The sequence below is a fragment of the Cebus imitator genome, unplaced genomic scaffold (genome assembly GCF_001604975.1).
Source record: "Cebus imitator isolate Cc_AM_T3 unplaced genomic scaffold, Cebus_imitator-1.0 Scaffold203, whole genome shotgun sequence".
In the NCBI taxonomy this organism is placed as follows: Eukaryota; Metazoa; Chordata; class Mammalia; order Primates; family Cebidae; genus Cebus; species Cebus imitator.
In genome coordinates, this window is record NW_016107518.1 from 1580838 (window position 1) to 1637089 (window position 56252).

Sequence of the window (56252 nt, forward strand, 5' to 3'; positions counted from 1 at the left end):
TTTTTTTTTCTTCATTTCATTTCGAGCAGAACTGGCCAAAACTTTGGCATTGGAGGGTGTGGGAGCCACTGCCCTACCCCAGAGCTACCTCTTCAAGCAAGAACAATGTCCTCTGCCAATAAGCAAATAAGTTTCCAGAATTTCCCATCCCCCTCTGCCCATCTAGGTCCTACCCAAATAAGGCCTGAGGTGGATTTACACAATCAGCTACATTCTCCACTTCTACTCCCAGCAGGTCTTCTAACTTGCTCCGATATCCAGTGTCCCTTCCAGGGAAGGAAACCCATCCTCCCCAATCCCCTTCTCTCTTAGACTCAGATGTTTTCTAGGTTTGCATTCCAAGAATACCCATGCCCACTGCAGCCCTGCAGCAGCCCATCTGTCTCCAAAGTCCCCTAGTCCCCACCCATGGTGGGAGTAGCAGGTCTCCACATTTCAGTCCTGAGGCAGGGCCTTCGCCTTGCTGGGGTCCCCAGGTCCTGGCTACTGTGTTATCAAAGGAATCAGAGCAGACCCCAGGCCTTCTAGGCAGTGCTGGAAAGGAGAGGGTCTGAGGCCCAGATGGAGCAACAGGGTGTGGGGGTCCTATTTATTCTCTCTCCATTCTTTACCTTCTCTCCCCTTCTTCCTCCACCTGTGCCTGCCCCCCACCCACCTGCATGAGCGGATGGAAAATAGAGCAGAGCCTGCCCTGTGGAGCCCTTCGTTGGAATTCCAGCTTCACCATTTTCTTGCTACGGAGCATTTGGCAAGTCACTTTACCTCTCATGCCTTAGTTCTCTTGCCTGCAATGGGAGTAAGAATGTTAAGTTGACCCATGTGAAATTACCAAAATTTGACAATATTGGGCTCACAAAAATCAAAATTTCATGTGGTTTAACAACAATAAAAAGGTGTAAACTCTAGTGTTGGATATATGTCTCTCATCAAGTCTGCCCCCTCCTCCAGGAAGCCCTCCCTAGCTATTCCACGGCCAGCAATAGCTCCCTCTGAAATCTCACCTGGTTGGGGGCTTGACTTAGTACACATTTCTTTCCTGTATTGAGTTTTCCTTCTCTATTTTCATGCCCTATTCCTGAGAATGAGTCTAGCTTCCTCACAACTTAAAGCCCTCCAAGGGAAAGACCTGGGGCTCCTCCTTGTCTGTCCCCTGGAATGCTGGCACACCACCAGTGTCCTCCATTAGGGCTTCCACATAAAGGAGACAGGAGAAGCCAGACCTCATCAGTTTACCAAGGGCCTGATTTATCTAATAGTCATTGCTGCACCCAGAGTTGGTCCTACATGGTCGTGAATGGGTGCCACTAATGAAATTGAGGGTGAGTGAGGTGCTGGTGGGGAGAACTTAAGAGACCCTGACCCCTGGCCAGCCTGTTGCAACAGTGTCCTGGGAAGCAGAATTTTGGTCTTATCCTCCATCTCCTCCAAGCATCCCCTCCAATGCCATTAACTTCTAGGGTCCCTCACTCATTGGTAGAGTTGGCACTTATTGATCTGCTTTCTGTCCACCCGTGTGTCGGTGAAGAGGTCTCTGAGATAAGGCGGACCTGCTCCACCCTCAGGGTACAGGCTGCACTGTGTAATCAGTGCTCAGGGTCACAGGAGCTAATCGGTCACGGGAACCAAAGGCAGGGACATGACCAAGATTTTGGTGGTTAGGAAAGCGTTCCCAGAGGAGGAGATGTCTCTACCATAGGTCATGGGGAAGCCTGTATGGGACGACTTCCTGAGCGGAGTTAGGGCAGACTAACTCCCAGCTAGACAAAGCCCAAAGAAGTGAGTTCAATGGAGGTCTTCTCTCCTGTGGCTGGTGGACCAGGGCAGGCTGGGCTCACAGCTCTTTAAGAACACTCCTTCTCAAGGAGACCCAAGGACACTCAGGGATTAGGCCGCCAGCATCTGGCAGAGAACTGTCAGCTCAGAGCTGCTCAAAAGTAAAAATGCCAGCTACCAGTGATGTCATCACCTTAGTCTTTCCTCCCCCTGTGGGAGGTCCTGTGGTCCAGTGGATAGAGCCGAAGAACCCCTGCTAGGCTGCCCACCCTGCGTCCTGCCTTCCAAATTCCTACTCTGCATGGAGGAGGGGGAAGTGGTCACATTGGGCTAATAATGAGAGTAAAGAAATCACTTGGAAAAAAAAAAACCTTGATGTTATATCTCAGAGAGATGGCAGAGCCAGGGGACCTTTTTCCCTCCCTCCTGTGATACTTCCCTGTGGGTCCGCTCCAGCATTAATCCCGCCTCCAGCCTTTCCTGGACAACCCCCTTCCCTTAATGCCCAATCTATCCTCTTCCCCATTTCTGAACTACTCTGGGGTAACAGGCTGTCCTGGATGTTGGAGAGGGGTAGGGCTATATCTTAGGCTGAGCTAGTAAAATCTGTCCATATGTACACTTGGGACAGACTGGGAGAGGACATACAGCTGGATCCTTGGCTAGGGGTAGGGGGCTGGGCTGCAGACTCGAACGGAGTAGGGCTGTGCAGCTGCTTGGGGGTGGAGGTGGGGGCTCTGGGTAGAGCAGAAACTCTCCTAGCGTGGGTCCACATAGGAGGTGTCATAATTTGGATGGGAATATAGGGAGAAGGGGCTCCAAAGCCAGTTACAGAGTGCCCGGGGTGTTCGAGGAGCCGGCCAACCAGCTCCCAGCGGCAGCCGGCTTGTCCCTCTCTGGGAACAGCCCCGGGAGAGGCGCGTGCGGAGATAGGCGTTCGGATCTCGCTTCCGTGACTGTTGCCGGCGCATTTCCTCGAAGTCTTGCCTCGAAGGGCTGGGTACCACCCCGCGCGCGCTGTGCATGTCTCCCTGTTTCCCCATGCCCTCTTTGCCTGGCTGCTGCGAGGCTTTGCAGGTGAAAGACAGGTGCGGCGTTCGCCCCCAGCCCTTGTCATTGGAAAACCCTGGGAACCTCCCCGACGCAGTGCATTTCCCGGAAACCCCCTCTCTAAGCGGGTTGCGGGAAGGCCCGGACTGCGTGCAGACTATCCGGTAGCCTCCCAAGAGGAGGGTCGGGGTACCCAGCGGAGGAGCATACCTGCCAGGGAAAGGCGAACCCAGAGCTTGGTGATGGAGAAATTGGGAAGCCATCCCGTCCCCTTCAGTCTTGGGATGGGGAATTCGCAACTGAAGCCGGAGCTCTAGACTTGGGGCGCGCTCCCAGCTTGGCCTAGGAAAGAGATTTAAGGGCGCAGGAGTGAGGACACCTCTCACCCCGGCCCCGAAGGTCTAGCGAGGGTCTAACCCGGGCCCCTAGCCAGGCCCGCCCCCCGCCCCCTCCCAGCCCCCGGTCCTTGCGCAGCTGCCCCTTTAAGAAGCCCAGGTAGGCAGGCCCGGCTGCGGGAGCCGCTCCTATGGCAACCCGCGAGCTGCGGCGGCTTCATGAATATTCCGGGGCGCGGGAGCCCGAGCGCTGCCGGAGGGCGCTCCGAGGGAGGCGGCCGCTGATGTAAGCCCGGCGGGTCGCTGGGCTCCGCTTGGCTGCGGCGGTAGCCCCAGCACTGACCGGACGGACGGGCCGGGGCGGAGGACGCGAGGCGAGCTCACGGGTGGCCGGCCACAAAGCCCGGGCAGCGAGACAGACTGACGGCCAGCTCTCCCGCGGGACGCACGCCCGGGAGCCGCGCGTGCCGTGCGCTCTGCGCTCCGGAGAGGTTCCCAGAGCGCCGCGGCCGCAGCGCCTCTCCAGCCGGCGCCCATTGTTCCCCGCGGGGGCGGGGCGCCTGGAGCCGGGCCGCGCGCCGCGCCCCTGAACGCGAGAGGGAGGGAGGGAGGGAGGGAAGGAGGGAACGCGGGGTCCCCGCGCCCAGCCGGGCCCGGGAGGAGGCGCAGCGCGGCGAGCCCGGGGACTCGGAGCGGGACTGGGAGCCTCCCCGCGGCGCGCAGCCTGCCCGAGAATGGGCGCCTGAGGCGGCCCCGCGCTGGCGGCGAAGGACGCGTCCCCACGGGCGGACTGATCGGCGGGCGGACCTGGATCCCGTCCGCGGCGCCTCGCCCCTGCCCCCGGCCCGGCCCGGGTCCCGGCCCCTGGCGCCATGGACAAGCTGCCGCCGTCCATGCGCAAGCGACTCTACAGCCTTCCGCAGCAGGTGGGGGCCAAGGCGTGGATCATGGACGAGGAAGAGGACGCCGAGGAGGAGGGGGCCGGGGGCCGCCAAGACCCCAGCCGCAGGAGCATCCGGCTGCGGCCGCTGCCCTCGCCCTCGCCCTCGGCGGCCGCGGGGGGCACGGAGTCCCGGAGCTCGGCCCTCGGGGCAGCGGACAGCGAAGGGCCGGCCCGCGGCGCGGGCAAGTCCAGCACGAACGGCGACTGCAGGCGCTTCCGCGGGAGCCTGGCCTCGCTGGGCAGCCGGGGCGGCGGCGGCGGCGGCACGGGGAGCAGCAGCAGTCACGGACACCTGCATGACTCCGCCGAGGAGCGGCGGCTCATCGCCGAGGGCGACGCGTCCCCCGGCGAGGACAGGACGCCCCCAGGCCTGGCGGCCGAGCCCGAGCGCCCTGGCGCCTCGGTGCAGCCCGCAGCCTCGCCGCCGCCGCCCCAGCAGCCACAGCAGCCGGCCTCTGCCTCCTGCGAGCAGCCCTCCGCGGACACCACTATCAAAGTGGAGGGAGGCGCGGCCGCCGGCGACCAGATCCTCCCGGAGGCCGAGGTGCGCCTGGGCCAGGCCGGCTTCATGCAGCGCCAGTTCGGGGCCATGCTCCAACCCGGGGTCAACAAATTCTCCCTAAGGATGTTCGGCAGCCAGAAAGCCGTGGAGCGCGAGCAGGAGAGGGTCAAGTCGGCGGGATTTTGGATTATCCACCCCTACAGCGACTTCAGGTAAAGGGCCGCGGCGATGATCCTGTGGGTGCCCTGCGCGGTGCGGTCGCAGGCATGCCTCCTGCTGACCCTGCCTCCCAGCCGGAGTTAACTTTCCTTCCTTGCGCTGGGAGCTCCAAGAGAAGCAGGGCGCCTCTAGGTTCCGAGACACCCCTAGGCCCCCCCTGCACCTCGCTGGGAACTTTGCTCTGTGTTCAGGCACCGGTCTTCTCGGGTCTGGGCTGCATTGGAGACAGACTGAAAAGGTGTTCTGAGCCTGGCCTAGCCTTGCCGGCAGCCACGATAGGGCTCTGCCACCTTAAGCCACACATTCCTCCACCCCCTTCAAGGCTGCAGAGTCAGGATGGCCATCCTAGAGGCAGCTCTGGGTCATTCAGCCTGCAGAGCAGGGCCATGAAGAAAGACAGACCTCCTAGCAAGGGGCCAGCTCTTTGGGTACTGACAGGAGGGATTAATATCTGCCTTCTGGTGTCCTGGGAAGCTGTGGCCGGGTCCCTGGAGGACAGAGGTCACTGTGGCCTCAGGCCAGGATGGAAACACCCTGCACCCACTGTAACCCTGAGCTCAGCCCCTCATGCTGAGTGGTGGGCCAGGAGCAGGCACCCTGGGCAGCTGGCATCAGGAACGGCAGGGCAGAATGACCTTGCTCATAGTGATGGGTGAAGATGCCCGGTGTTCCGACTAATGAGCAGCTGTCCTGTGCCCCGTGCTTGTTCAGTGGCCTCTCCATACCCCAGAGACCCAAGCTCCAGCATCTGCTTGGTCTCTCATGGGCCACTGGTCGGCCCCCAAACAAGGTATGACTGCCAGTCAGGGAGAGGGACCCTGCCCCCTTCCGCATCACCTTAGTCAGATGCCACTGAACAGCAGACACCACTGGGAGCTCGTGGGCATATTTGTGTAAAAAGAGGGATTGTTGGTTGTCTCTAGGGTTGGGATCAGGGATGCTTTTACCTAAGTCAAGGTCTTGAGGTCCCCTAGTGCCCCTCTGGGCTTACCTGATACTGAAGACTGAGATGAGGTCTGGGAAACAGTTTTCAAGCTGGGTTTAATTCTCTCATTCTCTCTCTGGGCCCTGCCCCCTAGTCATCTCCGTTCCTTGCCTACCTTGCTTGCCTGCCTATAAAAATGAGCATTTTGCCAACCCAGAGCCCTCTTTGCAAACTCCAGGGAAGCTGGGTTTGTAATGAGAGCAAAGCCATTTTCCATCCAATGAGGGAGATTTCTCGTGCTGGGAATGACCAGTCAGACAACACTCAGTGGCTTAAAATAGGTAGCGAACAGAGCCCCTCCCCTCTTTTTCCTTTGAGAGACTGCTTCTCCTGACCCTAATACTTCCAGGGTTCCCATTCCCAGAGGATTAAGGAGACCATAGGGCAGGCTAAACAGACAGCCACAGTCATCAAATTGTGTGAGCAAATGTGGGACCCTCCCATCAGGAATGGTGACTGGGTTCCCGGTGCCAGCTTCCTAAAGAGTGGACTTGCCTCTGGGTGGTACTGGGCCCCGAGGATGCCAGGCTGAGCTAGGGAGGAGTGAGCAGGAGCTATGTTTCTTTCACCTCCCTGGGTGTCCTGGGCTTTTCCTCCTGTCTCTGAACTTTTCAGTGGTGGTGACAGGCAGTTCCAGTACCAACCACTTGGGTGTTGAAGGGCCCTCGCCTCCCTTGCCCAGGCCCCTGCTGTCTTTGGTGTCAGAAAGCATCTGTTCAGGGTTCTCATCACCAAGCCCATTGCCTGGGGAGCCTACAAGAGGCCAACCCCTGGCATGCCCAGCCTCCCTCAACGGCAGGCATTGACTGGGGACCTTCTGGATGCTGGGCCTGGCCCTTCCTGTTTCCCTTACCTGGGATGGTGAAGAGTTAGGACTGAGTCAGTTTCATCAAATAGGATCCTTTCCCCCTTCCTGGTCTCACTCCTACCCATTCTAGTATGTCTGTCTGCAGTCCTCCTGCTGTAGAATCTCCCACTAACTGCAGGCTGCCTGGGACATGGCTACAGGAGAGGGTGGTGGGGTTAGGGAAGCGGGGATGCAGCAGGATTTTTAAATGGGCAACATGAAAAGGGTCGGAGTGGGCTTCGAATTTGGGTTTGTGCAACAAGCAACAAGGACTGGTGGCCGCAAGTGCGTTTCTTCTTTGCACGGCCTTGTAGCTGTCTGGAGCTAGGTCGGGTGTAAAGAAAGAAACCCAACAAAGACCATCTCAGCGTGTCTGGAGGAGCTGTGGCCATGACTTTCCTGCTTTTAGGCCAGAACAGCTAGTCTCATCCTCAGAAGGTCAAAGAGGCAAGAGCCTAGCTAAGTCTTCTAAGCTTAGAAAACCCACCACTCAACCCCACCTAATCCATCCCACCCCTACCAGCACCCCCAGCCCCGGTCTCTAGAGTTTCAGCCACTGGCCTTGGGCCTCTATGTGTAGCCAATTGCCATTGCCCATCTCGGGCTTCACAAGAGCTTCTGCAAGCATTGCTCAGGCTAGTCGAGGATTTATTCATCATTTTGATGGGCAGGAAGCATTGATCCAGCAGAATTGGTTTAATAAAGAATCGCCAGCAAACCGTGATAGATTGAGTTTGCGGTTTGGAGTTCAGGGCTGACTGTGACGGGCTGCTTCCAGCATCTCCCATTCCTGGGGGAGGAAGGCTGCGTACCTTTTCCAGGGCAAGGGTGGGCTGTGCTTTGAGGGACCAGCATAACCTGGGCCATGGCTAATAATAAGCTTTTCTGGGCTGCCTCTGCTTCTCATTACTCTCCCTGACCCCAGTCCCACCCTCCAACAGAAAAGAAACCATGCCCCGGTTATCCCTATGGCTTCCCCAGGCTCTCTGGCCTTTCTGGCTTCCCCTCCCCTCCAACTCCCCATTTGCCTTTTGAAACTTGTATTTGTGGTGTGTTCAGGGAAGAGGCCAGGACGCCGCAGCCCCTGAGGACACGGCTCCCCGGGTTCCTGCCCGAGGCTGGCTGGGCTCTTGGGTCCTGGATGGAGCCTTCCTTCCACGGAAGCTGTGTCCTGGAGAACCTGGAACAAACAAAACATAGTACCTGGATAATCTTGTTTTTCTAAGAGGAGAGAAAGGAAATGGAACCCCGAGTGCAGATGTAGCTGGTTGTGTGCCCGGAAGCTGGTCAGGCTCGGGGAGTCAGCCTGTGTGTGTGTATCTAGGTGTCTGTCTGAGCGGGCATCTGGGGGCTGTGTGGGTGGATGTGGAAGTGGTGGGGAACTCCCTTTGTGAAATGTGAGTTCTGGGATTGCTGCTGCGTCCCCGAAGCTGGCTCAGCCTTGAGAATGGAGGCAGGCAGAAGCTTGGCCTTTCTCATCCCCTGTCCCTACCCTCTCCTAGACCGAGCCTCCTGAAGCCTGGAGGAAGGGAAGGCGCGGGGGTGCTTAAAGTATCCTTTCCTTGGGGCAGAAACAGCTGGGCTCTGAAATCTTGGAAACTGGGCCGGTGGCCTAGCAGGTCCCCGGGGTAGCCTGAGCTGATTTCCTGCTGCTGGTCACTGGCACCCCGTCACTGCCATTATTCACCTCCCATCACCTCCCCAACCCTGACTGCTATGGAGCCCTGCGTTCATCAGGAGCCTTTTTTGAGCCCCAGTCTTCCCGTTTAGACAATGGGAATCTTGTCGCCTGTTGCCGTGTCAAACCAAATGGTACAACTGTGGCCGCCCTGCAGAGGTGAGAAGCTGCAGTGATCTGTCACAGGGCAGTGATGCTGTTGTGAACCACACCTCCTCTGCCCTCACTACTTCCTCTCCTAGGTTTTGAGAAGATCACATGGGCCTCTGTCCTTGGCCCAAGCAGGGGTTCTGAACCTGCTTGGGGTCCAAGATTTCACTTTATCCAGAAAGATACCCAGTTGTCCAGACACATACAGTGTGGCACTTAATTTCTGGTGTCTGTGGTCCCCTAAGTTTAAGGACCATCGGGGGGCTCAAGGTCATGAACCCCTCTCTAGGCCATCCCAGAAGAGAGCCCGGGCCTGGTGAGAGGCAGGCACTCACCTTCTCTGGAGCCTGGCAGTGGGGTCCCCCTGCGGCCTTGGGCTTGGGCCTCCCATTGCCAGCAGGATGGAAATGAAAACAGGGCTCCGAGTTAGATGCCCGAAGAAGGAAAGGGGTTCTGCCTGGGGACTGGCTTTTTTCTATTTCTTCAGTCCTTCACCCCCCCACCTCTCTCCCTTTGAGTCCTGGGAAGGACTGTTCTGGCAGGAGCTGGTGAGGAGGAAGAGGTGGCAGCCTGTCTCTGGGTCTGGGGGTTCTGGGGCCCCTTCTTTGCTGGGCTTTCCTGGGGCCATTGCCCAGGAATGCTGTTACGACTCTCAGTGTGCAAAGCCAGGCGGAAAGGAGCCGCAGGCTGTGCTGGAGGGGGAAGGGTGCCTAGTTGCAGAGGGGAATTCCAAGGTGAGCTGCCTGGGCTGTGCCATCGGCTGGCACAGTGGGCAGCAGGGCTCTCTGGGGATGTGTCCCACCTGACAAGGCAGGGGCCCCTGGAGCCCAGGACCGAGGTGGTCCCAGGATGCTGGGTGCACAGAAACCCGATAGGGGCAGAGGGCCAGGACCCCTATACTGCCTGGCTAGAGGCGCCTCAGCACCAGCTTCTCCCTGCTGCGAGGCTCAAGTCCCTGGTCTGGTGGCTACATGATAAGGCTGGGGGTTGCCTTCTCCCCATCTTGGCCCTGCCACACTGGTTCCCTTAGCTGCTGTGGGCCTCAAGGCTTTTGGGCTGCCAGGTAGCCTGCCTCACATAGGGAGCTTCCAACTATGTTGATCTGTCTCCCTGTCCATCCACCCTTCTCTCCCATGCTTTAGGGCCCAGTGTCCCTAGGGCCTTGTGGGACACCCTCTCAAGCCACACTGGCTGCCATCCATCTCTCCCTAGCTGACCACCGTGTGGCATTTGGACAGAGCTCTCTGTTTGTTACAATGCAGTTTCTCCTGCTATAATGTCATCTGACTCACCTGGGGATCTTGTTAAATACAGATTCTGATTCAGTAGGTCTGGATGGGGTCTGAGATACTGCATTTCTCATAAGCGCCCAAAGGATGCTAATGTGGCTGGTGCCCAGACCAGGACCATGCTTGGAGTATTGAGGTTACCATTCATGTGCTTATTCCATGCTTAGCCCGAGCTCCTGAACTAAGCTGCCTGAGGGAAGAGCTCTGTTTTATCTCTTTGGCCTCAGAGCCTGTGGCCTCTATCCCCAAGCTCAGCATGGCAGGGTAAAGTCTGTGAGCTAGGCTGAACCAAGCCACAGAGGTCTGCCTGGCAGTATGGGAATGTGGGATTCACAGCTTGCTCTTCCTCCTTTCCTGCCCTGCTGCTTGGACCCTGCTGGCCCTGCCTGCTGGCTTTTGGGGTGGGTGTGAACAGGAAGAAGCTGGGTGGCCAGAGGACCCTCATTAATCCATCCTGTCCCATCACTTTTTGCAGCTCTTTTCCCATCCAAAGGGCCAGAGGGGTGGGCCTGGCTGGGGAGAAGGGGCAGGGAATGCTGTGACTGCTGCATTGCAATGAGATTTCTGGAAAGGAGCAGATGTTGGTATGAGCAGAGAGGTGACTGAGCCGGGGAGCCAGTGGCTCTGACAGGGGCCAGCTGAGAGGAGGACAGAGGCATCCAGTAACTGCAGCTGCCTTAGCACCTTGAGCAGGGCCTTCTTCCCAACCTTATGTCCTCGCCTGCCCCAGGCTATGCCCAGCAGCTTGTCCTGGGGGCTGGGCTTGCCTCTCACTTCTCCCTGCCCCCTCCTACCCTGGAAGGCATTAGCTTTCATACAAATGATGGGGCTGACTAGTATCATAGCAGCCTGAGTGGCCCTCGTGCCTGCCACAACACTGGCCGCCATGGGGGAATTCACTCAGAGCAGAAGGTCCAGCCCCAGTCTCCTGAGGGCTTGTCATAGAGCTGAGGAGGCAGTCGGCTCCTGCACACACTGTCTTGGCTCAAGGGCTCTTACAAAGCTGCGACTGCCAGTTGCTAATTAATAGAAGGGCTACCGAGGCTGGCCAGACAGTCTTGCTTTCACCCAGGGGATGCTGAAGAATTTACATTTCCCAGACAGAGAGGGCTATGGGCGGGCAGGGGCACTATGTTGGCTTTGGAGAGGATGTTCTTTGCCAGCTACGCTTCTTTACTGAGAAAGCATTGCCAGGGCCCTAGACGTCCCAAGGGCTAGGAAGTCACTTGGAGACACTGTACCATCAGCACCCACTAGGATCTGAGGTGGGAGGCAGCACGGAGAGGTGGTGAGCTCCCCGTCACCGTGGGCGTTCAAGATAAGACTGAGCAATACTTCGATCAGAGGTTGCCAAGCAGCATCCCTTGCACCAAATATAGCACCCAGATGTGCTCTGTTTGGCCAGCATAGTGTGTCATAACAAATCTGAGCCAATGTTTTTTAAATGGAAAGAGATAACATAAAAATATGGCTTTCGGGCTTCTCTTGAAAAACGGGAAACTCTGGCAGCCCTGGCCCCATTTTCCCACTCCACTGCGGGAGCTGAAGGAGACACCAGAGGCTGCTTCCTTTACGTTGGCTTTTGCTCCGCAGTTGTGCACGGTCCCCAGCTGTCGATAAGGCCACTGTCTTACACCCAGCCACGTCATTCTTGCCATTTAGCTGCCTGGCCCCTGTAGGCTTCAGAGTTTACAGCCCTAGACTCAAATCAGCGGAGAGTAAAGCCAGGTGGGTTCACAGATCAGTAACCACCGTTTACAAAGCATCTACCATGTACCAGGCTGTGCTAGGAGCCCTCTATCTCCTGTTTCATTGATTCTTCACAATGACCCCCACATAGTTTTATATCCCCAATTTACAGATAAGGCTCTGACAGTGAAAGGAGAGAGAGAGAGAGAGATCCCCCAAATCATGCAGTCATGAATATCGAAACTGGAATTTGACATTCCTCCTCCTTTTATGTTAGCGTTTTAAAAATTTAATTACACAAGTCGTTCAAGAAAACATTCTCCTGAGCATTAAAACACTGAGGAGGGGCTCAGAAACGGATAGTCAGCAGGCACGGGAAATCGATCAGGTGTGGGAACACCAGATCTGGAGAGGCCTCGGCAAGCCCCTGGCCTGGAGCCTTTGTTCCATAGATGAGGAGCAGAGGAGCAAAGACGGGGAGCAACTGGCTCAAGGTCACAGAGTAAGTCCATGCCCAAGGCGAAACCAGAGACCAAGTGGAGTTGTGCAGTGTCTGTCTACAAAGGTCTTTCAAGCTTGAGTCCACCCCCAGCTTCCCAGCCAGAGTGTTTACGGGGAAGGCTTTTCCGGAATGGTCCTGTCAGTGGGAGCTTTTTCTTGTCATTCTAGCTCCATACATGTCTCTCTGGGATGCTAGGTATTTTCAGGATCCCATCGTCATTTAGGCTGCTCCCATGAGAAGGGAGTCTCCCCCTTGCCGAAGGTGCAGATTCTGGTGGCTGAGACATGCTGTCCTGACGCCAGCTCTGGGTTTGCTGTTCCTGGGGATGCTGGGCTGGGATGCTGGGCTGGGATGCCTGCCCACCCCCTCTTCCTGGGGCAGGTCCTGACTGCTAGAGACCTTTGGGGCTTGGGGACCATATCCAGGTGCCATTGATGCTCCTGTTCCTGGATGGGGGTGATTAGGATCCAGAGGAGAAGGGGCAAGTGGCCAGTGGTATCTTTCTCTGATCTGCTAGAGAAATGGTCATGTGATGTATTCATTATTTACTTCAGAAAAGTCAGGAAGTGGAGTTGATCTGTGGTTTAGGACCCAGCATGTGATGAGAATCAGGGCTCATTCTGTGACCATGGCTAGAACTCAGTCTCTGACAAAGGTTGGGGCTCAGTGTGTAACCAGGATTGGGGTTCAGTCTGTGGCTGGGGTCAAGGCTAAGTCTGTGGCCAAGGGAAGGGTTTGGTCTAGGGTCAGGAACCGGCGTCCTTGTGCAAAGCCTTTGAGCCAATTTCAGTGCCCTTCCTGAAGGACCAAGGCTCTGGGCTCTATCTTTGTGCCTCGCCCCCGCTTTAGGAAGCTCTCCCTAAGTTCCCTGAGCGCCTACACCTCTTAGCATCTGAGCCAGCTGCCTCTGGTCCTCTCTGGGAGGTAAAGTACAAATTATAAATAAACAACAGTGCCCTGCTGCCGACGCCAGAGCCACCAAATCTCACACGTGACTGCTCCCCACCCCACTCTGCTCTCTCATTGTTTGGGGCTAGTGTCTGGTGTTCTCAGCCAGGCAGCCAGCTCGGGCGCCTGCCGGGTCAGGGCTGGACCTAGAGTGGAGCCGGCTGGGTAGAGGGACTCCCGCCCACTGCACCCCCACCTCTGGGCTACCACAAATTGCAGAGCGAGCAGCGGGGCCTCCAGGTCTGATCACAGCAGCTGTGGGGGCCTGATAATTGGCTGCTGATGATTTTGTGTCTGTCTAAGCATTTATCTGTGTGGGTGGATGTGTTATGTCTGTGTGAACGAGGCTTTCAGAAATTAATACATAATGGGGGCTGGCTAATACATTCTCCTCTGGGCTTGGGGAGGGATAAGCTAAGGGAGTCATGCCCTCCGGAATGCCCTATCATCTATTCCAGGACTGCTTTCACCCCCAAGACTGCCGGGGGTCACAAAATGGAAAGTAGGGGCCCGGTTCTAGTTTATGGGAGGGCAGATGAGCAATAGATCAATATGGATTGTTAGTCAGGGAAGTCGTCCTGGAGGAGGTGACTCTGAGCTGGATCTGAAGGAAACAGAGCCATTCTGTGCACTTCCTTGGAAGCACAGCTCTGGAAGCTTGAGTTAAGGGCTGCCCGGCTGGGGTGGGTGTTGGGAGGTGCTGGGGGCTGCTGACTCAGAACCTGCCTCTTTTAACCTGCACGCTAGGCTCTGCCCTTCACCCTCGGGGACTCTGAGCAGGCTGCTGCGGGCTGCCTATGCTGCCATCTGAGTCTGTGTGGTGTGTTTGCCTGTGTGTGTGTGCACCCTGGTCCTAGCTGCACAGCCTTTGAGAAGACTCCCTTCTCCTGCCGTACTAGGCCCAGAAGGCAGGTGTTGCTTGCAATAATGTCACCGATCGTGTGGCCTGGAGCCCAGAAGGAATTACCCTGCAGTTCCCCCTTGGAGGCTGGAGCAGCCCCTGTTAATGATTAATGCGAGTCCCCAGCCACTGTATGCCAAAGCCAGCCACAGGCTTCTCCCACCTCCAGCGTCCTCAGAAGATGTGAGGGCACTTGTTCCCTTCCCCAAAGACAGTAAAGACCCTCAGGTCCTCAGGTCCCATCCATGCCATTAGCACCTTTTAGAAGCTTGGTCCAGCAGGGGAGACTGCCCATGGGGCCCGGCTTCCTGCAGCGTAGGGGCTGGCACACCCCAGAGCCCTGGGCCCTCCATCCTGAGCTGGCCTGAGCTGAAACTGCCCACCCCTCCCACCCTCAGGTTGCCCTCCTGACCCTCATCCTGTTCTGCTGGGTGACCTCAGCAAGCTCCTCTCCTCTCTTGGTGTCCAGGGTCAGGGCTCAGTCTGAGGCTGAGAAGAGAGCAGAGCTAATTGGCCAAATAGGTATTGAGCCCTGAATCCTGACCCCATTAGCACAAATTGAGCCAGCAGGGCAGGGACAGCGCTGCCGACCAGTAGAGCTTTTGAGGATCTCCCTCCCTCTTTCTGGCTGCATCACTGAGGTCCAGCCAGGCACGATCCTGGAGTTCTGCCACTCCTGGGGGCCAGGGACACGTGAGAGATCTCTTACCTAGGGGCCTCATTTTGCAGAGGCTCTGCTGGCCCTTGTCCTGGGGAGCAGGGCTGGGGGTCTTCCTGGCATGTTGTGTCATATTGGTGAGGCTTCTTGAAGGTCTTTCCTCCCTTAGGTCATGGCCCCCGTGGAGTGGAGGTCAGGCTGTCTTTTGTTTCCAGGGCATCCTTCCCAGGGAGGGATGCAGCAGGAGCTTAATGAAAATGAACTGAAATGCCTGCCTGGAAATGCCTCAACCATGCTCTCCTCCCAGCCTCCCCTCCTAGGGAGCAGCCCGCTCCTGGAAGCCCAGGCCTGGTCTCAGAAGAGCTCAGGGTGCGAGGACCCTGATGCAGACTGCAGGGCACACTAGATGCCTGTAGGGGAGGGGCCCTGTGGGACGGGCCAGTGGGATCATCTACTTTGGGATTGGCCGAGGAAGGAAACAGGAAAAGCTGTTCAACGTGTCCCACAGGCTCTGGGGCATCCTTATCCCATTGGGTTGTTCTGCATCTGGGGGCAGAGCCTAGGGGACAAGCCTGCGAATCTGGCCAGTAGAAGACTTGGCTCTGGGCCGCCCAGCTGTGTGGACTCAACTGAGGCCTCACCTCTCTGGGTCTTGCTTTCCTCCTCTGAAAATGGTACTGGAGGGGGCTGGGTGTTAGCAAGATCCCAAAGCCTAAATTGGCAGCCGCTGAAGAGTCACCTGGGTGCTTATGTGATCACAGGTGCTTGGGCTCCCTGGGTGGGGCTGGGCACATACAGTTTTAGGAAGCATTCAGGTGATTCTGCTTCCATCACTTTGGGAGCCAATGAGCTGGGCATCCCTAAGGCCCCATCTGCACTAACAGCTGCAGTTCTCTGATTGCACTGCGTTTACTTTGATCCTTCAGTGGCTCCCCAGAGCTTGGGGTAAAGTCATGCCTTCCTAGCCCAACAGCCAAGCCCATTGGTGATAGGCCTCCCTCTCCAGGGAGCTTTTACCCCCTCTTTTTCCTTGTGGGTTGTAAGGAGTCAGAATCATAAAATTCTGAGGCCAGGAGGGACCTCAGAGAACATGGCCCCGCTCACCTTCTTGTTAGACTGTGTTTTCCTGGAGAGAAGGCAGCACGTTCCCTCCAGCTCTGTCCCCAGATGCCCCAGTGAATTCCTGTCATTTGACTGGCGCTCAAGCTCCATCCCATCAAAAGGGGGCTGTGTAGACCCTCCCGGAGTCAGTATTTAGCTACCTTTTATGGGGAAGCCTTCCTATGGCCTCCCTTGAAGCCCCTTCCATGACCAATGCTACCTGCCTTAAAAAGTTCTAACCCCAGGCTATGCACTGTGTCTCACTCCTGTAATTCCAGCACTTTGGGAGGCTGAGGCGGGAGGATTACTTGGGCCTCGGAGTTCAAGACTAGCCTGGGCAACATGGTGAGACCCTATCTCTACCAAAAAAGAAAAAGAAAAAGAAAAAAATTAGCTGGGCATGGTAGTGTGTGCCTGTAGTCCCAGCTACTCCAGAGGCTGAAGTAGGAGGATGGCTTGAGCCCAGGGAGGCTGCAGTGAGCCAAGATTGTGCCACCGTACTCCAGCCTGGGCTACAGAGTGAGATCCTATCTCCAGAAACAAATGTTAAAAACAAACAAAAAATCAATAAAGCAGTAAACAAATCATTAATCATGATATCTGAATTATTAACCATGGTATCTGAGAGTCANAAAAAAAAAAAAAAAAAGCAAAAAAGAAAGAAGTTCTGCCCCACATCCATTTCCCGTGCTGCATGCTGCCACTCAAGCCCATTTCCTCCCGCTGCTGGCATTGCCTTCCTGCGTGAGCAGGTGAGTTCTCCCACCTAATTTCCCTAGAGGGTGTGCTCCCGTGCTACTCCACAACAATACTCTATTTTTGTTCCAATCTCCTGAGTGGGAGGGCAGAAGGTTCCTGGGGGAGTGGCGTTAGAGCCTTCTTTGATTCTTGTAAGCTGGACGGAGTTCTCCAACCACTGATTCCCTCCCCGATTTTCCCCGGTGGTCTTGTCCGCTGGGTGAAGCACGGAGAGGTTAGGTCCTGGCCTGAGGGAACATGTATCTGGGTGGCTTGGAGCACTATGGAGCAGATGTCCTCTGCTTTGCAGTTTGGGGGTGTATGTATGCACGTGCATGTACATGTTCATTGATGTATATCTGCGTGTACAAGCATAGGGTCTCCAGAGGAGGAATTAGCCCATCAGATAAATAATGGGTTTCTATCTCAAAGTGTTTCTTTTGCCCAAGCCTGTCTTCGCTGTGCTGTTGAGAAGGTGTGGTTGCAGTCCCTTTCTTGAGGAATTCCCTCCCTCTCTAACCTTCCCAGCCCCTCATGTACCCTGGAAGAGCTCTGAATTCTCAAGCTGGCATGCAGGATGTCTCCCAAATTCTCTTCAGAGCTGGGAGTTGAAGTGTCAGGGCTCCCTGAGATGCGCGTTCTTCCGTGAGTGAGCTGTCGATCTGGCTGGCTGCCCTTGGCTGACCTCTTTAGCCTCTGCACTGCAGCGATTCATGGAACTCAGCATATCTTTAGAAATGTCTAGCTCCATGGTTGCGTTATGCCAATGGGGAAACTGAGGAAGGGGCAGTGAGAGGAAAGGACTTATTCAAGGTCGCACAGCAAGTTAAAGACAGAGATAGGACTAGAAGTTGAGACTCTCAGGCCCCTGACATGGACACCTTCTACTGCATAGCTTGGGCCTCCTTCCTGTGACCCCTGGGCTGCAGCCACAGTGCTGTCACCTGACCAGTGGACCTACTTGGCGCCTGCCTCCTCTTTGAGGCTTTAGTACCCAACAGCCCATGCTGCCCCTGCTTCTTTCTGGAGCAAGCCGGGCTGAATTTCTCCTCCCCTCTAGCCATCCCCAGCCTATGGGACAGAGTCAGAATTCTGCATCGACCCTCTTCTTCCCTTCCTTTGGCTCATGGCCGCATCTGCCCATGGAGCTGGCCTGGATTTTCAGCTCCCCTGTGGAGTGGGTCTGTCCATCCTCTAGTCTGAGGGCTTCTTGAGGTGGGATCAATTCGTGTCTCTCGGGATCCTCCTAGCTCTCAGGCCAGGACCTGCATCTTAATGGTTATAGAATAATGATGATGATGATGATGATGGGCAACTTGAATTGAGTGTTTATGCCATATGGCATATCGTATATATTTATTTTATTTTATATTTTATTTTATTTAGAGAGAGAGAAACAGGAGAAGGAGAGAGAAAGAAACAGCTAACTCTTAACACTGAGTGAGAGAATCCAGAAGGATGGAATCCAGGAGAGGAAAGCAGCTTCCACACTGAGTGGAAGGGAAGAGAGAGAGATGGAATTTAGGAGGGGAAGATAGGCTTCCACGAAGGGAGTGTTCGTGGAAGGGGATCCAAACGTGGAGTCCTGCATATCACAAATACTATCTCATTTGATCCTCCTAGAATCCTGTGAGGTGGGGATTAGCATCCTCATCCTGCATATTAGAAAACAGGCTCAGAGAGGTTAAGTGATTTGCCCAAGGCCTCATAGCAGAGCACCTAACCACCATATGTCTGCTATAGCCTGGCCGCACAGAAATGCGGTCCCTGCGCCAGCAGCCTCAGCTTCACCCGGGGGCTTCTTAACAGTGCAGATGTCGGCCCCACCCCACACCAACTGAAGTCCACCGAATCTGCAGCTCAGAAAGATCCCCAGGTGATGTGTGTGTACATTCCAGTGTGAGGGGCACTGCGCTGTATGGCTGAAGGATCTCAAGAAGAGAAGAGAGGGCCGGGCGCGGTGGCTCATGACTGTAATCCCAGCACTTTGGGAGGCCGAGGCGGGTGGATCACGAGGTCAAGAGATCGAGACCATCCTGGTCAACATGGTGAAACCCCGTCTCTACTAAAAATACAAAAAATTAGCTGGGCATGGTGGCGCGTGCCTGTAATCCCAGCTACTCAGGAGGCTGAGGCAGGAGAGTTGCCTGAACCCAGGAGGCGGAGGTTGCGGTGAGCCGAGATCGCGCCATTGCACTCCAGCCTGGGTAACGAGCGAAACTCCATCTCAAAAGAAAAAAAAAAAAAAAAAGAAAAGAAGAGAAGCCCAGGTCAGCTGCCGCCTCGCACATCTCACTTCTCCTTGGGGAGAGGCTGAGGCCAGCTGTCACTGCATCATGAAGGCAGGACCTCAGCCTGGAATGAGGAGATACCTTAGAAAAGGCAGGGGTAAAGGGTCATCACTGGGTTTTAAGAAAACAAAACAAACAAACCCAACTTTGTTCCTCAAGTTTGATAAACATAGAAAAGTTGGAAAATAAAGGTACACCCAAATCCAAACCACTCGCCTGTAAACCAAGCCCCAGATGCCCTTGGCTCTGAATCGGACTGTGTCTGAGGCAGCCCTCGGCAGCTAAGGGAGCAGCTACCTGGAAGCCTGTGATTCTGAGTCAGAGATTTTGAGGTGGGTTAAAAATAGAGCCCTGGTGGCCAGGCGGGGGTGGGAGGAAGACAGCAATTTATCTATTGTGGTGGGAAGACCCTGGGGTCAGGGAAGAGCAGCGATGGGAGGTTGGGCAGGACGGAGGCAGTGGGTGGGGGTATGTTTCCCTCCAGAGACCTGAGCAGCTGAGCACCCAGCCTGGCTCAACAAGGCTGTGGCAGGTGATTTCAACCCTGAGGGTATGGCGGGGAGGCTAAGATACCAGCCCCAGGACACAGGCAGGGAGAACTCCTGCTCACTCTGGGGCAAAACACTACCCGCCACCACCAGAGAGGCAGCTCCTTCTCGGGTATGGGATTGTGAAGGGGCTAGCAATGGCTCTGCCTCAGAAAATGTAAAGTGGAGCTAGACAGGTACGGGGTGGGGAGGGGGAGTAATAGGTGCTTTCAAACAGTTATCAAAGTGTGGGGAGGGGAGGCAGGGAAGGCTTCCTCGTGCGTGTCACATGTCTGTGTCATGGGCTGGCACGCATGTGATGCTAAGCTAGCCTCCTTTCCCAATTACACCTGCTCTTCAGATGACTGCCCTCTCTCCATCTTCATCACTGACCTCCCAGTCACGGCAGTGACTTTACCACACATTTCTGCTGACCACTTAGGAGCTGTCTGGGGACCAGGGTTGTGTCTGTCCCCTGACACATGTTAGAGGACCCCTCACAGCACAGGGTGCTGGCCATTGCTTAAGGGTAGATGAATGTTTCTGATTATAAAGGTAATATCTGCCTGTTATGGGGAAGGGGGGAAAGGTAGAAAGGTGGAATGGAGAAACTCAAAGTCACATAATCCCACACTTAGAAATCATCAATGTTAGTGACTTAGTGAATCCTTTTTTTGTTTTATTTTTGGCAGTCTTTTCTTCCTCTGGCAACACTCTTGCATCCATCCATCTGTCCATCCGTCTGTCCATCCATCCATCCATCCATTCATCCATCCATCCATCCATCCATCCATCCATCCATTTAACAAAAAGATAATGTTACTGAGACTCCTCCCCACCCTTTGCCCAGCTGTGTGTTCCCATCTTAGAAAAGGGAAGAGAAATCATTTCTGCCCTTGGGGAGCTCACAGCACTGGGAGCCCTAAGACTCACCCTGGGTCTGTCTGGTTGGGGGAATGGAGGGGGACTCCGGGAGAGCAGTGGAGCTGCCTCCTTCATGTCTTCCCCAGTGCTCCTGGGTCTCGGTGCTAGGCCTGTTTGGGAAGAAGGGAGAACCTTTAAAATCCCTTATGGTGGAGGTGGTGTGGGGCGATGTCAAGGGGGCATACCCATAATGAGGAGGCCTATTATGGGTGGTTGGTTCTTCCCCCACCACCTGCACAGCTCAGGCTGGAAACGCAGTCTCAGCCTTGGTTGCAGTCTTCAGCCACAAGGTCCCCCCACCAGCTCTCTCTCATCGCATCCTGCCAGCGACCCCAGGCCCCCTGTTTCTTCTGGCCCATGTCTGTTCACTTGCCTTCTCCCCCACTTTCAATGCCTCCACTCTTTCTCTGCCACTTTTCCACCGTGATCCTCAGCACCGGGTGGGGCCGCCTGCTGAGGGCTATTGCTGTGAGTATTGGGGTTTGGATGTGCTAAGTTCTTCCCTGATCATTGGAGGCTTGTGAAAGCCTGGTGGGAAGGAGTCTGTTTCAGAGGGCTGCCCACGTCACGTGGCTTCTGCTGGGCTCCCTGCCACTCAGCCTTTGGCACACACTCCTGAGGCACGCATGGCATGCACTCATCTGTTCACCCACCCCCCATCCACTCATTCGTATGTTTTCACCCATTCACGTTATTTATCAGGACCTACCATGTAAAAGGTACTGTGCTGACTTCAGAGAGTCAGTGATGGCAAGTTAGACAGTCACACACACAGTTTCATTATAACATGATAAATACTATACGAGGGCAGTGCCTGTGAGGGGCAGCTAGCCAGATTTCTAGGATACAAAAGCTTCCCAGGAGAAGGGATGCCTCCTGTGAACCAAGGGGGATAGGTGGGCACAAGCGGGAAGAAGAGCTCTAGGCAGAGATGTCAGCATGTAGGAAAGCCCAGAGGCAAAGAAAGCGCCATGCAGTGAGGACACCAAAGGCTGCTGAGTCTGTCTGCAGCAGAGCATGCAAGGAGAGGAATGGGGAGCTTCAGGGCAGGAGAAGGAGGCAGAGTCTGGACCGGGAAAGGCCTTGGGGATGACAGTGAGGAATTTGGATTTCAGTTGGGGGGTGGTGGGGAACACAGAAGGATTTGGAGCTTGGCAAAGTGTGGAGAGTGGATTGGAGGAGGGTGCTGGCCCCAGCCCTGACCCTGAGGCATGTGAGGTCCTCAGCTGGGAAGCTGTTGGAATAGTCCCTGTGATGGGTTGATGGGACACGTTGGATCCACTGTGATGAAGTGTTGGAAGGCAAGGGAGATGGAAGAGTTGAGGATAACTCTGAAGTTTCTACGATATGCTTTTGGGTGTCTGGTGGTACCATTCTCTGGAAGCACCCGAGTGTGAAGGAAGCCGCGAAGCTCTGTCTGAATATGGCAAAGGTGAGGTTCCTGTGGGACATCCAGGTGTAGACATGTAGTCAGCAAGTCGATGCATGGCTATAGAGTTCAGGAGAGGGGGCTGGTTGACAAGGCAGCAGAACAACAAGACCATGTGGGTCTGTGAAGTCACCTGGGAAGAGTGCAGAGATGGGGAAGAGATGAGGGCCCCAGGGAGCAAAAACATGGAAAGGTCATGCCGAGGAAAAGGAGGCTGTTCAAGGGAAGGGAAAGGAGAGGCAGCAAGAACAGAGAAAAGCCAGTGGAGTGGGCCACCTGGGAAGCCATGGAGGAGCCTGTCTGCAGGGCAAATGATCTATGGGCCAGATGATGCTAAAGGCCAGGGAGGAAATGGACTGGAAAGTGACCATTGGATTTAGCAGCAGGGTGCATATTGGTGACGTGCTGAGCAGTGGACGGCAGAATCACTTCTCGGCCTTTTGGCTAAGATCAAGCGGAATGGAGAGGAGCGTTGGGTGAGGGGCATGAAAGCGAGTGTGGGGATGGTGACACCTCCTTCAAGGAGCCTGGGAAGAGATAAGACAGCAGGGGTTCAGGGAGGGATTTGCTTTTTTTAAGTTTCGAGAGCTTCAAAGGAAAAGCTGATGGGAAAGGATCAGTGGAGAGGGAGAGATGGAAGAGATAGGTGAGAGAGGGAATCTTCTGTAGATTAAGGTCCCTGGGGAGGAAAACGGGGATGGTATCAAGAGGGCAGGCAGGTGGAAGAGCCACTGATTCTCTTGTGACTGGGAGGAAGAGATAGGATGGGGGAGATGCTGCAAGGTGGTGGAAAGAGGAAGGGGACACTGTGGCGACTTTTCTTTTCTCTGTGGCATAGAAAGTGGTGTTACCTGCTGACACTGAGAGAAAAAGTGGTGGCTTCAGAGTTTTGGGGAGAGAGGAAATAATTTGAAATAGCAGCTGTGGGAGATGGGCAGGAGCGTTTACTAGGGTCTCCTGGAAGGATGGGGGACAGAGGTGAGGGCCGTTAATGAGGCCGTGATGAGGACATTGAGGCACGAGGAGCTAAGAAACGTGGATATTTAGCAGGACTGGTCTGAGGCTGTGGGATTCTCTACACAGCCCCCATGTGAACACGCAAAGGGTTGACTGTGGGCTGGAATTTCATGAAGGTGTCAGGACGAGGGGCATGGGAGTTAAAGGCACTGGTTTTAGAGAGGCAGATGAGCTGGACCTTGTGTCTGGGGTGGGGGGTGGTTGGGAGGATGTGGGAGGGTTCTGATGGGAGGATCAGAGGAGTCGGCAGACTAGATATTCCCAGGACACTGAAGAACAGGTGCAGCACAACTGAATAGAAGAGCCGGGAGGAAAGCAGGGCAAGGAGTACTACAGGATGGCAGAGATACAGCAGTGGGAGGTGGTGGCATGGTCAAGGGTACACTTTGGAATGGACCATTGAGGTGAGATTGTTAGAGTCAGGGACGCAAGCTACCAAGAGGCCAGGGTGTTGTCTGGGTCGATGATATGGAGTAGAAGTCACCCAGGACAATAGGATTTGGAGTGGAACGGGAGGTTGTGAATCAGATGCCAGCATTGCCAAGGTCCTTGAGGGTGGCAGATGGATGCTGGAAGGATGGCCAACAGATGACAAGGATACCCAAAAGGTCTCGTAGACATTTCTATCACAGGTAGGACGTAGCAGCAGTAGGGAGAGGGGAGGGTGTTGACTTACCCCTGACCCTGAGGTATGAGGGATTTGGGAGAGTGAAATCCTTAGGACACAACTTGGGTTCACTTAAGTGGGGAGGCAGAGAGGTCTGGGAGTGAAGAAGTTAAGAATGCAGGTGCCATGGGAGAGAGCACGGGGGAGAGAGCTGGGAGGGAGACAAGGAGTTGGGGGAGGCACAGAGTTCAGGAGTAACAAAATACCACCAGCCAGATTGATATTTCTGTAGAGTGGTTAGAAAGTAGGCCTCTGGAGTCAGGCTCCTTGGGTTTGAATACTTGGCCCACGATATATAGCAAATCTGTCAACTTCTTGTACCTCAGTCTTCTCATCTGTAAAATGGGCATAATCATAGTATCTACCCCATAGGGTTGTTTATGAGGATTAAATAAAGTAATCCAGATGAGGTGCTCAGATTAGTGCCTGGCAAATGGTAAGTGCCCGGCAGGTATTGACTGCCATCCTCCTCCAGGCTCACTATCTTCACTGTCACCTTGGACAGGATATTTGCTGGGTGTGGAAAACCTGGGGAATGGGAAAGATAACCCAGAGATCATATGAGTTGGAGGGGAAGGGAATGGAGGCTGGAGACCAGGAAGGAGGTGGGGGCAAGGATCCAAGTAATGGACAGATGCAGAAGCCATCACAGATGCAGCTGTACTAGACATGGTGACTGCTGGGGGTGTTGCTGTAGGGGTGAGTAGGAGGTAAGAGGCAGCAGTAAGGGATGGCTGTGAGGTTTTGAGCCTAGATGATTGAAATGCAGACTGTGCCATTCAGCTTTGAGGAGGAGGATGCTGAGTTCAACTCTGGACTCATTGGCTGTAGGAGACAGCCGGTCCCCCAGGTGGATGCATTTTGCAGGTAGGTGGGAATGCAGGTCTGGTGCTGGGAATGCAGGGAGTGGCACTGAGTGGGAGCCATCTGCAAAACGGCACTGAGTGTGCTGCTCACCTGGGAGAAAGCATGGAGACCCGCAGGCCATAGTCAGCACTGCAGGGACATGGGTGTCTGAGACAAGGCCCCTGTCCTCCAGGAGCCCGTGGTGTTTTAGGAGAACTAAAACCAAGGCTCAGGCTGTGCAGAGGCTTCAGTGGTCAGAGTTGAAAAGGTAGTTTGAAAGGTGGAAAATATTTTAATGACAAAACAATGACATTCTTCTTCCAGCTGACAGGATTCCCAGTGGATATCATTTGTGCCAAAATGTATGCAAGAAAGTATGCGTGTATGAAAACGGGTGCCTGTAGGAGGGCAAAAGACAAGAGCGTAGTTACAAAAAATGTATTCATGGTATTCCATGTCTGTGTGCATGCATGCTCATGTGTGCATTTGTGCATGTGCACGTGTGCAAGCATGTATATATGTGCATATGTCCTCAAAGGCAAGCCTGGGTGTGTGTGGACAAGAAGAGGCTGAAGGAAGTAATCCCTATGTGGGACCTCCACTTCTCCTACTTTCATTCTGTCACTGTTACCATCCTCTTTGGCCTCCAGGGAAGGAGAGGGCCCTTGGTCTAGTACTTGAGTCCCTGAGTTCAGGGTCAGCCACCTCCTATCGTGTCTTCCTCAGCTCCCTTGAGGCTATGAACTTCCTCTTACACCAAAACATGAAATTTCCAGGTATCAGTGTAATGGGCTGCTTGGCTTTTTGCTATCCCCATTCTTTCTGCTTATGGGACCTGCCCCTCCAGTGTCAGCCTATAGGCTGCCTCTTCCTGCTGAGAGGCCACCTGCCTGGGTGGACCCACTGGTCCAGGTAAGGATTGAGAGAAGACAGGTCTGGGAGCCTGGAGCTGAGCCTGGGCTGGGGCTTGCAGAGCCTAGTTGGTGTCTTGCTGGCCAGGACTCCTGTTAATTTAAAGAGCACTGGGCTGGGCATTTGGAGAGACCAGTCCCCCTAATTCAGGCTTGCGCCAGCTCCAGGATATCTGAGCATAGCCGTGCCTTGCTTCCCTGCCAGGGCATGACACTCACCACCATGGATTTACACCCTGGATTATGAGATTTATTCATGAGTGATCCTAGGGGTGGCCAGGTGTTAAGGGAGCATTGGGCATTCAGCTTGAAGCTTTGGAAATGTTACTCTTCCTTTCTTCGTTTTCCCTTCTATAGGACATGTCCGACCATGACTGACTGCAGATGGCCAGGGTGCCTTTACCACTTGAGAGGTGTGTTACTTCCTCTATGTCGGACAGCCCTAACATCAGGAACATAGGGCTCCCAGATCTCTTTGGAGTCTTCTCTTCTCTTTATTCTCTGGGGCAGAGGCTGCACCTGCTGTGGTAGGCTGCCTTTCCACGGAGATGCAAAGGTGTGAGAAAGGCATGTCTGCCTCCCACATCCCCCTAGGGTACCCACAACTGCAATAACTCTAACTCTGGAGTCCCAGAGACTTCTCCTAATCTTGCTTGTGTCCCTCACTAGCTGTCTAGCCTAGGGCAGACACTTCTCTCTGAGCCTCCGGATTATCATCTGTAACATAATAGCAGCCACAGTGCTGATGTAAAGGATAAATGAAGTAATGCATGGAAAACACAAAGTAAGTGCTGTATGCATGTGAAGACTTTATGAATAAAGTCTTTTCAGTCACCAAGGAGCTCCCAATAAAAATGCCCAGAGATACCAAGGAATCACTTGAGATGCTTCTGACAGCAGGATTAGAAATGAAGAGAGGTCAGCAAGCTGAGCATACCAGTGCAAAAGTGGTTGCCAGCTTCCCCTGGCTAAACCCACTGAACGGAGCTGGCGGGCGGGCTGGGCGCTGTCCGTGGTGCTGAACGCCACATTTGGCTCTGGCAGGCCCTGGCTTTCGGAGATCTGTGCAAGTATCTGGCAAGGAGTAAGGAAAGTTGTCCGGGAGGTAAAGCGCAGCCCCCAAAACCCAACTCCTCTCACCTCCTCCAGAAGCACTTTCCTGGGCTCACCCTTTTAGGCCACTGGGATCCTGTTTTTACAGACGCCTGGGCTCCTTGGGATGGTTCTTACATCATTGCTCAATTGTCTTCTATCCAAGCTTTGTCCTCTGACCAGACCATGAGTCTCTGGAGGTGAGGGCATCAGTGTGCTGAGGCAAATAAGTCTGTCATCTGATTGCTGTGGGGACTCTGTAAGCTAGCCCTTGCCTCCTGCTACCAGCTCTCCTGGGTCTATTAGAGGCTCCTCTGTGATCTCACTCCTAACAGATGTTTTGCTTTGGCTCTTCTCTAGGAGATTCGATCTTCCTCTCTCTTACCTCTTTCCTGCAAATTTATTGATTTGAATGATTAATTTACTCATTTCATAATATAGTTGGGCATAGGTCAGAGCATTTGACAGAAATCAATTGATTTCCTCCTGATGACAGTACTGCTGGTCAGGTACTGTGGTTATCCTCATTGAGCAGATAAGAAAACTGAGGCATGGCATGGTAAAGTGACTTGCTAGTAAACAATGGAACAGGAATCGAACCCAGGTTGGCTGGCTCCAGGGCCCATCCCTCCTCCAACCATGTTATGCTGTCTCTCCAGCAGCTCTCCCATGTTCCAGGGTAGTGGTTTGTGGGGAAGAATGCTCCAGGACCCCGACCTCAGTCCAGATCAAGTGCTGGAAATATCCCTGAGCATCTGGAAGCTGAAGATTGAAACCATTAGTCAGAGTGTGAGGAAATGGGTGTTTTTGCTTTATGCAATTTGGTTTTATGAAGACCACTAAATGCAAACATTCTCCTGTTAATTACTGTCTCAAATTTGAACTGTAATTGAGGGAACTAGAGCTGGGGAGAGCGTAGAAACCCGTTGCAGTGACAAGCCTGCCCAAGTCAGCATTCCCAGACGCCTTGCACCCACTCTGTTAATTTTAGAAACTCCTTCAGCCTGGGTGTATTATTAGCTTTATGTACAGAGGGCTATGTGGCCTTCAGTGGCCTTTCTATGCACAGTTTTAAAAATTTGTTTTCTTTTGTTTTTCCCAAGAGATTAAAGGAAGAGAGATGACAGCAGAGTGTATAGAGGGGTGTTTGTGCCCTGTGCATGTGAATGGAGTTACCTGTGTGTGGTGTCTAATGAGTGTACACAGCTGTCTTTGAGTGAGTTTCATGTGGCTGGGTAGAGTGTGCATGGCTCTAGGGCACCCCATAGATGCTGAAACCATTCTCCTGGGGCCCATGACTCATTAGCAGATGTGCTGTGTTCTTTGTAGTGAAGTGTGAAGCTGAGGGTGGGTCCTCAGGCCTTAGCTGGGTTCTCTCAGCTGGCATACGGGTACTGGGACCACAGGAAGGAGTGGTAGGTCAGGGGTTAGAGAGGAGCTGAAGTTGGCCTCTTGGCACCCGGCTTTATCCGCCATGAGGCCCTGTCTTGAGGTCCTGAAGGGCTTGGCTTTAAGCAGAGCTGCAGGAAGCTGACTCTCTTGAAACTGCCCTTCGCCATGCAGGGTGATGTAGGACCGCCGTCTCACCTACCTTCAGTGAAACAGGCCCTACCCACTCCTTGACTCACAGCCCCTACCCCCTCCTTGATTTACAGCCCCTCCTTGACTCACTTTTGAGTCTGGCAAACAAACAGACAATTCGCTGTGAAGTAATTTCTTTGCAAACCTTGGAACTGTGCAGGCAGGGGCACTTTGGTTCATGGTGGGAACCTATGAAGACTCGAGGAAAACTTATCTCTTTCTTTCCCGCTTCCTTCCTCCTGGCTTCCCTGCAGTAAATAATCAAAGATGGTGGAAAGGTCATTTCTCCTGGGAGAAGACATGCTTATTTCTGCCTGACTTAATACCTTTATCTGGTATTGTGTAACTGTCTAAATTAACAGCAGAAAGAAACAGCTCTGCAGTGCAAGTTTTTGGTCTTGGGGCCAGCCCTAGGATGGGTGGTACCTGGTCCCTGAGAATAATTGGCAAGCCTTGTGGATTGAGGTCTTGGCTACCTATGGTGTTTTCCCACTCCAGAAGGCCCCCTGCTTGGTGAGTTAGGAGAAACCCAGCGTAGACCTGTGAGTTGGTGTTGTGCCTCCTTCTCATGCTGCTCAGCCTCTCTGAGGCTTTGCCCTGAGGCTCCCTCTGCAAAGGACTTGAAGGTGCCTGAGGCCTTAGGAGAAATGATTCTGGAAGCCCTGGGCTGGTCTCTTTCCATTGCATTGAGTGGTACCTCACTGGTGTCTGAAATCCCCCCATTAATTCTTCTGCTTTTGAAGTTCTCTCTCCCCCTCCACACCCCCATGTTGGGATGCAAGCCTCTGAGGGAAGGAGATGGTTAGATATTTTCTGATTATAGGGTATGGACTAAAGGAGGGTGCTAGAGAACCAGTGTAGGAGAGGGCCAGATCAGAATGATAGGACTCATTGCACAGTGGGGAAACTGAGACCCAGACTAGGGGGGCCCTACCAGATGTCACGCAGCATGTTGATGACAAAGCTGGGGTTGGAACCTGGGCCTCATGCCTCCCAGGCACCTGCTTCCTGTCTGCACCTCCCCTACTTTTTTGTCGTGGTCTGTGGCATGTCTCCCTGACAGCCCATCTCAAGCCACAGCTGACCCTCAGGGAGAATGGGGCAGCCTAGCCTGAGCCTGGGGCGGTGCGGAGTGAGCTGCATCTTTTGCTAAAGCAACCTATTGCTTCTCTCTGAGTGTAACTGATTTGCTTTTCAGCCTGACACTTACTGCGGGGTGGGGACAGGAGGACGAAGCTTGTCATTGGGGGTCTGGGGAACTCATAGAAGGGCAGCACGGAGGATATCCTTAGTGAATGAAGAGCCTCTTACTGTGTCATTCCCTGTGCCAGTCTCCACATCTTGCCCTGGTACCCTTGTGCCTATCTTCCTGTCTCGGAACCTCCCAAGACTTCTCTCTCCCAGTTGCTGTCCCTCAGACCTTCCTCCCTTAGTCTGTTACCTGTCCTCTCTCTCCTCCTGGTGACTGACCCCTGTGTCTCTGGGCAGATTTTACTGGGACCTGACCATGCTGCTGCTGATGGTGGGAAACCTGATCATCATTCCTGTGGGCATCACCTTCTTCAAGGATGAGAACACCACACCCTGGATTGTCTTCAATGTGGTGTCAGATACATTCTTCCTCATCGACTTGGTCCTCAACTTCCGCACAGGGATCGTGGTGGAGGACAACACAGAGATTATCCTGGACCCACAGCGGATTAAGATGAAGTACCTGAAAAGCTGGTTCATGGTAGATTTCATTTCTTCCATCCCCGTGGACTACATCTTCCTCATTGTGGAGACACGGATCGACTCGGAGGTCTACAAGACTGCCCGGGCCCTGCGCATCGTCCGCTTCACGAAGATCCTCAGCCTCTTACGTCTCTTACGCCTCTCTCGCCTCATTCGATATATTCACCAGTGGGAAGAGGTGAGTGGTCAGTGCATATCTCTTGCAGGATGGGCCATCCCCTCCAGGGGGGTGAGGAACTGGCAGGGAACCTCAGATCATTGGGCAGGGGCTGTCAGATTGTGGCAGGCACACCTGCTCCAAGAAGACACATACTAGTAATTTCTTGACATCTTATCATGTGCTGGATACTTGACATGCAGTACATCAATGAAGTCCATAACATCTATAGAGGGAACCATATAGGTACATGTATATACTCATTTTTCACATGAAGAAGCAGAGAAACAGAAAGATTAAGTGACTAATACAAGGTTGCACAATTAGTAATTTGTGAACCTGGAATGTGAACTTAAGCTGATCACTTCCAGAGCCCACCTTGTTACTCACTGCATTATGTTGTAGGGTTTGTAAGCCTATAAGCTTGTTGGGGACAGACAAGGAATGGGGATGGTTTGCAAGGGCCAGTTGGGGGACAGTAGACAGTGTGGTGGATGAGAAGAACTAGAGAACATATCTTCCATCTGTATTGGGTGCCCTCTCCGCAGCTTCAGCTAATTTGTGTCAAGTAGGAGTGGACCCAGGGTTGCTAGATCTACAGCATTATGAGAAATGGAAGTCTGGATTTTTGTACAAATTTTGTTGTCAACTATCTTAGCTTGGGGTCTTCCTGAGCAGACCCTGAGACAAAGATTTGCATGAAAGTGATTTTTTGGGGATGCATTCCCAGGAAAAACTGGTAAGGGGCTGGCGGAGAGGGACATGGACAGGCAGGAAGCCAAGCAATGGTTGGACATTGTCGGAGGGCATCCTGTGGAGGGCAGTTTGGCTCAGCCCCACGGGGATCTGGGGATGGTGTGTGCCGCACCTGGGAGTTGCCCAATCAGGGCAAGGGAGTTGGGATTTTTCTATCCCCTTACATGTCAGTCATTGGTTCAGGGCACCACCCTCCCTCAGCACTCAGAGCCAAAGCAGTTTCCAGCAGCCTCTGACAAAAGGTGCGGCCGCTGGCTGTAGAGGGTGAAATCACGTGGGCAGGCTGGAGTCTTGTGCTCAGAAACTGTAAAGGATCCTAGGGGCTGTGGACACCGGCTACTGGAGGAAAATAAAACATTGAAAAAGAACTGGGTGGGCCAACTCCGTTCTGAACAAACCTCACTCATCCGTGGGCCGAAGCAGTCGTCTGCAGCAGAGGAGCTAAGGGCCGCACTGGGAGGAAGAGCAGCTGACCTTGCCAAATGCTTTGGTCTGTGTCTGCCCCCTACCCAAGTTACACGACTTGGCGGCAGCAGCAGGCTTGCCTGGGGGCCCTGCTGTCTCTGTCAGGCAGCCCACCTTGGGGTCGGGTGGTCTGTGGGCTGGACGAGCTTCCATGGAGGGCCAATTCCCACCCCATCCCTGTGCCACGTGACTGACTTCCCAGCCTCCAGGACCCTGGTTGCCTGGGCAGAAGTTCCCGTGCTCAGGACATGAAGTTCCCCACCAACACCCCCAGCAGCAGCCTGGGCCTTGGCTGGCAGTACCCATGGCTGATGGTAGAGGCGCGGGCAGATTCAGGTCAGAGGCGTCGTGAACACACGTGCCACGGGAGAAGTGTGTGCACCAGTCTGGCAGTGTTGCTCCATGGCAGAAATTCTCTTTGGCTTGGAAAATTTGCATTACTTATGCTGACAGAGAGGGGCCACAACTTCCCCAAGGTCATGCAGTTAGACCTCTGGTAGAACTGGGGCAGAATCCAGCTAGCTCTCTTGGTCCCCAGCATATAGTGTGGGCTGTCCCTGTCCAGTGAGTGGAATGGCACATTAAAGACCTGAGTTAAAATCCCAGCTCCACACTGCCTGGCTTGTAGCTTTGGGTCCACTTTGCCTCTCTGTGCCTCAGTCTCTTTATCTGCAAAATGGGTATACGTAGTACCTGATGTGTATAAAGCCTTAGCATGAACCCTGGTGCAGAAGGACTGTTTAATATATGTCCCTTTCGGCCGGGCATGGTGGCTCACACCTGTAATCCTAGCACTTTGGGAGGCCGAGATGGGTGGCTTGCTTGAGGCTGGGAGTTCAAACCCAGTTTGGCCAACATGTTGAAACCCTGTCTCTACTAAAAATACAAAAAAATTACCCAGGCATGGTGGTTAATTTTTTTGTATTTTTAGTAGCTACTCAGAAGGCTCAGGTAGGAGAATTGCTTGAACCCCGGAGGTGGAGGTTGCAGTGAGCTGAGATCGCACCACTGCACTCCAGCCTGGGCAACAAGAGCGAAACTCCATCTCAAAAAATACGTGTGTGTGTGTGTGTGTGTGTGTGTGTGTGTGTGTGTATCCCTCCCACCCAGTTGTCTTAGTAGCATTTCCTTGGTTCCTCACACCTCGCTGGCAAGAGAAACAGGGCAAGGTTAATTATCCCCATATGCCAAGTGAGGAAACTGAGGATCAGAAAGGCCAGCTGCCCCAGTTGTAGGGATTTTGGCCTGGGCCACCTGTCTCCTGGTTCCATGCACTTCCCGCTTTCTCTGATGGAAGGGGAATGACTTTGATTCTATTACTGTTCCCTCTCATGGCTGGGGTGCCTCCATGGGGACTGGACTTCATTCAGTCTAGCCAGTGCTTGCTGGGCACTCACCCGTGCTGTCCTGGGTGGGCGCTGGGATCAAAGGACCAGGATGACTGCTGGCGGAGAGTGGGAAGCAGTGGCCGGGGAGGAGATCTATGCGACAGGTCGAGTTGGAGGTGCCTGTGGGACAGAGGTGTGCACAGATGTGGCAGGTGGTCTGAGCTGAGGGCTGAGAGGGGACAGTGGCTCTGGAGGGTGGGGGATGGGTCCACTCTGAGGGGCTGTGAAGGAAGGATGGAGGCATGTTTCCCCTCATGCCCCGACATGCTTTCTTCCTTGTTTCCATCCTAGATGGAAATGTAGGACCAGGGTTGGCTCCCTCAGACCCTGAGAAACCCCCACCCTTCTGTGTCTCTTGGACGCACAGCTAGACTGTCATGGAAAGCAGAGACATGCCAGCTCTTTCCCTCCTCTGGCCTCCATTTGTGTCTCCAGGCCTCAGCCCCACCCCAGGGGCCGACCTTAGTCCTCCAGGGCCTGGGGGCTGTGGTCTTCTGTAGGATTTGGTAGAGATGCCAGTGGCTGCGCAGGGTACACATTATGCATCCTAGGAGCTCAGGCCCGGGGCTCCTGTCTCCACTGTCAGCCTGGCCTGGCCACCCTCTGGGCCATCCAGAACTGGTCAGGCACTGGTCCTGCCCTTTCTGTTGGGGAAGCAGAGGCCCCAGGAGGCCTTGGGTCAGGCCTCTGAACTGGATGCGCTGCCCCATCTCATGGGCAGGAAGGAGATCCCAGGAGGCCAGATGGATGACTCTCGCCCTTCCACACACACCCTTATCTCTCCTACCAGCTGGGGAGAAAATTGCTTTGAGCTAGTTTCTGCCGGGCACACCGCCCAGCCTAGGGCTCTCACTGAACCTCTGGTAATGGGCTGGGGTTTCCCAGCTGGCCCCAGGAACCCTGTCTCCAGGACCATAATAGGCCACTCCAGCCCAGGGGCTTCTTCCTGCCCCGCCTGGCACAGAGGCAGCAGCAGAAAGACCCTTTGAAGCCCTAGGTCCATATGAGAGCTGGGGAGAGAAGTATTCAGTACAGAAAACCCTGCCCTAATCTCTTTCAAGTCCCTCTGTGAGTCTCTTTCCTCCTTTGGGCCTCAGTTTCCCCACTTGTCAGGTACATGCTGATGTTCTCTGAAGCTGTGGCTCCCTGGGGCCCAGTCCCCAGCTCTCATCTCCCTTGGCGAAATTTATGTTAGCTGATCCTGAAGACCCTGTGGTAGCTCACAGGGCATGAAGGAGGATGCCCTGGGGTGGGGCTGGAGAGTTTACCTCCCACAGACTAGGGAAAGCTCGCCCCGGGCCGCTGCCTGGTGAAGCTGCAAGAAGCTAGGCTCCTGTCCCCAGGCTTCCACCGCCTCCCCTGGCCAGGCCCAGACCAAGCCCCCAAGAGATCCCCTAAGTTCTGGTGGCAGTCAGACAGTCTTGCGAGTCAGCGTAGGTGGAGTGGTCTAGCGCAGGTATGGGCCACCATCTTGGATGCCAGCCTCTGCCTCCATCCTGGGTGATCTGGGTCAGCAGACTCCCTCCCTAACCTCTCCAGCCATGTCTCCTCCCTCCCTCCGAGGTGTGAGCTTTTTCCAGGCATAGAGGCTATTGTTAGAAACCATGGTTACCCCTCTTTGGATGTTACCCTGCAAGGCCCAGCACTTCAGTGACCCATCCCAGAAGCTTCTTCTCTCCCGCGGCAGCCTGAAATAGCCAAAGAGGGGCTGGAGGCAGGAGGCCAGCCAGGGATGCTGTGTGGCCTCTGATGAGTACCCCCGTCCGGTGGCCTTGATTGCCTCATCTCAGAATCAGGTGCTCGGCATCTGCGAGAAGTGGAGACGACACGGAGGAGTGGTCCTAGGGCATGGGTCCCGGCCCTGTCTCCTGAGTCCAGGAAGGGACCCAGCATGACCCTCAGTGCAGCTGCCTTCAGGCTGCACCAGGGATGCATGTGCACCAGCTGATCCACCAGGCCTGGGATTGCCGTCTTCAACACAGACACTTGTTCTTGAGACACAGGTGGAAGTTGGTTGTTCTTCCATGAGGAGAAAATGAATCCATAGGAGGGGATTCAATCAGGTCCCAGGAAGAGGCCTTGGTGGAAACAGCAGCAGCCTGACCAATTTCTGGTCTCTCCTCAAGACTGAGAAATCAACTCTTTGTTTGGAGGGCTAAGAAAGAGAGGGGAAGAAAGGAACCAACATGTCCTGAGTGCCTACCCTGTGCCAGTGGTGGCTAGGATCTCACCTGACCCCCATGGTCGCCCTGAGAGCTGGCAATTACTGACCCATTCCACAGCTGAGGAAACTGAGGCGTGGGGTGGAAAAGGCAGTTTCCACCCACGGTGGAAGATGCGTGCCTCTGTCCTTGCACTGCAGTTGAGAAACTGCAGAAGGACTGAGAGCAGGGCTTCCCCAAGTGCTGCATGTGGCAGAGCAAGCTGCCCAGACCGCCTGCCTGGCAGGGCCTGAAGGGGCCTGGAAATGAAGGTGCTCAATCCCTGAAGTCAGAACCAACATCATAAGAAAGAGTTTTAATGAAATATAAAGAGCAAGGCAAATATTTGCCTGGTGCAACTGACTCTCGGGTAGCCTGTGGCCCCAGCCAACAGTAGGGGGACACCAGTGTTTAGCAGCCTCTCCCAGCAACGTCCAGCCTTGCTCTCAGCAACCACGCCCTGGGTGCTAGAGAGTGGTGCAGGTGAGGTGCGTGTCCTCAGATCTAGGGCACCCCCTAGCCGGAATGGATGTGCCCCCACCAGCTCTTCCCAGGCAGCTCAGATTGGTGGGGTTGCTGCTGTAGCTTTGTGGTGTCTGAAAACCATCTGCAACACGCCCCTCCAGCCCTGCCACCTGCACCCACCACCCCAGTGCCCGCAGTCCTCCTCGCCGCAGTCCCAGGCTTCACCACCACCATGCTCTCAGTAGGACACGGAAGTCTGTGTCCCCTGCAGGAGAAGGCACCTTGCTTCTTCCCACAGGGACAGGGGCAGTTTCCCTGTGGACTGCATCTGCCCAGAGCGGGTGCCTTTTAGTTCTTCAAATGTCTATGCTAGCAGGAGCCCTGCCTACCACCATTCTTGTCCCTGTCATCATCGCCCCCACCCTCACTGCGAAGCCCTTCTCAGCTCCTGAAGCCTTGCCACATGCTCTGTGCCATGTTCATTGCTGAGATCACAGTACAGGCAAAATTAGACAAGGACCCGATGTTGGAAGAAAAGGAGTGATGAAAAGAGAAACAAAGGTGATGCAGAAGGAAAGGAAGTCATTGCAGGAAAAGGCATGCCCCCCCTTAAGGCCCAGCGTGATCTGTCCAGAAGAGCAGTCGTTGTGGTCTTAGACTCTTTCTAGCATGGCCGGAAGCTTTCTTAAGCTCCCATATGGTACCCGCACATTCATTTAGACATATGTGCATTTATTCAGGCAATCAGCAGATATTTCTGATGCCTGCCTGTGCTAAGCATGGAGGAACACAGAAGCGAGAAATAGAGAAGAGCCCTGCCTCGAGCAGCAGCACGCAAGTCGGTGAATGTCATTTCAGATGGTGAGAACTCCAGGAAGGAAATATATCAGGGCGAAGAGTCATGGTGAGAATGGGAAGGGAGGGCCCTTGGCTGTGTGACACACAGGGATCCAGTGTCCTTCCTTCCCATGGAAGTGGCTTCTGAGCCCAGACAGGATGACAAGAAGGAGCTGGAGGCAACACGCAGGCAGATGGAAGAGCAAGCCCAGTACCGAGGCCCTGGGGTAAGGGCGACTTGGCCTGAGGCTTTAAGGACATGAAGGAAGGCCACTGTGGCCAGAGATGGCTTGGGGTAGAGTCGGGGAGGCCAGTAGTTGGGGACCAGGACGCTGAGGGCCATAGTTGGCAGCTGGAGCATATTCACCCCCCAGCAGTGGGGAGTCATTGGAAGGTTTATGGTAAGAGGGTGACATCGTCTGATTTATGTCTCCAAGAGGTCTTTCTAGCTGCTTGGTTGAGAACGGCTTGGAGGGGTGGGAAGCCTCATCAAGTGGTTGGGGCCATTATCTTGGGGGTGTTTAGAGTGGGGTCATATTGGGATTGGAGGGAAGTAGATGGCTTTGAGATGTCCACTTAGGCAGCGGAGCCTAAAGGACCTGGATTCCTGGTGGATGGGATGTGGGGAGGGGTGAGAGACTCATGGCTGGCTGGTGGGTTTTTGTCACTCAGCCTCACGAACGGTGACATCAGCTGTGAGATGGAAACAGTTTTTGGATGATGTGTCCATGTAGAGATAGACTTGAGGCAGCTGGACATATGAGCCCATGTGTGTCACTCTTAGAGTCCACCTGTGTCTCAGGCATGACAGAAGCAAGGAACTGGGGGTGTCCCAGAGCTTGAAAGGAGCACAGGGAAGATCACCTTCATCAGAGGAGGAGCATTGCCAAGCTCCGCAGCCCCTTGTGATGAGGGCAACACAGTTGCATCCTGGGGTGCCCCTCAGCCAGGGAGACCCCACTCGGAGTGCTTCCAGAGATGCCCTAGACTTTGATACCCTCAGCAGCTAAAGAAACCTTCAGTAGAATTCCTGCTGCCAGGGTGGGAGAACTGTGTGCTTGTGGCTGTGGGCTCTGCCACCAGCTGTGCCGTACAGCCCCACAGCAACATCTGGGCTGGGGGTGCTCACAGCCTGGACCAGCCTCTCTCCTGACCTCCCCGGTGTGCCCTGCTTAGCTTCCTCTGTTGCTGGGTTTCTACACACATGTTCCCGAGTCCCTTTCCTGGGTGTGGCTTCCTTCCCCAGCCAGACTGTGAGCTCTGGGCAAGCAAGGGCAAGACGTTCCTCCCTGATCCCCATATGGAGGGGGGCTTTCTTGGGCACTGACACAGGCTGACTTCCAGGGGCATGATATAGACATTTGGGTCCCTCTGAGGTCACTGCTCCAAGCCCCAGGGAAGAAGGGCCCTGCTGGCCCACACTCCAGAGGGCTCCTCTCCCCACAGTGAGGAGTCTGGTGGGGGTGTGGGGGGCTCTTTGCAACTCTTGACCACACTTGGGTACCCTGCATTCCTGGCACAGACACCTCTAAGCTTGCTGCCGGGGCCTGTACAGGCCCCTTCCCAGGCTGTGCCCTGAGGGGACTGTCCTGCCTCTGTGCCCACCCCTTGACCCACTTACAAGTGACTGTTCACAGGAGTGGCATGGACGTGGCTTGGCTGTGGGCCAGGGTCCTCCACTGGGGGGCACAGTCAGGGAAGAGAAGGGAGGTGGGGTATGCTCTGGTGTGATTTTCTAGGAGTTCTCATTTCAAGCCTGGCCCTCCAGGGCATTATGATGGTGCCTTCCGTCAAGGTAGAAGGATAGAATGTATTTCCTTTAACAGTCTGTTGGCTTGACTTACGACTTTAAATATCCAAATCTGTGGCTTGTGGAACTTGATTTGCCTCTTGTCCTGGACTCTCCAATGCTGGGGCAGGCCTGCCTCATTACCCCAGCTCAGCACTTGGCTGCGTGCCTCGGGGAGGCTGCCCGTCCCCACAGGCCCCCATCTGTGCCTCCAGTGCCCTTGGCCTCCTGTGCTGCTTTCCCCTCTGTGGCAGAGGGCTGGGTTCTGAAGGCTGCCGTCTCAGTCAGCTCAGCCTGCAACAACATGAACACCAGAGGCCGTGGGGCTGAAACAACAGACACTGCTTCCCACACCTCTGGAGGCTGGAAGTCTGGGTTGAGAGTGTCAGCACGGGGGCTTCTGGTGAGTCCTTTTTCTTCTGACTTGTAGATGGCTGCCTTCTCTCTGTGCCCTCACAGAGCAAAGAGTGACCGTCTCCGTCTGGTCTCTTTATAAGGGCGTCCATCCCACTCATGAGGGTGCCAACTTCATGACCTGATGACCTTCCGAAGGCCTCATCTCCAAATGCCATCAAATCAGGGGTTAGGAATTCAACATAGAACTTTGGGAGGGACACAGACGTGAAGTGAAGGCGCTTAATAATAATGACCCCAGCCTGTGTCTATGGTGGGTGTGCCCAGAGCACTTTCCTGGCTAGTTTAATTCATGAGCAGCCTTGCAAAGTTGGGGGCAGATGTCTAGCTTGTTTGAGTTGGGGAGGCTGAGGTGGTGTGATGGGAGGTGGGTGCAGAGGATGGCCGGCTCTGAGACTGTGAATGGCCCTGTGTAGCTTGCCCTCCCCTAACCCCTGGTGTCTTAGACACCAGGGGGTTGGGCAAGCTGGGGAGCTAGTGGCATCCTGGTCAACCAAGGCTAAAAGGTTAGGATTTGCTCAAGGTCACAGACATGTCAAGTCCACCTGTTACAGAGGCAAAAGTGGGATCTCCCCCTAGGCTTGTGCTGGGGGCTCTGGTGCTCAGGGACCTCTGGGGAGAGCCTCAGGGCCTCAGGATCTAGGTCCCTGAGCACAGCTACAGAGAATGGACCAGAGACCCCAGCTTCGTACTTAGATCTGCTCTGCATCCCAGACCCAGACGCCAGCCCAGCCACAGACCAGCCTGCCCTCCAGCACCCACCATTCCTTCCAGGCCATGGCAGAGGCTGAGTGGTGTCGACTCAGTCAGGAGCTCAGACACTGACATCCCCAGAGCTGGTCTGTGCCCCAGTGGTGCTGGGCTGCAGGGCACACAGCACCATCCAATCGTCGCAGTGAATGCAGAGCCAGGGGAGGCGAGGAGCTGGGAAGTCCCGCCTGGCCTTGGGTCCAGCTTGCTCTGTGAATCTGAGTACATCATTCAGCCACTTTGGGTTTGAGTTGTTTTATCCACAAAACGGAACTACTGAGAGCTACCTTTCCTCACTAGGTTAATCTAATAATCTAATATGGTGGCTACAGGCCTCAGAATCGGGCAGACCTGGCTACAGCATCTGGCCCTTCCACTGCCACCGTTATGTTGGGCAAGTTCCTTTACTTCTGTGAGCCTTGGTATAAAACGGATGAACAAGATCTTCAGCAAAGGATGTTTGTGAGTTTAAATAGAGGATGGCTGTGGAATTTCCATGTCCACAGTCAGGTGCTGTTGTACCCTCTGTCACCAGGGCCATGGAGAAATGATGGGTCAGGCTTAAGCTACCACACCCCACGAACCTTTCGCTGTCTACTTCATCCTGAAAAGACTCCCAGCTTTGCAGCTGAAACACTTGGGGTCATGCCCTTGATGGGGGCCACAGGTGGGCATGACTGCGGGTGATGGGCTGTGGACAAAAGGTATTCATCTTTGGTCACTAGTATCAGAATATCCTGCCACTAGCTATAGGGCTGGAGCTGGAAGACCAGCAGACAGGGGCTGACATTTCTAGGCTCTGTCTCATTGGGCCTAGTTTCTACATCTGAAATGGGCTTAAACTAGGTTTCTGTGGCATTGGACTCAACTCCCCTCCAAGACAGATGTCTTTGCCTGGAAATAGTATGGAGGGGTTAGAATGGGGGTTAGGTGGCTAGACCCATTCCAAAGTCTCCCAGGCCACAGAAGCCAGGCCAGAACTTCCAGAGACTTTGTTCTAGACTTGAATCCACCTCTCCATCCCTGCTGCCCTGTCACCAAGGAGACCCCAGCATGGTAACTTTGGAGGTGGGTGGGGATATGCCCACTTTGGCCCTTCCCAGCTACAGTGCAGCCCCCACTCAGAGCTGCAGGAGTGGAGAGGGGCTGATGGTGGTGGTTGGCGTTGAGGGTGCTGAAAAGGAGAGTATCACCCCAAAGACGTATTAACCAATCATGAAGATTAATTATTAATCACAGCTTTTCAATTAATAATGGTTTGTAATTTATTGAACACTCCTCTACCCATTACTAAGCACTTTATATGTATAATTTAATCCTTTTGACAACCCACTCAGATAAGAATTTTTATCACCATTTTCCAGATGAGAAAACATGATCGGAGAGGTTCAAGGTTATATAGCTAGGAACTGGGTAAGACCCAGGCTTGGGATCAAGGTCTGCCCGAACTTGGGACCTGAGCCTGTGCTGCTTCCTCTGCAGTTCCGTGACTGCCCTGTATGGGTCCTGAGAATTTAGTGATAGATTTAGGGCAACACGCCCCTGGCATGCCTGCACACCTTTTCCCTGAGGAGCCTCAGGCTGGCAGGCTTTTCTCCCTGGTGTCCTCACACCCCAGGCAAGCTGAGGAAGTGGCTTCTCTGCCCACTTCTGGGCTGCATGGGGCTCCAAGTGTCCTTCCACATGTCCTGGATGGCTAGACCTTTCAGGAAGATCCCCCCCCACCACCATCTGTACAGATGCCGGGAGATGTCCCTCTGGGACCCTGCAGCCTGCAGTCTTTCTCTTCCGAGGCCTGGAGTGATACCTTCCCACCCCACCCCCAGCCTGGACTTGCACCGAGCGGGTGCCCTGCGGAGTCTGTGCAGAGCGGTGCCCGCCAGCAGCTGCAGGGCAGGGAAAGGGGCCGCGACCCCTCCTGGCCGCTCACCTATCCCCGCCAACCTCTCTTCCTCTGCCGGCAGATCTTCCACATGACGTACGACCTGGCCAGCGCCGTGGTGCGTATTGTGAACCTCATCGGCATGATGCTTCTGCTCTGCCACTGGGACGGCTGCCTGCAGTTCCTGGTGCCCATGCTGCAGGACTTCCCTGACGACTGCTGGGTGTCCATCAACAACATGGTGGTGAGTGCGCCCAGCACGGCCCTCTCTCTGGGCCATAGATGGGCTCTCCAGAGGTAGGGAGGCGAGATGTGGGCTTGGAACTTCCGAGTTCCAGCATGTAGGAGGCTGGGTGCTGCCCGGTGCTTAGGGGCACATAGCTCTACCCGGTGTAGGCCCAATCGTGTGCTGCCAGTCCAGGAATCCAGTCACAGCTCTGGGTTGGGAGCTGGTATCTCCACCTTCTCATAGCCTCCATTGCAACTGGGAGCCTCAATATTCAGCCTCAATTTTGCCCAGGGAGACTAAGACCTGGGCAGCCTGGGGTTGTATCAGGCGTGGCAATGCTGGCTGGCAGCACCTGCCCCCTTGCCTCTGTCCCCTAGAAGGCAAGTCCTTAAAAGCTGAGCCTGAGGCTGGATGCAGTGGCTCGCACCAGTAATCCCAGCGCTTTGGGAGGCCAAGGCAGGAGGATCGCTTCAAACCAGGAACTGGAAACCAGCCTGAGCAACATAAGGAGACCCCTGACTCTACAAAAAATAAATGCAACTTATTTTTTAAAAATTAGCCGGCTATGGTGGCAAGCACGTGTGTCTGCTTATACAGGAGCTTCTCTTGAGCTCACTTGCACTCCAGCCTGGGTGACAGAGCAAGATCCGATCTCAAAATGAATAAATACATAAAATTTTTTTAAAAAAAGAGCCCAAGAAAACAGACGCCTTTGAGGGTACTATTCGCAGCCCACACAGGCTCCCAGAATCACGCGTGGCCACTTTCTATTCCAGCAGAGCTGGGCTGCCCCCACCCGCCAGCATATCCTAGTCCCAAGTGGAGTCCCAGTGGGAGGGCAGGCAGGATGGAGCCTGACCCCACCCTATTCCTACAACCCTGCAAGTGGGTCAGGGTGCAGGAGAGAAGTTGGACTTGGGGCCTCGGAAGCCTAGGGCAGAGTTTCTAGTCCCCCTGTGGATGAGGTGGGCTCCAGGCAGGACGGAAGACCCCCTGGAGCTGTGAGCCTTTCCCTGTCTCTGGTGGACCCCTGCCTCTCCCAGGCTCCCTCCCAGTCAGTTTGGTTTGGTTTGAAGGCAAATCCCCAGGGCCCCAGGGGAGGAAGAATCAGCTTTGAAAGAGGTGAAAGAGACCCTGAGGTGTCTTTCAGCATCTAACAGGCCTTTACAAAACAGCCTTTTGATGAGCTAAGTGTAAATGAATCGGCCATATGGATTGAATTCCGGGTTCCCAGGGGCTCAGCAGTAAAGGCCGGAAGCCCTGACTGGAGGCTGCTGGGGGCCTGCCCCTGTTCCCCAAGGCTGGGAACCCAGGCTCCTTCCACCCCTGGGGATCAGCCTTGCTGGCCCCCACTCCAGTCTAGACTGAGCCACCAGACCGATGAGCCAACTCAGCTCTGTTCAGGGCAGTCTGGGTGACCTTGAACGTGGCTTGAGGCTCACGGGCTCCTAGGCCTTCCCCTGGGGGCTGGGCCTCTGGCAGGTGCTCTGTGGGCCTGGGTAGGCTTCTGCACTGTGGCTCATGCATCTGCCCTGTGGGCAGAAAGACACCAGGGAGGTGGCCGGTGCTGGCATCTGTCTGGTTCAACTGGCCTTCATCTGGGGCAGTGTCCTCTCTGTGTGAGGGTGGCAGGCCCACACATGCACTAAATTCAAGAGATGGCCCTTCCGGTCCCAGTGTTCCCACGCTGAGCCTTCCTTGAGACACCGACTGGCTTTGTAGACAAAAATAGCCAAGAGCTTCCCTCCTCCTGTCCCCACGCCTTGTGTGTTCCAGAGAGTTTGCCTTGGGGGTAGTGGGAGGAGAACTGGTGGCCGCAGCCCTGGTAGAGGCGGGCAGGGTTCCTGCAGGAGGCCAGTTAGCTCACAGCGTTGACTTTTGCTCACCCAAAATGAGGACAGTGTTTTTCGGCTCAGCCTGCCAGAGCTTGTCCCCCCAGGGGAAGCATATCTGGTTTTATAATTGAGGTCAGTGGGGAAATGTGCTTCACTTGGCCGCTGTTTAGGGGGTGGGGATGGAGCTGTATTAGCAAGGGCAGAACAGCAGGGTGGCTCAGCCCCAGGTCTTTGCTACCCAGCCAGGAAGCGCCAAGCTGACACATGGGGGCCAGAGATGGGGCCAGGGGCTGGCTCCCATACCTTTACTGGGGCTTCCAGTCCGATCCCTGCCCCCACTGCAAGAGGAATGTGCAAGTGGGGGACTCGCTGGCAGCACAGGCTGCCTCTGAGGGCCTCCTGCCCCTCACCCAGGGTTTTCAGCCAACAGCAAGGTCGGGGAGCCCTGGGCCCAGCCACTGAGAAAGTTAGGTTGAGGGGAGGAGGTGGCAGGGACTTCTCTTGCTAGTGAGAAGGACCTTCCCTCTCATCCGCTGCTCCCACCCGTCCGTCTGTCCACAGAACAACTCCTGGGGGAAGCAGTACTCCTACGCACTCTTCAAGGCCATGAGCCACATGCTCTGCATTGGCTACGGGCGGCAGGCGCCGGTGGGCATGTCCGACGTCTGGCTCACCATGCTCAGCATGATCGTGGGTGCCACCTGCTATGCCATGTTCATCGGCCACGCCACTGCCCTCATCCAGTCCCTGGACTCCTCCCGGCGCCAGTACCAGGAAAAGGTAGGCCCACACAGGGAGGACCCGCACATGGGCCCCTCCTCCACTGGACCGGCGCTGGAGTCCCCAGTGGCTGGGCCTCCAGCTCACAGCCTCCTTCTGTCTGGGCCCCTGGGCTGTGGTCTCACCACCTGGCCCTACAGGCTGTGTGTCCATCTCCACGCAGTGGGGTCCGCGTGTCGTCAGCATCCCCACCTCATTTCTCAGCTCTAGGCGGTTTATTTCATGCCTCCCTGGACACCCCGCGCCCCTCCTGTCTGTAATGAGAAGTCTGCCCGGCCCTCTCCACTCCAAACCTCCGCTCTTCCCAGACACCCAGGCCAGACACTAGGAGCCTCTCTGTCCTCAGTGCCTACCTCAAAGCCACTGCTCCTTCTCTGCATCCCAGCCATCCTCCCCAGTCACCAGCTTCCTCTCTCCCTGGGGTCTCAACAGCAGCCCCTTCACTACAGAGAATGAGTCCTGCGGCCTGCAGTCAGGCCACCTGGGTCCTGCCCCAGCTTCGCCGCTGCCGAGCTCTGTTTGAGTGTGGGCCTGCACCTCCACAGCTCGGGTCCGGTTTCCTCGTCTGCCGGGCGGGGGCAGTACCAGGCGTCAGGCCATGGGGGTTTCGAGTAAGCTCCCCCAGGTTTATCAGCTAAGCACGTTCTGCCCTGGCACCTTGCACTGCACACCTCACACAGCAGTTGGAGCGGCATCTAGAACACATCAACCTGATCCTATTAAAACTCTTCCAGGACTTCATGTTGCTCGGAAGTTGCAGATTAACTCCTAAGTGTGTTTCCCCAGCCTAGCATCTGAGGGTCATAACTGGGGCTCTGCCCTCATGCCTAGCTCTCGCCCTGGGCCCTGCACCCTTTATTCCAGCCTGGCCAGACCTCTCTCCCCATGCCCACTCCTGCCGCTGGGCCCAGACACAGGTTTTCACCTGAAGCTCTCCTGCCCCCTCTCCACCTGATACCCTCTATGTGTCCAGCCTCACCTCTTAGAGAAGACTTCTTTCTTTCTGAGACGGAGTCTTACTCTCTCCCAGGCTGAATCTCAGTGGTATGATCTCAGGCCAGGCGTCTAGGACCAGGCATCAGGACGAGCATGGACATAGGTGTGGTGGCAGAGAAATTAGCCTGGCTGGAGCACAGGGCCCTGAATTAGAAGGAAGCAGACGGGAGGGGAGGTAGAGAAGGCGCTGAGCTACAAACGGCAGGGCGTAGCCCAGGCCCAGGTGAAGGATCATTTCTGGAGCCAGCACCAGGGGCCAGCCTGTGACTGGGGTGGGGCTCAGCATGTGAGTGGGGTCAGGGCTCTGTGTGTGACCAAGGCTAGGATTTAGTCTGGGGTCAGGATCAGGGATTAGTTTAGAAAAAGCCTATGGGCTGGGTGCGGTGGCTCACGCCTGTAATCCCAACACATTGGGAGGCTGAGGCAGGCAGATCATCTGAGGTCAAGAGTTCAAGACCAGCCTGGCCAACATGGGGAAACCTCGTCTCTACTGAAAAAAAAAAAAAAAAATTAGCTGGGTGTGGTGGTGAGTGCCTGTAGTCCCAGCCACTCAGGGAGGCTGAGGCAGGGAAGCCAGGATTGCAGTGAGCCGAGATTGTGGCACTGCCCTCCAGCCTGGGTGACTCCTGCCTGGGTGACATCTCAAAAAAAAAGAAAGAAAGAAAAAGGAAAAGGGTCTGGGAGGCTGGGCGTGGGGCTCATGCCTGTAATCCCAGCACTTTGAGAGGCTGAGGTGGGCTGATCTCTTGAGCCCAGGAATTCAAGACGAGCCTAGGCAACATGGCAAAGCCCAGTCTGTACTAAAAATACAAAAATTAGCCAGGTATGGTGGTGTGTGCCTATAGTCCCGGCTACTTAGGAGGCTGAGGTGGGAGAATTGCTTGAGCCCAGGAGGTTGAGGCTGCAGTGAGCTGTGTTCATGTCACTGCAGTCCAGCCTGGGAGATACATTGAGACCCTGTGTTAACAAGAAGAGAGAGAGAGAGAGAGAGAGAAGAGGAGAGAGAGAGGGAGAGAGAGAAGAGAGAGAGAGAGAGAGAAGAGAGAGGAGAGAGAGAGGAGGGGGGAGAGAGAAAGGAGAGGGAGAGAGAGAGAGAGAGGAGAGAGAGAGAGAGGAGAGAGGGGAGAGAGAGGAGAGAGGGGAGAGAGAGAGAGAAGGGGGGGAGAGAGAGAGGAGGGGGGTGGGGGAGAGAGAGAGAGAGAGAGAGAGAAAAGAAGGAGCATCAGAGTATTTTTGGGCCAGAGTCAGGGTGCCTGTGACTTTTGATTTGAGACTTTCAAGTGTTTATCGTTTGGCTAATATCTCAGTCTGCCCAGTACATTTTTCTTAAACGTCTTCCCTCTCCTCCATCCCCATGTCTGTCTCTCACCTGGACCACTTCAACCTTTTAACTCCTGCCCCATGTCCAGACCCTGCCTCCCCACCCCTGCGTGTTCTCTGGGGGTCAGGGGAGGGAGTCTCTAAAACACAGCTCCAGGTATTCTGGCTGCCTCTGCCCCTATAACCAGCCAGGAAGTCACTGTCCCCTGGGACTTGGCATAACTTCGCACAGTCAGAGGCCAGGGTAGCTGGAAAGAGTTTAAGAAATGTCATTTCTCAGGCCTCCTGTCTGGGCCCCAGTGCTGTGGTTTCTCTGCAGCAGTTCTGCGTTCCCACCTCTTCGGAGCACACACGGATGCAGACAGCCCTCCCTATTTCGGATTGCTGCAGGGGTTATAGGGACTTCCTCTACTTCCCATCCAGGAGGGGTCTGTGTGGTTGCCTAATCAATACCTCCCATCCCTTGACCTGCTCTTGAGAATCCCACTGTCCAGCCACAATCTAGGATGGTGGGAGCAACGTCCATTCCTCTCAGTGATGGTGGGCAGGATCGTTTCTTATTTGTTTAAGCCCCAGAGTCTGAGGCTCAACCATCTTCTGTCCCCGAGCCTCTATTTGAAGGTACCCTCAAATCGGTCTACCCTTCTTTTCCCTTGCCTGGAGTTGCTCTCAACGAAATGACCTGGGGTCTCAGCTGAGGCTGGGTTTAGATTCATGGCACAGAGCAGCTGGGCATCCTTGCTTCTGCGTCTGAGCATTCTGACCCATTGCAGCCTCGCCTCCTGACTGTGCCAGTCACTGCTGGGAGGAAACAGTTTCCCTCCTCCCAGAGTCGGTGAGGCCTCCCTGTCACCAGTGTTTAACATTCCGAGGAAACGTGACCAACCTCCCTGGCAATACAGTTGGTGTGTCCTGTCACTGGGCTTCGGACACTCCTGCTGCCCCCCACTCGCCTCCTTAGTATTGAACACAGGACCAGATGCTGGTGGGGCCCCCTCCTCCACGCCAGGCATCTGGGAGCCTGGGCAGTTGTTTGGAGCACAGTGAGGTCATATCCACACCGTAGACCTCAGATCTCAAGGAACCAAGTTCGGCCAAGAAAGCCCCCAGAGTGGGTGCCCGGATGTGGTGCCTGCTGGGACAGTGGCGCTGGCTGCACGGAGCTGACACCCCCTTTTCTCGGCCTCAGTATAAGCAGGTGGAGCAGTACATGTCCTTCCACAAGCTCCCGCCTGACACCCGGCAGCGCATCCATGACTACTACGAGCACCGCTACCAGGGCAAGATGTTCGATGAGGAGAGCATCCTGGGCGAGCTGAGCGAGCCCCTGCGGGAGGTGAGCTGTGAGCGGCGCGGCGCGGAGGGGCGGGTAGTCAGGCCTTCCTGGCAGCCAGATCCCCTCACCTCCTCCTTCCCATGTCCCAATCCACCCCGTCTGGCAGGAGATCATCAACTTTAACTGCCGGAAGCTGGTGGCCTCCATGCCACTGTTTGCCAACGCGGACCCCAACTTTGTGACATCCATGCTGACCAAGCTGCGTTTCGAGGTCTTCCAGCCTGGGGACTACATCATCCGGGAAGGTACCATCGGCAAGAAGATGTACTTCATCCAGCACGGAGTGGTCAGCGTGCTCACCAAGGGCAACAAGGAGACCAAGCTGGCTGACGGCTCTTACTTTGGAGGTGAGGCAGCCCTGAGCCCTGGGGAAAGGGCGGCTGCTCGCAGAGCATAGGCTGGGGAGACACTCAGGGGACAGGGGCAGTGAACGCCCTTCATGGCCACAGCCTGGAGGAAGGCGTCTGTGAGCCCAGGAGAAGGGTGTCTTAGTCTGGGCTCTTTGACTAACAAAAGTGGCATAGACTGGGTGGCTTGTAAACCACAGGAATGTATGCCTCACAGTTCTGGAGGCTGGCCGTCTGAGCTGAGGGGCCACCGTGGCTGGGGCGGGTGAGGGCCCTCTTCTGGGCTGCACTGCTGGCTTCTCGCTGTGTCCTCATGTGGCAGGAGGATTCGTCAGCTCCCCGGCCTCTTCCTGTAAAGGCACTAGTTCCATCCACGAGGACTCCACCCTCGTGATCTGATCACCTCCCCAGGTCCCACCTCCAAATACCATCACGCTGGGATTAGGAGTTCAACATATAAATTTTGGGGGAACACATTGAGTCCATAGCAGAGAGTATATCACAAAGATGGGAAAGACTGTCCAGCCCCCATGTCGTGGGGAAGAGGCATCCAGTGCGGCCACAGTCTGGGGGCAGAGCCTTGTAAACCTGCCAAGGCTTCTGTGCCAGGCAGTCAGGACCAAGGTCAGGGCAGTCCCCGTGACCTGGGCAGGTGCATGCCCCACCCTGAGTCCTGATGTCCTGGCAGAGATCTGCCTGCTGACCCGGGGCCGGCGCACAGCCAGCGTGAGGGCCGACACCTACTGCCGCCTCTACTCTCTGAGCGTGGACAACTTCAACGAGGTGCTGGAGGAGTATCCCATGATGCGAAGGGCCTTCGAGACTGTGGCGCTGGACCGCCTGGACCGCATCGGTGAGGGCATGGGCCACAGGTGGGGTGGGTTGGCGGTGGGGGGTGCTTAGTCAGGCCTTCCTATGCCTCAGCCGGGTCTGCACCCCATCTCCTTCCCCGCTCTGCTCTGAGTCCCTGCTCTTGTTCTGTGGCTCAGGCAAGAAGAACTCCATCCTCCTCCACAAAGTCCAGCACGACCTCAACTCTGGCGTCTTCAACTACCAGGAGAACGAGATCATTCAGCAGATCGTGCAGCACGACCGCGAGATGGCCCACTGCGCGCACCGTGTCCAGGCCGCCGCCTCCGCCACCCCGACCCCCACGCCCGTCATCTGGACCCCGCTGATTCAGGCACCGCTGCAGGCTGCTGCTGCCACCACTTCCGTGGCCATCGCCCTCACCCACCACCCTCGCCTGCCTGCTGCCATCTTCCGTCCTCCCCCAGGACCTGGGCTGGGCAACCTCGGCGCCGGGCAGACCCCGAGGCACCTGAAGCGGCTGCAGTCCCTGATCCCTTCTGCGCTGGGCTCCGCCTCGCCCGCCAGCAGCCCATCCCAGGTGGACACGCCATCTTCATCCTCCTTCCACATCCAACAGCTGGCTGGATTCTCCGCCCCCGCCGGACTGAGCCCACTCCTGCCCTCATCCAGCTCCTCCCCACCCCCTGGGGCCTGCGGCTCCCCCTCTGCTCCCACACCATCAGCCGCTGCAGCCGCCACCGCCACTGCTGGGTTTGGCCACTTCCACAAGGCGTTGGGTGGCTCCCTGTCCTCCTCCGACTCTCCCCTGCTCACCCCGCTGCAGCCAGGCGCCCGCTCCCCGCAGGCTGCCCAGCCACCTCCTGCGCTGCCTGGGGCCCGGGGAGGCCTGGGACTCCCGGAGCACTTCCTGCCACTCCCACCCTCCTCCAGGTCCCCGTCATCTAGCCCTGGGCAGCTAGGCCAGCCTCCAGGGGACTTATCCCCTGGTCTGGCCTCTGGTCTACCAAGCACACCAGAGACACCCCCCCGGCAGCCTGAGCCACCGTCCCTTGTGGCAGGGGCCTCTGGGGGGGCTTCCCCTATAGCCTTTACTCCCCGAGGAGGTCTCGGCTCCCCCAGCCACAGCCCAGGCCCCCCAAGAACTTTCCCGAGTGCCCCACCCCGGGCCTCTGGCTCCCACGGCTCCTTGCTCCTGCCACCCGCATCCAGCCCCCCGCCACCCCAGGTCCCCCAGCGCCGGGGCACGCCCCCTCTCACTCCTGGCCGCCTCACCCAGGACCTCAAGCTCATCTCTGCGTCTCAGCCAGCCCTGCCTCAGGACGGGGCGCAGACTCTCCGCAGAGCCTCCCCGCACTCCTCAGGGGAGTCCGTGGCTGCCTTCACGCTCTTCCCCAGGGCCGGGGGCGGCAGCGGGGGCAGTGGCAGCAGCGGGGGCCTCGGTCCCCTCGGGAGGCCCTATGGTGCCATCCCTGGCCAGCACGTCACTCTGCCTCGGAAGACATCCTCAGGTTCTTTGCCACCCCCTCTGTCTTTGTTTGGGGCAAGAGCCACCTCTTCTGGGGGGCCCCCTCTGACTGCTGGACCCCAGAGGGAACCTGGGGCCAGGCCTGCTGAGCCAGTGCGCTCCAAACTGCCGTCCAATCTGTGAGCTGGACGCTTCCCTCTTCTCTCTTTTCTCTCCCTTTCTTCCTTCAGGTTTAACTGTGATTAGGAGATACACCAATAACAGTAATAATTAGCATTTAAAAACCACACACACCAGAAAAACAAAAGACAGCAGAAAATAACCAGGTATTCTTAGAGCTATAGATTTTTGGTCACTTGCTTTTATAGACTATTTTAATACTCAGCATTAGAGGGAGGGAGGGGGAGGGGGGAAGGAGGGAGCAGGCAGGTCCCAAACGCAAAAGCCAGAGGAAGGCAGATAGGGTCCCCGGGGCTGGACAGGGGTGGGGGAGGCTGGTGTTGGGGGTTCCTAGAGCAGATGTGTCACTGTGTTCATTTAGAGGAACAGCTGCCATCAGCCCCTTAGCTGTGACTTGGAGGTCCACTCTGCCCCCAGGAAGGGGCTGCCCTGGGGCCTGCCCTGGGGAGCCTCGGATGCCTGCGACCTTGGGAGAAAAGGGCCAGGGGCCTAGCATTTTTTCTACTGTAAACGTAGCAAGCTCTGTATATGAATATGCATATGTATATGTATGTAAGATGTGTATATGTATAGCTATGTAGCGCTCTGTAGAGCGGTGTAGATAGCCACGCACGTGCGCACACCTGTGTGCAATCTAGTTTAACCCCATGTTGCCAGGAAGCCCAGGTCACCTTACATCCAGCAACCCACCGTGGCTGTGTGGTCTAGGGACGTTCTCTTTCCAGTCCTCAGGGAAGAGGACCCCCAGGACTTCGCAGCAGGCCCCTTCTCTCCCCACCTCTGGTCTCAAATCCAGTCCCAGCCTGACCGCTCACCATGTGGAAGTGGAAGACTCTCCTTTCCTGGGGCCTCAAACCATCCCGCCACCTCTGGGGCGTCAGTTTCCCCATCTGCACAGTGGGAGGTGAGGGGAGCTTCTGTTTATTGAGTCTGTTCTGTGCCGGGCACTGGTTTTGCACTTTAGACACATTAACGCCTTCAGTTTCATAAAGGCCATGGGGTGGGTACTTTGATTCTCCCCATTTAGCAGATGAAGAGAGCACTGTGGGTAATTTTTCCAGAATCATGTAACTAGGAGTGGCAGAGTGGGAACTGATTTGAGGTTCAAATCGACACCTGCCTGAGGCCCAAGTCTGTGTTCCTTCCATCAGAAAACTGTGTTGAGGGCGGCTGAGGTAGATGGTCCCCCAAGCATGGTGCAGAAAGAAGAGACCAGATTTTAGCAGCAGTCAGGCCTCGGTTCGAACCCCAGCCCTGCCACTTCTTAGCTGTGTGACCTTGGGCAAGTTATCCGAGCTTTCTGTCACCTCATTTGTAAAATGGGAATAATTATGGTCCCGCCTCATAAGGACCTATGAGGACCAGATGAGAAAAATCTATATGTGAAATGCCCAGCCCAGCGCCTGGCACATACCATGGTAGGTGCTCAATAAATCACATTTCTTCTGCCCCTCATATGCCCAGCCTATTGCTCCGGCAAGCTACGTGAGAGCCTAGGGAGCTTTGGCTGAGGACTCCAAGACTTAAAATCTCAGGACTCAGGAGGTGGCTGGGCCTCCCTAAGGGCCCAAGGAAGGTGTGTGGCTGGAGGTGGGTGGGAGCCAGGCCTTGAGATGTGGGAACAGGGAGAGAGGGAAGGAACGGTGGGCGGGATGGAGTATGTAGCGGGTATATTCCTGAGGTGGTTGTAGGGTGGTGGGTCAGGGCTTTGGGAGGGGATCCACAGGCTGAGAGATCAGAGTGACGGCCTTGGATGACAGACTAAGGGATTGACTGGGCTTGGTTCTGCCAACTAGGAGCCATAAGCATGTTCCAGATTTCGGGAATGAGAAAGCAGCTCAGATGCCCTTGGAGGTGCCGTCCCCCTCCCAAATGGGATCCTGCCAGAGCCAAGGTCAGGGTCTGACCCCTGCCTATAGGGCCAGAGCAGGTATGGCTGCAATCCCCAAATCATGAGAAGGGCTGGTCCCACATTGTCCATCCAGAGCCATCCATGCTCCAAGCCAGAATGTTGGCAAGATCGGTTTTGCCTTGAGCTATCCTGGGATGTGGGACAGGCCGATGTCTCCATAGATGGGCTGCGGGGAGTGGGAGGCAGTGCTCCAGGAGAGAGGTGGATGAAGGTTCCTGGGATCTTAGGTAAAGACTGGATGCCACCTAGCCCTGGTCTCTACTGTGCTGGCTTCAGAAGGTTCTGGGAACTGGAAGGACTTCAACAGCCTCAACCTGAGTTCTGCACACAGCCCTTCCCCTTAAGGAAGGCAGCAGGACTGGATCCAAACACACAGCCTCGTCCCGGAGGCAGCAGGAGTGGAGGTGGAGGGTCCAGGGCCTCCAGGATCCCCCTTGCCATAAGGGCCTGGCCTAACCACCCTCTCCTCTACTTACACACATGCATTTTATAACAGCTCTGGCCCAGCCCGGCCACTCTGCAGAGATCGGGACAGCCAGGTGCAGGCAGTGGCCCTCCCACCCCCAGTCACCTACAAGGAATTTTCAAATCTTCCACTTTTAAAACAGAAACTGGTAAATGCGCCGTATTGTATATTTTATTTAAATAAAAAAAATTCCAGCAGATGCTACCTTGTTCTAGGGGCCAGGGATGGGCGTGGGGGTGAGGTCAGTGGGGAATCCTGGAGTCTTGGGAGCTGGGCTGTGGAAGGCAGGGGGACGTGGCCCAGAGGGCACATGTGGGCACTCGTGTACGTGCAAACCTGTGCCTGCAAGAGCATGGAGCTGTGTTTTGTGCATAGAGGTGTGCATAGGAGATGCGCCCGGCCTGGCTATGGACACAGATGTGCACGTGCCTATGGACTGGTGGGAATCATTAAGTTGTAGGGTGAGAGTGAGTGAGCATGCGTCCTTTGTAGTGGAGAAGAGAAATGCAGAAGTGGGGAAGGTGTGAGACCCTTCCCACGCCCCAATGCCAAGGCTGGCTGAGGAGGAGGAGGGTGGTGAATGAGTACCTGGGCTCCATCCAGCTAGATGCTGAAGAAGGGGATGCCATCTTAGTGTGACCAGGCAAGCTCTCAGAAGTGGGAAGGTGGCTGGGGACACAAGGTGACCAGGTGGGGGTGGGGGGTGGGAGCACAGCTCTGGGTTCCTGTGTGGGTTGGTGGGGTCCTGAGGGCAGAGGGGGGATCTGGGGCCTCTGGAAGGAGACAGGGCAGGGATTCCTCAATGCTGTGCCTGTTCGAGGAGCTAGGTCTGGTCCCTGGGTGGTCCTCTTCCCCACTTCTGTCCACAGAGGGTTGGCCCGGGCCCTGGGACTTCGCGGGGACGGGCAGAGGCCCCCTCCCGGGCCCGAGACAGGCTGCTGGAAAAGCCACGTCCCCACAGCTCCCGGTGGCATAGGGAGTGCTGTCTCTCCCACCCCAGGAGGGGGAAGTCCTCGGAAAAGGGCAGGGAACCCAGCGGCCATTCCCCATCACTACTTGCCAGGGGATGCTGTTTCCATGGCAACTGGCCTGGGAGTCCCGTTGCTAAGGAGGAGGCTCAGCAGCCCCAGCATCCCCATGACAACTGCCCCCTGTGGCCAGGCAGTGGTGCTTCCTTGGGGACCCTGGGGGCAGCCCTGGGCTGCGATCACCTCCCTCTCATCTGAGTAGCTCTGGCCCAGCCTCTGGGGCTGTGGGGAAGCCATGGGGACAGGCCCCGCCGACAGGAAGCCTGCAGGGGTGGGGCATTCGCTGCGGGGCCCTCCGTCACTGTCTCCTCTGTTCCCTGATGCGGGAGGGACACCTAGTAAGAACCTCCTGTGGGCTGGACCCTGGGTCTTTCCTCTGCTGTCCTCCTCCCAGCCACCCCAGAGGGCAGAATTCCTGTTACAGTAAGCCAAAGGGAACCGGGAGCAGAGAGGTAGGATCACCAACCCTGTCAGCTAGAAGGAGGGAGCAGGGCTGTACACCCAGATGCCGGGGCTCAGTCTGGTCCCTTCCTGCTAGAGCCTTAGTAAGGGCTGGTAGTAGGAGCTGTCTGTCCCTGGTGCAGGCAACAAAGGGTGCGTTGACTGTAGAGAATTTTAAAAAGACAGTAAAAGTGACTAAATGTCAGTTTGCTTCCTCTGATCACCATGTACCAGCAATTCAGACAGTGTCAGTGATAGAATGCTCCCCGCACAGGGGCAGACGGCTCCTCCACCCCCTCTGAGAGCACCCTGTGCGTCAGCCCCAAGAGACACCTGCTGTGCTCGAGCTGCTGGTGCTGTGGAAAAGCCTGAAGGCACCTTTTCTCCCTAGTGGGCCTCAACCAGACTGGGATTTTAAAGAGACAATTGAAAGGGGGGCTTAGGAGCTCTGCCTGGGCTCCACGTCTCTTCCCAGCCGCTACTCCTCACTCTTCCCACTAGAGAGCTGTGTCCCCTCCCCGTCCTCATTTCCTACCCCACCACATGGCTCTGACAATTTCTGACGATTTCACTGGCCCACATGGTGAAATCCAGGGCCTCCTTCCCAGCCCGGGTCCTGCTCTCCTCTCAGCAGGGTGTGACATCACCCCACCTCCCCCACCACCCGACCAGGCCCTCCTCAGAGCTTGGGGCTCCATCCTCTGCTCACTGCGTCACCTTTCTCAAGCTCAGCCTCAGCTTGAAGGGCTCTTCTTCCCCCCAAAGGTTGGTGCTTCTTGGGCCTCTGGCCTTGGCCCTGCCCCCCCATCTCATTCCAGATGCACTTCCTGGGGTTAACCTCATCCTGGCCCGTGGCCTCCCCAGCCTGGAGGCAAAAGCTTCCCAGAGTCCCTCTACCCCAGTTCAGGCCCCTGCACCCCTGAGCCTCAGCCTGGGCTGCTACTCCGGCGTCCCTCCTTCATTCTCTTCTGACCGAACACGGCCCTTTTATTCTTTCTTGGGTTTGCAGCGGGAGGGACGCCTAGTAAGAACCTCCTGTGTGCTGGGCCCTGGGTCTTTCCTCTGCTGTCCTTCACCCAGCCACCCCAGAGGGCAGAATTCCCCTCAGTTACAGTGAGCCAAAGGGAACGGGACGCAGAGAGGAGTAGCGTGCCTTCTCCTCCACCTGCCCCCTTGTTGATTTTGCTGCTTGTTCTTTATCTTGAGGGTGGAATGTTTCATATATACTGAAGAGATACATGATGTAAATCAGATTCTGAAAAATAATGTTAGCCAGGCACAGTGGCTCATGCCTGTAATCCCACAACTTTGGGAGGCCGAGGGGGACAGATCACAAGGTCAGGAATTCAAGACCAGCCTGGCCAATATGGTGAAACATATTGGTGAAACCCTGTCTCTACTAACAAAACCCTAAAAATATAAAAATCAGCCAGGCATGGTGGTGCACGCCTGGAATCCCAGCTACTTGGGAAGCTGAGGCAGGAGAATCGCTTGAACCCAGGAGGCAGAGGTTGCAGTGAGCCAAGATTGCGCCACTGCACTCCAGCCTGGGCAACAGAGCAAGACTGTCTCTAATAATGTCAACAGCCATGTACCAATCACTCAGTTTAAGGAATGGAACATAAAGGATGGAGCATAACACTTTTGAAGGCATCTGTGCTGTTCCCCAAGTGTGTCCCTCTCCCTCTCTCCAAGGAAATCCTCTCACCTGAATTTTATCATTACCTTCACGATAGTCTTTCTATAGAAATAAATGACTCCAAGAATGTCTTCAGTTGCATATCAAGGTGGGGAGTGGGGATTGGAAGTAGCTGCCTTCGTGGCAAGAATTTGTTTCAGTAATATTGTCCAGAATTGCTGATTTATGGTAACAATAAAAATCAGATTTTTAGTCAGTTTCTTTACAAACAATGGGCCTTTTTATTACCTGCTTTAGGGGTGGACCATATCCACCATCTTCATACACCACTGAATATATTTGTAATTTAAAAACTGCATAAATGGTATGCTGCATGCATTCTTTAATAATTTGGTTTTTAAAAATTCAATACTGTAATCTTGAGATCCTGTTAATGCATAGACAATTCATCTTCATTGCTGTATAGCATTCCAGTATATGAATTGTCCACCATTTACATATGTATTCTTCTGAACATAGACATTTTATCGTTCTTGTGATTAACAGGACTGCTGATGCAAACATTCTTGTTTGTGGCTCCTGAAAAAGATGGGTAAGAGGATCTCTATATCTAAGAGTGGAATAACTGACTCATGAAGTAAATTAATCTTCACTTTACAAGATAATGCCAAGCTGTTTTAAGTAGTTCTAACAATTTCCACTCCCACCTACAGAGTATGAGAATTACTCTTGCTTTACATTCTTGCCAATAATTGAAATCATCAGGCTTTCTTATTTTTCCCAGTCTAGTCATATCTAATCGTGTTTTAATGTGCAAATCCTCAATTACCAGTAAGTTTGGATATTTGTTCATATATTCATTTGCTATTTGTGTTTCTTCTGAGAAATATTGATTCACATATTTTGACCAATTTTCTGTTGTCTTTTTATTGATTCATAAGGATTTTACACACATCTGTTTGAAAAACTAAATGAATCCTTTGTCCACTATATTTATTGCAGATATCTTCTTCCTGTTTATGATTTGTAGTTTT

General features: G+C 55.0%; 1 protein-coding gene across 4 annotated transcripts; it reads left to right on the top strand.

Annotated features, from left to right (window-relative positions):
• Positions 1-2995: 2995 nt before the first annotated feature.
• HCN4 (hyperpolarization activated cyclic nucleotide gated potassium channel 4) lies at positions 2996-52307 on the top strand. Of its 4 annotated transcripts, none has more exons than XM_017548068.2 (8): positions 2996-4815; positions 29082-29505; positions 40514-40675; positions 43057-43275; positions 46781-46927; positions 47034-47274; positions 47963-48127; positions 48264-52307. In XM_017548068.2, the coding sequence occupies exons 1-8, from the start codon at positions 4031-4033 to the stop codon at positions 49733-49735; spliced, it is 3615 nt and encodes a 1204-aa protein (XP_017403557.1). In that variant the 5' UTR covers positions 2996-4030; the 3' UTR covers positions 49736-52307. The 4 variants fall into 4 exon arrangements, with proteins under 4 accessions (XP_017403557.1, XP_037601470.1, XP_037601469.1 ...); XM_037745543.1 differs by lacking the exon at positions 2996-4815 and adding an exon at positions 4860-5612; XM_037745542.1 differs by lacking the exon at positions 47963-48127 and having other exon boundaries at positions 3369-4815.
• The last annotated feature ends 3945 nt before the right edge of the window (positions 52308-56252 follow it).

Bases quoted from the DNA above. Each gene is read 5' to 3' on its own strand.
- HCN4 (XM_017548068.2), top strand. From the start codon at position 4,031: ATGGACAAGCTGCCGCCGTCCATGCGCAAGCGACTCTACAGCCTTCCG. The intron at 4,816-29,081 runs GTAAAGGGCCGC...GTCTCTGGGCAG, and splicing joins CACCCCTACAGCGACTTCAG to ATTTTACTGGGACCTGACCA. The intron at 40,676-43,056 runs GTGAGTGCGCCC...GTCTGTCCACAG, and splicing joins TGTCCATCAACAACATGGTG to AACAACTCCTGGGGGAAGCA.